The sequence below is a fragment of the Dermacentor albipictus genome, chromosome 6 (genome assembly GCF_038994185.2).
Source record: "Dermacentor albipictus isolate Rhodes 1998 colony chromosome 6, USDA_Dalb.pri_finalv2, whole genome shotgun sequence".
Lineage (NCBI taxonomy): Eukaryota > Metazoa > Arthropoda > Arachnida > Ixodida > Ixodidae > Dermacentor > Dermacentor albipictus.
In genome coordinates this window covers 93,442,800-93,514,888 of record NC_091826.1, presented here as the reverse complement: position 1 = coordinate 93,514,888, position 72,089 = coordinate 93,442,800, and the positions used below count along the sequence as shown (strand labels likewise).

The window sequence follows — 72,089 nt, the reverse complement described above, 5'->3', positions numbered from 1 at the left end:
GCTTTTTCATGATTGTTGTTGCTGTTTTAATAAATTCATACTCAGTGCTTTGTTTTTCATTTCTAAGCTTCTTTTGTTTACTTTCTGGATTTATTATTCGGTCACCAAGGTGACTATGGCTTTGTCATCGCTATGATATACGGCCAGTGGCTCTGTGGCAACGCTGGAAAGGTTATTGGCCAACGTTGATGATGTGTGGTGTTTTATGGCGCAAGGGCCAGGTTTGGCCAAAGAGCGCCATGACAAGTTGTAGTGTTGATGTATTGTGGATGACGTGCACAATGAACTCATCATGGTAGATGTGATATGGCTGTAAAAGGGCCTAAAAAAAGCTTACGCTGTAAGTGGAGTGGAATATATAGGTGCTAAAATAATGACGGTGACTAGGACGTGATGTGGGCTATGGCAATGGGCTTTCGGTAAACGATGATGCAATAAAACATAACACTGATACCAGAGTTTCAAGAGAGCCCTTGAATGCAGGGCTGTTAGTCGTGTGCTTAAACGTTGCCTGGCCCGCCTTTATCTTCGTAAAATGCCCGTTCGACACGTGGATCTCCGAGAGCTTTGGCGCTACTTTCAGCTCCCGTTTTTTGCCAAAATCTACCACTGCGCGCACGTGCTCAAGTTTTACTTCCCTTGAGGGTAGGTCATGTCGACACTTAGTTGCATCACTAATGCTGAAAACGACAGAACTCAAAAGTTGGCCCCTGATGTTCTTAAATATGTGTGCAGCATCTGCAGTGAATACGAGTCCTTTGTCTTCAAGACAAGGGTGTGGTATCGAGTATATGGTGTTGGAGTTCCTGTGGCTGGAGAAGCAAAACTCATGCCACATTGCCCTGTTGGAAGTACCCATGTCTGAAGTGACGACGTGGCTCCTCAGGGAGATATCTTCGCAATGTTGCACGATCTTCAATATGCAGTCTCTGAGAATAAGGCCGTCTATGCCCCTTTCAGTAAAGTGATAGGCAATCACTTTTTCCACCGCCGGTTAAGACACCCTATCATGAACACCAAGGCATGGTGGGCAGGTTCATCTCGCTTTGCAGGTAAAGTTGTTCTCCCAAGAACAACATCTTCAGCGCGATCAAGCTCATAGCCCCTGGCAATCTCCATCTCATCTAGCAGCAGAACACAGTCTTTTTCAATGTCTTGCATAGCCCCTCCCCCTTTCGTTTTTAGCATGTTGATTACGTCAGTCAGGATCCTGGGCAGAAACCTGAGTGCCTGTAGGCGACGCGAAAGAGTCCTGTTAGTTGGCAGCGGGCACCCGAGTTTCCTTAAGGTTTCATAGCCGGACGACCCACATGAAAATTTAATTTGCAGTGCTTGCTTTACACTTTGTGGAGACCAAGTACTCCCTTTGGTGCTGTTGCTCTACTGTGCCTGTATTTGGTCTTCGTTAAGGAAGTTGATGTTCTTTCCGAATGTTTCGATGTTACCTTCGAGCTTTTTAACTTTTTTCGGAGACATTGGATTGTGGAGATTGGCTGGGTGTGCAATTATTGAAGTTCGCAGTATTTCTGTGTCAGGTCTGCGAGCTGCTTACTTAATTATGTTCAAGAGGTACAAGTAGACTGCAGGTCAGAAACCCCAGCATTCATTTGGCTGAGACTTGCAGACCTGCTTCGTCTGCTACCAGTCAGTGCCCTTGAGCAGGCGTCTTGTGGGCTGCAATTCTGTCCTTGAGTCTGCTCAAACCTGCCTGGTGACGACATTGGGTCCATCGCTGCTTCATGATCATCAGTGGCTATGTCATGTTAATCATCAGGTAGGGCTGAGAGGACAGCGGGTCCGGTGCCTCTTTGTGAGAAGGCAAAGCTGCGAAAACAAAGGATATCATCAAAATGCATCCCATAAACAGCATTAGGCAACAGCGGTACATGCTACGAACGGCTTTCTTAATGTCTTTTCACTTTTCTGTCCAAAGCACCGCTTGCTACAATCGTTACATTCAGAACGCCTGTAGAGCAACAAAATTCCATTTTCGGTCAGGGTCACTAACGTTTTCGTGCCCGGAACCCTTGTTCCTACATATTAAGTTACGTAGCAATGGCGTAACAACGACCTCCCCCCCTCCTACCGAGAGATGAAAATGGAACACGCTGAAAAATGAAACTTACGTCTGAAGGAAAACACTGTCGGCACCGCATTTGACTTTAGTTTTTTCCATCCGCCTGCTCTGCTTTGCTCGAAGCTGTCCTCTTCGAAATGAGCCTGCAAGTTCATGGAAAGTCTTTGGGTTTATTTCCTTCGCCAGATATGACCAGTGTTCACACGCCAACAATTGCTGTGCTTCGCACATTTCTAAACATTTTCCGAACTTTACTACAACTGCGACATTTAAAACAGCGCTATTCTATTATGCGAGCAATTCCGCACGTGCGAGTAACGTCCAAGTAGCGTTAATTAGGAATGGTTATACTACAGGGTTTCAGAATACTGACGAACTTTGGGCGCACCCTTCAACACAGCCTTTTACTGGTTGTCCTGCACCGCCCGCAAGGGCAAGATAAACGACTCAACTTGATTTGCTGCAGCACCGAAAAGCTGTAAAACATCACCGAACGCGCCACACAATACGCCTTAGGTAACACAGACGCGCACATAGGTTTTCAGTACGCGACGGAGACAGTCGAGATGTTATTTTTTGTAAACACTTTGACGTTACTGCTACTGGTTTGCTTAACTAGTAATCTGCTTGTCAGCCCAATGTTAACTACCAGGAAATATTACACGCAATCTACTTCAATTATCAGTAACGCGTAAGAAAGTCCACGTGGGAAAAATAATTCCCCCGAAGCGCCGCAGTACTCACACTGCATATGCATCGTATCCAGCTTTTCTGGACACAAGGGTTTAGTTCGCGTGAATGCCACCACGTGGCGTACTGACCTTAAACTTTTCAAACTTCCCGCGGTGACGCGTGATGACGTCAACCAAACAAAAATAAAAAAAAGTAAAAGCTATCCCTGTGCATTGAACTTCGCCACAATGCTTGTCCCGCCAGCGTTATCAGTGTTCTTGATCAAGCGTATTCGCTCGTCGCCTGGAAATTGCTCGTCATCCAGCGTTTACTCGCGACGAGCAATTGTTGATTCTGGGCTTTTGATTCGGTTCCTTTTTTTTTTCTTCTCTTTTCCTTTTCTTTTTCTTTTTTTTCATTCTACGGAGTAAAGAAGCTAGCCTAACCGTCAGAAGCACTTCGGGGCAGCCTTTCTTCAATCGGCATACATTGTTAACGTCCGAACATCGCACCGCGCCTACTAGAGACGCCGTCGTGGATGGATTTTGATTTTCCCTTATCGAATTTGTTAAGGCGCACACAATTATTTCACTAGCGACTTTGCAATGCGCACTCATGGGCTATCGCCGCAGCTGCAAATCTAGATGTGCTTAAGTATTAAGACATATACATGGATATGTCGGTTTTTCATCTTGACCCAAAAGTCACGAAACAAGAGTTGAGCAAACTGTCCCTGTGTCGTCGCAGGGTGTGAGAGGGGGCTAGTTGGTATTCCATGCTAAAGTGACTAGCGCAAGACACTAAAGAGGCGACAAGGATAAGCGCAAACTTCCAACTGGGCGCTTGTCCTTGTAGCGTCTCTCTCTTGTCCACTCTTGCGCTAGTCACTTCAGTCTGTGTCGTCATCCGTTAGCATGCTATGGCCGAAGCTGCTCGCAATATTACGTCACATTTACTGGCCACCAGGCCAGGTACATCCTTGGGTACGACATATACAGTACTTGCAGTTAGTTTCCAAAGTAGTCTCCTTTGGCGGCTATCCACGTGCGTGAAGCAAGAACGCTATTTAAAATTATTGTGCAGTAATATAGGCGGGATTTGTAGGTTCTCCACATTCTCTACTATGTTGCCGTTCCGCCTTTATTATATAGCCGCAATGTAGACTAGCAGCTATCGAACGCCATAAAGGCTATCCACATATTCAACCCTTAATGACCATCGGTTATCTTCCCTCCTCATTACATGTCCTGCCCATGCCAATTTCTTTTTCTTGATTTCAACTAAGATGTCATTAACTCGCGTTTGTTCCCTCACCCAATCTGCTCTTTTCTTATCCCTTAACGTTACACCCGTCATTCTTCTTTCAATAGCTCGTTGCCTCGTCCATAATTTAAGTAGAATCCTTTTCGTAAGGCTCCAAGTTTCTGCCCCGTAGGTGAGTACTGGTAAGACACAGCTATTATACACAGACTGGATTCCAAGGGAAGGGAAGCGTAGCAGGGGGCGGCAGAAGGTTAGGTGGGCGGATGAGATTAAGAAGTTTGCAGGGACGACATGGCCACAATTAGTAGGTGACCGGGGTTGTTGGAGAAGCATGGGAGAGGTCTTTGCCCTGCAGTGGGCGTAACCAGGCTGATGATGATGATGATGATGATGATGATGATGATGACATATTCAAGGACCTCACGCGCAACTCCTGAAACTTAATTGTATTCAAGAGTTGTGCTACTGCCCAGGACATCCTTCACGAATGTTACATAACGCATTATGAGGTTTTACTTGCCAAAACCACAATTTCATTATGAGGCATGCCGTAGTGGAGGATTCGGGAATAATTTAGACCACTTGGGATTGTTAACGTGTGCCTAACCCTAAGTACGCGGGTTTTCGCATTTCACACCCATTGAAATACAGCTGCCGTGGTTGGGATTCGATCCCGAGACCTCGTGATTAGCAGCCGAACCCAATAAAAGCTAAGCGACTACGGAGGGAAAGGAATGTTGGCAGTAGGAGGAAGGTGAAGGCCGGCACGTGAGAGAATTTGTTCTTATCCTCATTGCTGGAGAGTCGGTACCATCTGTCCAAGAATGACACCGTAGAATGCACTGTATTCAATGTGATGGAGTCCGCGTCCAATATTTCAGACCCGAATAATACTGTAATTACTGACGACCAGGCATCTCGCTAATACGTGCAGTCGTTTGACAGCTGCCGAGCGCTGGCGTCGGCCACAGGACCTACTTGACCTTTGTTCAATACTTGCCGACATTCTCGCCTTACTTCGCACCATTGCGTTTCAGCTGAACTGCTTCAACAGCCGATTTATTTGTGCCAGAATTTGGCCACCCTGTCAACGTTATGGTTTCTTATTTTTAAGTCATATTTTATATTTAGGCTAAGGCTGTCGTGAAATTTCCAGCGGTTTCACTTTTCCCAAAATGCCCGCATTTTTGTCGGCCTCTGTTAATATTTTGGAGGATTTTTAATAGACGTGGAAACCATTGCATGGCCCCCTGACCAAGCTGCTCAAAAAGTCATTTTATATCCCTGAGGTCATGCGCAAGTTTCCACCTACTTGCCGTTCATCAACCTCCTGATTTCCCTGTCACCTGTATTCCATTTTGACAACTGCATTCCCACGGAAGTTGGCGACGATATGTCCATGGGATTAAAGCCATTTAAATCAATTCTACTGTGGATACGACAGCCGCTTATGCTCACTGTGGATGGAAATGTTGCGCTAATGAGCGCCATTCTGAAGCATCTAAATTGATAGTCACAAAATTATGCGGATCCCACGTATGTGCGAATCGATGTAAGCAAAGCTTTCTGTGTTTGTTGTCATTGTTAAACGTAATCTCCACGGAGTAGTCAGGCACCCTCTAATGAAATGCTGTCAATGTTTGCCTGATTACGCCCATCATTGTGATGCAAATAAACGTAACTCCAACTCATTTTCTCAGAAATAAACGCTGAACGAAACGCTGACGTCATCCTGAACAAGATCAACAAGCGCCCTAGTGCTCGATCTTATGATGCCCCTATTCGTAAGCTTATATTCATGATTTAGTTATTCGGGGGGGGGGGGGGGGTGGAGGGCGAGAGCGATGTCTTCTTATACCGTAGAAACATCCCTCGGACGTCTCTGATGTGCTCGTTCTAATTCTCAAGTACCCAATGCAAACTGTAATCGCTGCAACTTCATGATGTCCTGGTGGCAGGCCACCATGGCATGTCGCGCAAGTATGACCGCGCTGATTCATTTGGGTTGGCATATACTATTTGGCGCGTCATACTTCGCCACATGCATTTTTCAAGCAGAGCTTGAAAAGGGCGGCCAACTCACTACGTCCCTTTCCTCTGTTTACTTCCGCAAAGTGTGTGTCTATCGCTGTGGTTACCAAATACGCCCAGCGGTATGCTACTACTCAAGCCTTCTGTCGGCTGAGCAACTGAAGTCGCAGGCTTTCTTCAACACGGCGTCGACGTTCAATATGGCTATCCTCAATTACTTTTCGCGGACTTCGCTCACCGCCTTCTCTCCAATGAAATCTCCTATACTACTCGCTCCTGCTAGACACAACACAAACACGCAACGACCTTAATGAAGTATCTATAACACGCTAGTTGACATGCTGTCGACGTATATTTCCGCTGAGCACCGGGATTGGAGGGTGGTCATGTCTATGGTGACATTATCGGTCTACAGCTTCGCTCAACAGCACCGCTCGTTACTCATCAGTTTTTCTTTTTTTTTGCCGACAAGAGTATAGCGTATCTCCTCTGAATATACTTTCGGCTTTAAGTGGGACCTTGCACGCCCGCTTATTCTGTCACGTTGACGGCGACCGTTGTCGTCAGGCTGCCGCCTAATTCTGAGCGTCGCAGTCACCAGAGTGCACAGAAAGCTGTCTTCCCAAACAAACCACCGGGATTCGAGCCCATCTCCCAAATGCAGCATCTTGCATTTGGGAGATGGGCACTCTAACCATTACGCTACCACCTGCCTCCACCAATTTCCATTTATCTGCCTTCCCACTTCTCGTTTTTGCCGCAGACGCAGGAAGAACGGATGCAGAAACGAAAAAAAAAGTAAAGATTGCTTGAGCCGCCAGTGACGCATGACTTTAACTTTGGCAGGTTACCCTCATTGGAGCGCATGTAGGCTTGCGGCTTCGTGCAGATGGTGGGTCGCCTTAGCTTTATTGTAAATTTACTTTCACCAACTCTTTTCAGCTAGAACTGAAACGACAAAAATGAGACCTACCGTTGAATATTTTTCTTGTTTTCTAGGTTTAAAGCAAAAATGCTCATTAACACTAATAGTGATTTTTTTTAAGAAATGGCATAAGGATACTATATTTCAAGGTGATGTTTTGTCAATACGGCCCGGCACCACGTATCGACGAAAGGGCATCACAGTGCCGATGCACGCGGCAGGTTACTGAATGAAGAAAACAGGAAACGACTGTTTTTCAGTTCTCGCAACATATTGTACACAGAACACAAGGCACCCACCACCATGACATTCTTTTTTTTTATGCGAAGCATATTACGAGAGCTCAACCCAGCTCCTCAGGCGCGGCGGTGTCGCCTTCAATACCACGTGACACCGTGACGTCACGACAGAGGAGAAACGGGGCTCCAACTCGCGCCGTCGCTCGCGGCGTCTCCCCCCGCATCGGACGCGGTGAGCGTCGAGCAACGCAGCGTTCGGCGCGACAACGAAATGTGCGCCTGAGCAAGCGCCGCACGCCTGAGCCGACGCCGACGACACCGGCTTTTCTGCGACACGAGCTCCTTAACGCTGTCGCGTTAAAATAAAGGCTGGTATGCTTCGCATCCTGGGCTTAACCTTAGCTAAGCCACAGCCATTTTTTTACAACAGCGACACACAATGCCGGACTGATATAGTTCCTAAAGGGGTCTCATTTGATTTTTCATCGCAGTACCGCAAGCACAGTTGCGTCGCGCGTGCTTGCAGCCACGTACTGTAGCCATGCTCCTTTTCCTCTAACAATATGGCCGCCGGCGGCTTCAAGCGCTCCCGTAGGTGGCGGATTGGACTGTCACTCGAGAAGTTTAAATACATAACCTCTTTGCATAGAAACGACGGCATGATTGTTAACATCGTTGCTCTCCAGACTGATCTTGATGAGCTAACTCATTGGTGCGGTAGGGCAAATGGTAATTAACGTAGACACAACTATACATCTCAAGTTTACTTCCGCTGCTAAGACGATTCCTAATGCCCACACAGTTAATAATACTATCATTCAAACTTCAGCGTCGGTAAAATACCTCGGTGTAAATTTTAGCTCTTATTTATCCTGGAGCACTCATATTGAACTGATTACTACCAAAGACTTAAAAAAACTTGGTCTTCTTAAACGCCGACTATGCCAAGCCAACCAGGATACAAAACTACACGCATTCAACAGGCTAATCAAGCCTGTGATAGAATACGCACCCGTGATCTGAAACCCTCATTATACCTATCTTTTTAACATGTTGGAATGTATCCAAAACAAGGCTGCTCTATTCATCCTTTTCCGTTACTCTCGGTATCAAAGTGTAACAGTACTGAAAATATCGCTCCGTCTCCCGCCTCTGGTCATGCGCAGAAAACTCAGCCGTTTATCTTTTTTCCATACTCTCTACCACAGCAACACACCATACGCAAGTTCACATCTTCTCCCGGTGCCGCACACACCGGCTCGTGTAGATCACATGAAGAAGACTAAACCCATTTTCGCTCGGACAGAACGATACAAATACTCACCTCTGGTCCTGGCTATTGAAGAGTGGGATTCGCTTCCTTCTAGCATTGCGGCTATCGCTGGAACATCATCATTTCAAACAGCTCTTTGGTCCCCCCCCATACTTAGAAAATTCCACTAGAATGATGTGCGTTTTTTTTCTTTTTTTTTCAGTGTGTGCGTGTGGGCCGTAACGTTCTGTGGAATGTTAGATGACATGTTTTGTAACTTCTGAAAGTGCGATTTTTGTTTTGTGGGATTTGCTACATGTGCATTTTTTCAGTACCTGTTCCTAGCATTTCTTCCCCTGTCAACTTGTACCTGGCTTATTAACTTGTTTATTCCTGTCTTCATCCGTTTATATTCTGTGTTGTATATTGTTAAGTTTTCTTTGATGAATCCCCCCCTACGTAACGCCCGCATTGGGCCTTTAGGGTATTGAAATAAAACAAATATTGCTGGCTTGGATATGTTTGGCACGAGGCCCAAGTCGGTACCGTGTCTTCTAACACGTTCTTTTGTTTTCGTCTCTGTCTTGAAAGGACGCGCACCGTAACATGCTGCAATGGTGATTTCGTTGCGCGTATGTAAGGTGAGAAACGCGGTTCTAAAATGTCTGTTCACTAACTTGTGCAGTAAGCCCATGTTTATAGTATTCGCGCAATAGTAAGAGTCACGAGTATGGCAACCGTAACCGCAAGCGCCACGTTATAGTCGTAACTTGTCGCGACAGCGTAGTTGAAATCCACTGACCCTGCCACTAAGAAATACGTGGCGAGGTATGGCTGATGAATAATTAATTGCGAAGATTGGTTTTCAGTAAACGTTTGTTACCAAGAACGGCGGGTGCTCATACTACCGCAAATGACGGATGCTTGGCGGTGACTCCAATCATTTACTCGCCACATCACAGATCTACACTTGAATTCAACTGGTTTCACCAACTCTTGCTTATATTCTCTCGCCCTTAAACTGCGCCCTCGCCTGCCACCAGGCCTCCAGCTTTTCCTCTTTGTCCCCCGCTTCTTTCCCAATCTGCTGAGACGTGCTTCCACTGATGCTTGGTCTTCTTTTTTCTCAATAAATGAAGGCATTCATTCATGTTTTCCTATGTTACTGCAGAAAATAGCGTGTCTTTTTCTACATAACCACCCTGTCTCTCACCTGGACTCTCCAATCGCAGAACAAAGTTGCGGTGTTGCAAATGACTGGGCATCACATACACAATTTTCTAGGAATGGCCAGTAGCACGGCGGGCAATTTTTGGTGGGTGACGAGACAGTATATAGAACACCTTCTCTGCAATATCCCCACTCAGTGCTCTGCTTCGTGAGCTACTATTAGCAGCTACTACGAAGTACGAAATGAAAGAAACCTAGCTGGGCTGGTCACGGACAGGTCTTTTTGGATTCGTGATGCGTCGATATAAAATATATATATTTCGTATATAAGCCTAAATGACAGCGATATAAGCGAGGTGAGCAACGCTAGCACGTTGGTTTTGACTAACGATGCTCTTCATGCAGCACTTTCGTCTTATGCGTGTTTGCGAACGGGAATGAAAGACAGGAGGGTAATACGGCTTCCTGAAATTAAACATTCGGAATAACTCTTTGTTGGACGGTTAGACATATGTTGAGGGCCCCCGATACGAACCACCTGCAAGTCTGTATCAGCTTGCAAAGAGGAACTCAGATTAAACGTTGCCAAGAGGATAGGCTTTTAATTATCATAAAGATATCTTTATTGAAATTCCTTACCATGAGGTGAAAGCCGACTAACAAGCGTTTATATTGTCTGTGTTATTAAAACGTCCTGTTAATAAAAGGTTGCTGTGCTTTACAGCCTCCTAAATTAGGTTATAAAAAATAAATTGATGCGGTAAGTGTGTAAACGCAGACGCAAGAAAAGGCCTAGTCCGTTTCCAAGTGTTCACTCAATGAAGATGGAGCGCCTCTATACTCTCACATTGTAGGGATGTCAAGAACAAAACACTTCCAAAGAGTGAGTCATGAATATAACTCATTATAAAGTGAGCTTGCTCTGGAAAAGAAAACGCTCAAAGCGCAACGATGGCTGCGTGCAAAGTGCTTCCTCTGATTCCGATCTACGGATCAAGGCGTTAGTTCGTCATACTGAAATGGTCGTACATTGCAGCGCAATCTCGGGTCCTCAAATGTGACGGCGAATGTAGGCCAGTATTCGCTTCACGCGCGCAATCTGATAAGATAACGCTCTTTCGCTATTGAATCCGTGACAACATACTGGATATTAGAAACACATGCAGGCCATCTTGAGCTAACTGATAACTTTGGAACTGTGGTTAGACGCTAAAAAAAAAGCACCCCCCCCCCCCTAAAAAAGGAATACAGTTGCTTTCAATATTAGCTGAAAAATAGTGCTTGTCGTTTGAAAAGGGCCTCCAACACTGCACAGCGGCGCCGACATACAGGAAATTCAAGCGCGAACTATCAAACCAGCGTATCGTGGTTCAATGTATCCCAATAGTCCAGGGGCCAATTCCACCACGGCTACTGTGTCGGAGCTCGTATTTCATGTCAGCATTATTTGTCACAAAATCACAGTATTTTTTCTTTAGATCTTATCATTACACAGCTAAAATACATCCAGCGAAAGCCTCATCTTAATATTTCAGTACTTTTCGTTCTAACGTGCACATCCGTGATGATCCATATGTTACAAAGTACTGAAAATGTACCCAATGCTTTCCTCCAGGCAGCAGTTTTTATTCCTTATGATGCCAGGAAACCGAGCCTGATGCCACCAACGCTCAGACACTTAATCAGGAGCGCACACAATGTTCTCGCACACCTTGTGGGATGTACCGTAGCGCTGAGGTGCTTCTTGTATAATATATCAGAATCGGTTGTAAAGGCAGTCGTGCAAGTTTGGGCACATGTGCTTAAGCTCATGAAGTTGATTTGTGCCAAGATAACCTGTCCAAGCTTTCACACTTACTTTATAAGAAGTCTACAACACCATCAATATGCCGGCTGCTTTTAACTGCACGAAACAAAACTATTGAAATGATACAAACAATGTTAACATCATTTTATCATTCGAGTGTTCAGATTGGTAATCTCTAGATGCGGAGTAAGTTGAGAAGTTGTTTGCGTAATCAACAAAGCTACGTTAATTAAATTTTCAGTAATGGTTCTTACGTGGCTAAAGAAAATGAGCAGTTTGGAGCCCGTCCTCGAGATTATGCAGCCAATCGAAAAACTTTCGACTAAACATACTTCTGTAAGAGCCATGCAAACAAACATTTTCCAAGTAAACACTCTTGGAAGGCGTAACTGACGCAGAAAAGGAACGTCTGTAAAGCCACAGAAAGAACAGCAGTTCACGACGGGACACAAAGGAGGAACAACACACAAACTGCGCTAACAACTTCAAGCGCTGTTTATGTGATAATGAAGCAGCTAGACCTTCAGTCGTTCCTTCCAAACCTGTAAAGTCAACCTGACCACATTTAGCCTTTCGGTATGCTGTCATCAATAGTATGGCCCCGCGAACATATTCCCCGTGGCCTTATCGTCGCCTTCCATTTTTATTCATGCTGTTTTCTCGAAAGCAAGCAGTTTAAAGTTTTGGTGTCAACGCGGCAGTGTACGTGTGCCGCCGAAAGCTTGCTTGGTCGCAGAAGCGATGCATGACGGAATGATGGTGCAGATTTAGCGCGCCGCTGGCATCAAGACAATGCGCGGCCGCCAAGGGAAGGAAGATAACGAAAGTGAACAGCTTGGTAGCTGCTCATAGAGCCGTGCCGATGGGGACGGTGCCATCCTGACGAAATCTGAGCCGGCGATATTGATAGATGCAGCGTTTTTGTTTTCTTTAATTCTTCTTCTTTTTTTTTTTTACAGCGAAGTCGTTAAGAGGAAGCTTTAACACGGGCCCTACTCTGACTCGGCCTATTCAAATAGATGTAAAACGCCGAACCCCTTTCCTTAGATAACCCCTGGACCGATTTTAACGAAATTTGTTGGATTCGGGAGAGAAAGGTAAATTCTAGTGACTATTGGAAGCGGAATTTCTATTTAGGGCCTGAATTTTGGTAAAAGATATTAAACAATTCGAAAGTGCGAAAAGTACACAAGCACGAAGTTTACAAATTAATAACTCCAGATCAAGAACTGATATCGCGGTTCTGTAAACAGCATCCATTAGACAATTCCAATATGCCGATTTATATCTTACGTGAAGTCGTTACGTTGTGAACAAGGGTTGTAGAAAAGCTGTATTTCCGTATTACTAAATTTTTTAAGATTCATGCGTAATATATCAATTTTGTCTGCTTTAGATGTGCTGTTAGATGCAATGTACATAATTTTGATATCAGTTTTCTTTGCCGAAAGAGAGTTGTAAACTTGATGGTTTCGTTTTTTTTTTTAATTTGCAATTTTGAACAATTTTGAATAAACAAATGATGACCTAATTCAAGAATTCGAAACCAACAGACACTAGATTTTGAGTTCTTGTTTTAAATGCAACAAACCTTGTCAAATTAGATGCAGTGGCTGTCGAGAAAAACGAATTGTCCTTTTACATTTATTAAGATAGGACCACCAGAGCTAAAGCTTCCTGTTAAGGGCTACTTTCTCCACTATCGCGTCCGCGTGTAGAGCCAAACGCTGAAGGTAGCGTAATACCAGCCCGACCCGCAGCGGTGGTGAAGCATGCGTTCAGCGCTCCCCATATGTGGGCTGATCCCGAATGTAATGCCATGCCGGGGAGACCCGCGGCGGAGATGAAGCAGGCGTTAAGCACTCCCCATATGTGGGCCGATCTCGAAGACAGTGCAATGCGGGGCCAACATACGGTGGAGGTGCAGTTCATCATTAAGGGACCCACATACACAGCTTTGCAGGTCATGTTTCTTCACAGAGTGGAAGGGCACTGAGATTTTTTAGTTATCCGCGTTTATCCTGCATGCGTCTGCGATGAAAACAAGAAGCAGATATGCCTGGAAAATCTAAGGTAGTGGAAGCAGGTGGTAACGGAGAGGTTAGCATACTCAGCCCCTGCACGTACTTATATCTGCATTGACATGGGTTCGTGGTAGTGATAGCGACCAAAGCTCTACTTTTTGTGCGTACTCTAGTCATTGTGAAACTAAGGATGTGCTTAGCATGCCCAGTCACTGAATGCTAATTGCAGCAGTTACGAGTGGTGGAATCCCGCTGGGGCTGATTGTGAAGAAAGCTTCCTTTCTCTGTCCACTCTCGTGATGGTGAAGCTAAAAATGAGGAGGAGGCCTGACGGACACAACGTTGATCGTCACCATAACAGAATGGATGGACGACCTGCGGAAAGGACAAGGCACACCAAGTTTTTAGCACTTAATTTGTCCTACAGTAAAGCGCTACAATGGCTAGTATGCCCTCATGGGAATGGTAGACCGAACTGCTTCTCACTGCTAACACTGGACTGATACTAAGAAAATACTCCGTCCGCAGGCACCACGCTACACTGAAATTAGCAAAACAATGTCAGTTTATAAACTGATATTGCCAATTATCTGGTGTCCTTCTTGTGTGTGTGGAGGGCATAAAGGTCCTGGCAATGAAATGGTAGTATTTTCGTTTTGCTGCAGTTGCACACAAACGAAATTCTTTGAAGTAATGCGACAGCGATCTACCGGCGGAGAAGACCAATCCACAATATAAAAATAATTGCTGGTTTCAGATCTTCCAATTTACTTTGCGCTTAGCTACCATCTGTTATATTTTTCTTTTTGTGCTCTTATAAAGAAGAAAACTCCACATTACTACAATATCAACAACCGTACACAAAATAGACTGGCTTTGAAGCTGTGACCACGCACCGCACTTTTCTGCATTTAGCACATGTAGTATTGGGCAACACGTTTGAGCTAAATGATTAGGTTTTCGGTCAAAGCACTGTGACAGGCGGGAGAAACTCGTTGTCATGCCCGGTCGAAACAATACCATCTGAAATCTTATTTACTTATATTCATTTTTGAAAAATCACTATAACCGTTTATACATTTGCTTCGTTTGAGTTATATTCTAGCTTGCCTCGTCAATCTCAAAAATCTATTCTCTTTTCGGGAGACGGCCTTCGTGAAAAACGACGCAACATGACAGTAAAACATCCAGCAAGGCTCTATCCAATGATTGGCGAAATAGTGCGCTGAGAGCGTGTCGACTAGCGTGGGAGTGAAAGTTGAATTATGATAGTTGTCAGCTTGTTTTGCCTCTAGCACGAGCGAGTAGTGTTAGCAATGACATTGGTGCAAAAATGGTCAGCTCAGTCTGCGATTTGTTCATGTGATCTCCGCATTGAACGTCGCAGTTGTCACTTCTGTACTTCTGTGAGTACTACTGTGACATTATCAGCCCAGTGGGCTGGGAAGGCTCGATGGTAGCTCACCTTGAGGAGTATTAGGTAACAATTATTAATATACATACTTTGCGATGATGAAAAAGATGCAGAAACACCACTGGTGTTGTCTAACTATTCATAAACAGGCCCCCAAATTTCAATTGGCCCACCCCCAAACATTAGATAGGCCCACCCCCAAATTTCAAGTTGGCACACCCTTAAATTAAAATTGGCCCACCCCCCGATTTTAAGTCGGCCACGCCCGATTTTTTTTCGCCCAGCCTTAAACTTGGAGTTGGCCCATCCCCAATTTCAACTGGGCCACCCCTAATTTTCAAGTTGGTCCATCCACGAATTTTCATAAATCGTTCCCCAAAATTCCAGTCGACGCACCCCAAAATTTAGGTTGGCCCACCCCCATATCGCCCCCAAGTTCAGATTGAGCGACCCCGAGATTGCCCCCAGATTTAGGTAGGACCAACCCCATATCACCCCCAAATACAGATTGGCCCGCCTCCACAACACCGCCAAATTTATATTGGCCCACTCCAATACCACCTGCAAATCTAGGTTGACCCACCCCCATATCAGCCCCAAACTAATGCTGGCCCACCCCTCGATCACCTCAAATTTAGGATGGCCCACCGCAAATCATACCCCAATATAGGTTAGTCCACCCATCACCTACCCCCCCCCCCCCAATTCAGCTTGGCCCAGCCAAACATCACCCCCATGGTTAGGTTAGCGCGTCCCCATGTTACCTTCAAATTTAGGTTCGCCAACCCCCATATCATCCTCAAATCCAGGTTGGCCCACCCCCCTATCAGCCCCAAACTTAGCCTGGCCCACCCGTCTATCAACTCAAATTTAGGATGGCCCACCGCAAATCACTCCCAAATTTAGGTTAGCCCCCCTACCCCCCCCCCTCCATTCAGCTTGGCCCAGCCCCGTATCACGCCCATGGTTAGGGTGGCCCACCCCCCATATCACCCCCAAATTTAGGTTCTCCCACCCCCATATCATTCCCAAATCCAGGCTGACCCACCTCCATATTCCCCCAAACTTAGGCTTACCCACCCCTATATTACCTCAAACTTAGGTTGGGCCACCCCCATATCAGCCTCAAATTCAGCTTCGCTTACTACCATTTCACCCCAAATTTAGGTAGGGCCACTCCCATATCACTGCTAAATTCACCTTGGCCCAAATTTATGCTGATGCCACTTCCAATTTCAAGTTGGTCACCCCAACACTTTATATGACGACCTATATATTTATATGGGAAATGCGTCAAGCTTTTGGCGTTACAGGCACGATATTGCACGATTTTGCTACCAAATTGCAGGGGTACTCGACAAAGAATGCTGCCCATTAAAAGCAAATGCACCGAACGAAGGACATTTACTCAAATGGTTTTTTACGGCCACACCTACGGATTGATACCACTCGGCTGTAGGGAACACATTAACAGTAGCTACTAATCCAGACGCTGCACATCTCCTAGTTGGAACATTTCTTATTTGGATGAATATTTAGAAATAATTAACGTTCTGGCAGCGACTCAGCCTAGCAGACCCTTTGTTCCACAGGAATGTTGCATAGGCATGGCACTGGCGACCGGGTAACATTGTGGCACAGCTGGACGTCATTCGCTCGGAGTGTGTGCCATTAAGGACAGCCGAAAGTCGAAGAAAACGGACCTTCCAGAAGAACGCAATAAGAATAGCCATCTTGTTCTTGCAGGTTCCACGCTACAAAGCACGAAAGTTTTTTTTTTCGTAACACAAAGCCATGCGCAAGCTTCTAGTTATGTATTCTAATGAATAAAACCTTCATAAAAGCGATGAATTAACCAATGAACACGATACTGCTACGTTTTATGAAGGAAAAACAGAAAGCATAATATTTCAAGAGCACCACTGGAAAACCAGAACCGAAAGCAATTCTTGAGTTTTGTGTTTATGCCATTTGGTAGGAGACTATAATCCCTATGCGGCTTTCAAATAATGCGCTGCTGAGAAACCAAAACCGAAACCGAAAGCAAATCTTGGGTTTTGTGATTCTGCCATCTAGTGAGAGACTACAAAACTAGGTCGTATGCTGCTTAAAAAAAAAGAAAACCGCTGTGAAGGGGGAATCGAACCGCGGCCGCCGTGATGCGGGACGAAAGGTGCTCGGTATTCTACCACTCGGCCACGGTTACCGAGGCTTCGCCGAGGGGTACGCTCATGTTGTTATAGATACCAAGGCAATTTTCACGACAGTGTTACAAAAATCGCTTTCGGGAACAGTCTTACGCCATATGTGGAGAGTCGAGAGAGGCATCAATCGAAAGCTGAGTCTCCGGACTACTTACGCTCCACTGCGTATTACGATAGACTGGATAGTTTTATTACAGTCATCATTCTTGCCTCAAAAATCGAGCACAAATTTTCGTCGTTTCCATAGGCTTCCATTGCTAAAACTTTAACTGCTGTGGGAACAAAATTTTTACGTGCCATAGAGTGATCACTGCATTTGGCTCGTGTGGACTGTCTTCTAGAACACGTTTGTCACCTGCGTTTTTCAATAATCGGCCTGCAGCTTTTGTTATTCGCGAAAAACCCGCTCGTTCCATTGAAAACGCGCTAGCTTCGTGCCGGGCCCGCTTGGGGCGCTAGTTGGTACGTGTCCAGAAAAGCTGGATATGTGTTCGTGGGCTGCCATTTGTCCCGCTTGATCCTCACAATCCACACTATTCTTCTTTTTGGATCTCTTGGAAACTGAAACATTCGCCAACCATTTCTCGAGTGATTACTGCACAACGGCACGCAGCAGCCGGCCATTTTGTGCCGACGACACCCAGCGAACTCGTCGCAGCAACGTCCTACCACATGCACCGGGCAGCGCGCGCGGCGGGCGGGAACATGGCGGCGGTGGCTAGAACGAGCCGGTTCTCGCAGCACCAACGCCGTCAAACACTGTCTCCACCCTGAACGGAGCGGCGGGCAAGGAGGACATCGAGGCACCCTACTGCCACCGAAGCCGGGGAGTTTCCCACCACTGGTATCGCCACTATCGCATCTGCCCTTCGGAACCACCGCACGCATCCGAGTTGCCCTGTTTTGCAGACCGCTTCGTCGCCTCAGTTCAGTCTATCATTTCTTACAGGATGTCGGGCTCAGAATACACTCTGACTGGTTTCAGCGACTTCTTGGAGGGCCGACGCGTCACCTTCGTCGATCCTCTACCGAGCATGCGAGTCTGCGGCCTCTGCGACAGGGTGCCTTCCCGCTCACTGCTCCTGTCTTGCGGCCAGGTTTTGTGCGAGCCATGCAGAAATCAGATCAAAGAGCAGGAACCGTGCCCTTTCGACGGCAAGGACTGCTTCGCGGGTAACTTCGTGCCGCAGGATTACGAGTTGGCCGAGTTGGATGAGTATAGAATTCTGTGCCCCAACAGTGAGGACTGCGCCTTCACCGGTACTCTGTCCACGCTTATGGAGCACCTCGTCAATTGCAGCAGCGAAAAGGCAGAATGTCCGAAGTGCAGCCAGCGCGTCGCTCTCAGTGTCGCCATTGACCACAGACGATGTTGCTCGGGAGCCGCTGCTGCAGGACAGGAGGCGAGTACAGCCGTGGCATACAGTGGCGTCATCCGAGAGGTACAAGATATCATGGAGGGTCTCGAAACACTGATACAGCGGGTGCCCGGCGACGTTCTTGACAAGGACTATGTGACCGAGTACGTCAACTCGATAGTGAAGCGGATCACCGTTCTTGAACGTGACATCACAAAAGGCCAGCAACATCCGGTGGGCAGCAGCCAAAAGCGAAAGTTGTCCTTAGCCATGGAACCACCACCGTTCGCTCTGACGCCTTGCCGTGCCGCTTCCAGGCGGAACGTTCACGTCACTATGTGCTCCTTCGACGTCCAAGGGAAACTGGAATCGTTGGACTACAACAAAAGCCACAACATAACGCATCCTCCAACCGTGCTGGATGGTTACTTATTCCGGCTTGAATGTGTTCTCAATAGGGAGGAGAACGGGGAATCTACTGTGCGCTTTAAGTTTTCGCTCGGCGAAGGCAAATGGGACGGCCGCTTGATTTGGCCGTTTGCCAGAGTAGTAACAGTCATCCTCACGCACCCCAATGATTCCGAGAGAGACATCCCGCTACCAGTGTACCTGCCTGATCACGAGATGGTAAAGAAGCCGGCGCCTGGCACTTGGAATCAAGGCAACACTACCGGTACAGTTTCCTGGGAACACGTTGAACTCAATGGATTTGTGGATGGTGGCAGCATATACGCGAATGTGGAGCTCACTTAAACGAGTCATTCATTTGCCCTGTTTATGATCCCAGAATTTCGTTATCTTTCAAATGGGCAGCAAGGACAAAAGAAATGGCGTTACCTGCTGCATGACCTCGAAAGTGGCTTGCCTTTGCCGTGCAGGCTCACTGCTTTATCAGAAAAATAGATGAAGCCTAGCACCGGCATAAAGCTATTTACTAATGCTTTAACCGCACAAATACTGCATCTGCCACGAAATCCATTCGTAGTGCATGCCTCGGCGTCTAAGTGAAATTCTTTTGTATAATTGTATATTTTGTATTCACTCTGCTACGCAATAAAGTTCTCGTTCATCAGTGGCATACCTACCCTAATACACATAACCTGTGTGTGCACTAAGCACCCTCACAGGCCAAATACCAGTAGGACAATGGAGCAGTGGGAGGCACAGCTCGCCCGCTCCGACCTGGCAGGACAAAAGTCCTTAATTAGCCAGGTCAGGCAGGCGGCAGAGGCCAGTGGGGCCCTGGACTGAGAGGCTCCGACCACCCCTCCTTCAAATCTTTACAATGGCAATAAAGTTTCTCTCTCTCTCTCTCTCGTCCATCATGTGTCAGTGTATGCTTTCAAGGTGGCGTACTGCCTCCACCTGGGTCTCTTGGCGTTGACAAGTGGTTATCGTAACACACGTGTGCAAGAGGTTGCGATTTTATTCGCAAACGCTTCAGTTATTTTTATTTCTCTTAAACACGCCGTCGAGTAGTTAACGGGTTCGCTGTTCTAACCCTTGTGACGGAGCACCTCGGTGGCGTTGCGCGCTAAAACTGGCACTCAAGAAATTATCCAGTTTTTATTCTACGTTCGCCGCAGCTTTGGTTTGTCTCACTGCTGTTCAGTTTCACCAATATACCAGCGGGTGCGAAATAACATGGAATCTGCGAGCGCGTGTCAAACTGCACTCTTGTGCCCTTTAACGAAGCAAGCGCTTTTTTTGACGGGACGCCGTCGCGCATGCGTTTTTTTTTTCTTTTTTCAAGCTCTCTTATCTTCCATAAGCGCGCTGTCGGAATCACGGCGATAGCATGATAACGCGCTAAAAAATCGCTTTCTTTCCGGCCGGCACTGTGTGCAATGCATTGTCTCCCGTCAAAGCCCGTTAATGGCACGTGCTCGCAGATTCCGCATTATTTTGTCCCCGGCTGCACATAGGTAAACTGGAAGCGACACCTCAAAAGGAAACCACACGTTCCATCACTAATAATTTTTTGTAGCAATTGTGATCACGTTAGGTTCGATGCGCCAGAGTGGAGCTGGTAATAACGCAGTTGTTTTGCTTATTTGTTTCGTGGTTGTCTCGGGACAAATGTAACGTATAGCCTAAATTTCAATCCAACCGTTACATTTTGTTGCTTAGATTAACCGGCGAGTGTTCGTTTCTTCAAATGAAAACTTGCCCGTGGTGTCGAATAAGGATATTCCAAACAACTCTAATCAGCTGGTAACGCGGCAGTTTGTAGGCTTCACCTTGCTTGATCTCTCAAAACGGGCAGTGGTACCGGTGCTGCTCGCATCTTTTCTGCGCCTAAACGCTGTGCCAGCACGTGACCTGCACGGTTCTTAAATGTAGACGGCTCCCCTGCGAGAGAGATAAGGAAAAGATGTCAAAGTTTGAGCCCCGTAAACTCGAATAATGCCACCATTTCTCCCGAGCTACACAAAACCCTCTGGCATACCTAGATTACCAAACGCTCAGATCGATGCGCCTTCCGTCTGATGCTGACTTCATTTCGTAAGCGCACTTTTTCGTCACAAAACAGGGGACGGTACTGTACGGTACAGAGGCGCCGTCTTGCATGTTATAAAGTGGTTGCTATGCACGCGCGATTTCTTTGTCTGCTCTCACATGCTGAACTATCATTGTTTACACGGCGGATGGCTTGCAGCCATTCAGCTTGTCGCCACCATAACTCGCCGTGCACGCACGGAGCAGGAAATCGAAAAAGAAAAATTAAGAGCCATTCCACTGTGCAAGTGGATGACCAGCGAAGCTGTATATAAACAAATATGTTTGGTAAAAACAAAAGAGATGCACCACAATGAATTTTGTTTTTTTTTTTCACAATTTGTGTTGTTGTTTTATTAAATCGCATATTTACAGCTTTTTTTTCATTTTTAAGCTTTTTTTTTGCTTTCTAGATTTATTATTCGGTCACCAAGGTGACTATCGCTTTATCATGGCTAGGATATTCGGCCAGTGGCTCTGTGGTGACGCTGGAAAGGTTCTTGGCCAACGTGAAGTCCATACACGACCGATGACGCGTCGTGGGCGCACTGATGTCTGTACAACATTGAATGCCGAACGTTTCCAAGAGCAACGCCACGACCACTTTCCGTCTGGCCGAGACACGTCTACGTTGATATCGCCCACAATTACGACGGTAGTGGAGTCGGAAGGGGTGATCCAACCAACGGTGTATACGCTTGGCGTTTGCGGCGCGATCTTCGTCCGTATTACGCACCACCCACCGTCGCCGCGCACATTGCCGCTTCTGTTCACGACGGTGTTCTTCGCGGGTGCGCTATCTTTCCGCAGTCCTCACAGCACGCGGCCTACGCATTGCACGGGCGTGAGGGAACTGAGATAAGGTTACTTGATTTGCCCAAGGTAAAGATAACTGGTGCTTCCATATAAGCCCATACACTCAAAACATCATCAGCGGATGGATGGATGGATGTTATGAGCGTGCCCTTTGAAACGGGGCGGCGGGTTGCGCCACCAAGCTTTTGCTATTAACTGCCTAATGACCTACCTAGGTTTAAAAGAAGCGAGGAAGAAGAACGCGATCAACTCCCAAACCAAATTTCCTGACCCCCTATTGTGAACTTTGCTTTTGTATGCCACCGTTTTTTTTTTTGTCGTTTCCCTATCTTTCTTCCACCAATCTTCCAATTGCATCTTACTGATCTCTATTGCGGACATGTTTGCTTTTCCCATGCTCTTGCTGAACCCAAGGGCCTCAAGGACGCCACTGGTGCCTAAATCGACCGTTGGGTACATGTCTTCACATTCTAATAAAACACGCTCCATTGTTTCCCTAGCTTTACCGCAGCAAGCACATGCTTCTTCTTCCTTCTTATATCTCGCTTTATAGGTGCACGTTCTATCCTCATATCGCTTCGAAAATTATGAGCTTTCCTTTGAGTTATCATAAATCGTTTCTTTCGTGATTTCGTTTTTTCCTCTTAGGTAGTTACTCATGGCAGGTTTGGTTCCCATCGCAGCCGCCCATGAGAGTATTTCAGCCTCTCTGATTTTCCGCTTGACGTTCTTTGTTGCTGTGTTGCCCACCCTACCGGCAGCATACTTGCTGTTAAGCTTCCTAGTCCTTCCACTGTGAATCAATGTTTTTCGTGCACAGATACCTCTACACTCTCCCAGCCTATTTACTCCCAGCCCATTTATTCCTCAATCGTTTTTCATATTCAATTTTACTTTGAGCTTCCCTCACTTCAAAACTTTTCCACCCATATCACCCTGCACAGCTTCATTTGTAGTCTTCCCGTGAGCGCCCAGTGCGACGTCTCCCACTGACCTTTGGTTCATGGGGCTAAGCGCCATCTGTGTTACGAGAGAGCACTTCCGGCGGAAGAAAGATGCTGTGACGCCATATCCGTTAAAAATAAAAGTAACATAATTTTATTCTCGAAGACGCGAAATTTGTTTTATTGGCCTGCCATTAGCGCTGTATATCGAATAGCCCCGCCATTTTAATTGATGGGCTTTTCGAGCTTTCAGGGCGCAAAGCAATGCAGGAAAAGGCCAGCCGTACGAGTGTCGAAATCGCACTCCTGCACAGAACGTAGTTTCTTTGGAAGCCGACAAAGGCTTTAGGTGGACAGTGCTAGTCCTATCGTCGGACGCCAAGCTGGGCGCAGTCGCACGAAAACAACTAAATAAACAATTATCTGGTGGTTGTAGCTCACTACTTTTGACTGGACAGGCTAAGAAACGATGAAGCTACCCGCGTCACCAAATTTAGACAAATGTCGACAAGAAAAAGAGCGCAACTTGTTAGGGGGGCGTTTTGTAACAGGTGAACTTTACGAGCGTGCCTTTCTGAACGCTTCAAGAGCTGCATTAATTGCTTTGCAGTGGATAGCGGCGTCATAGCCTGCTCTTACAATGGGCGTTGAAAAAAAATGCATTTATTGCTGATTATAAACTAAAATCCTGTTGTGTTTTCTTTACTCATCACAAATATATATAATTGATTAAGAATTTCATTTCCTCTGCATAAATCAACTCTGTCTCGCTCTAAATAAAAAAAAACGCTTCTTTCTCAATGTTTCCATGTAAAATCGATTGTTTCGCTTCGATCAAATGTGCCAGTCTACTGCCCATGTCTTCATACAATAGTAATACTTCAGTGCAGAAATTTACGAAGCAACAGCGTACAAACCAGGCTTGCCAAAGCCACACCGAGCTTCAGTGGCAGCGCCTGGCAGGCAGCAGAGCCAACATTAATTGTAATTGACATACTTTTCACCTTTGAAAAGCCCATAGCACAGAGGGAGAAAAAAGATAAATATCTATAATGAAAGTAAAGCAACTAAAAAAGGAGTAATTCCCTCGCGCGGCCAATTGCCATAGTTTCTGAGTCCTTCTTTAATGTGTAAGCTTTGTTTGGCGAGCATCCCAACAACTTCTATCCGTCCCGTGATGTCTTATACCTGCAATATAAATGCATAATTGGCCAGTTAACACATGGTATCGTTATAAAAGTGCAATAGTAGATGTTTGATAGCCTTGGAAAAACAAAAGAACGAAAAAAAAAGAACTTCTGACTGGGATTCGAACGATGGACGATGGACTTCACGGTAAAATATTATAGCTCAACGCCGGAAGATCCTCCATGTATAGGAAATTTCTCGAACGTTTTCGATAATTCTATCCGCTGTTTCTTGTCACTGAGCTTTGATTTGATTGCGTGTATTCGCGACGCAGACTGTGTAGACCTTTCTGGAAGACACGTGGACACAAGCCATGACTCTGGAACCTTCGATGACGCATGTACAAAAGCCGCCGCGCTTGACCTACATATCAGGTTTTTGACTATCGCCGACTGTGTTCGCCGCAATCGTTGTGCTCTGAGAGTAATTTATTTTTGTTGGCACAGGTGCGCCAAATAAAACTTAGTTTCATCATTCAAGGTTTTGCTACGGTGTCCTTGACGGCCTCCAATACTTGACAATAATGCAATCACTGTTTTATTTGTTGAAAAGCGGAGGCAATTAAACATACCCTCTGGACTTTTGGGGAGGTTACTTCTTTTTGGCGTATTTTTCAAAAATATTTAGAAAAATGACTTCCCCGTATATTACGGCGGCGTCAGATAACTTCGCTAATGTAAAAAGCATGAAATTTGGGTTGATGATTCTTATATGCCTACAGGATATTTCGTTGTCAGGAATGGCGGCAGGTCAATAACGAGTTACTTTCGTGAATCTGTAAAGAATTGTGGGATTTTACGTGACAACCACGATTCGATTATGAGACTCAGAGTAATGGGAGTGACTTCTCAAAATTTCCCACTACCAGGAAAAGGGTTTTTAACGTTCACACACATTTAAGTGTAGTTTTCGCGTTTCGCCACCATGAAAATACGGCCGCCGTGGCCGGGATTCGATCCCGCGACCTCGTACTCAGCAGCGCAGCACAATAGCCACTAAAGAACCACAGTGGGTGCGCACAGCGGATGCGAATTCAGCGGGTGCGATTCGAACAGCGGGCGCGAATCTGTAAGAAGTATGATTTACGTGAATGAAGTGCCAAACCTGAAAGCCTACTGGCTTAATAGGTTAGAAAGGCTGTACGGATGCGAGAATTGTGGTTCTTTCTCTAAATATCTCTTCATGGGTTGGTATGTTTCTATAGTCTATCTCTGCGTGAATGGAGTAAAGACAATAAAGAAATAAGAAAACGACTAATGCCTCATAGCTGGAGCATTGAGCTCCTGTGCTGGGGCAGTAAGGTTTGATGCCATCAATGGGGAGCTACTCGACAGCACAGCAGCTGTACCCAGCTGCCACGGTGAGGAAAGTGCTGCAGAGTTCTCAAACAAAGCATCGCTGTTATATTCACTAGTTCTGCATAAACTGTGAACATACATACAGCGTGTACTCCATAAATGGTGGGAAAGAACATCCTAAACCAATGTTCTCAAACGGCTGCTTCAAGAAAAAATAAACAGAAAATCCTGCGACCGTTAATAAATTTAATTAATGAGCACCAAAATCTCCTCTCCTGAGGCGTTATGGATAAACTCTAGTACTTTTCTATGTTTGCATACATTTAAGCGGGAATTTGCCTATAACTTAGAAAGACTTCATATACTGGGTGATAACTTTTAAAGTTTCACGTAATTTTTCGGGATCGCCTGTGGCAGATTACGTAATTCTAGCCCTTCAGCTAGATTATTCACACAAGCGGGCGTTATTTGCACGCGTAATCACCACACATACTCAGCTAAATAACATAATTTACATACAAACTTCGTTACTAAGTATTTTACGACACATATTGTAATTTATGAATTCTAGCGGGTGAACCTGCAAGGCATATCCACTTCGAACGGATTTCCAGAATGGCAGCAGTTTGAACAAAGGTGCCATCAAACTCATCGTGAAAATTCACAGTCCTTCTACTTCCTTTTCTTAGCAAAACGTTCTTTTAAGCTTTCAAGACGATAAGTAACTAGACCGCCAATAATTATGTCCCACACATTATGATATATATCAAAACTGGCGTCAACCTGCATGCTCATTTAACGTGGATGCGTCTTGCAAACTCATCGCTTTCAATTTGTAAAGTGCAATATGTGCTATAAGGTAATAAGAACATAGTTCATGAATTTTTATTATTAGTTGAATATTTGTTCAATTTATCCAGGTTGTAACGTCCGCGTCTTCGAATAATCCAGGTCAAAGACAAAAATTTTGCAATTCGCCGCCAGTTATTATCAAAAACTCCGGAAAACATAAGAATGATCACCCCGTATAGATTCCTTAAAAATACGAAGAAATCGTACGCATTTGTTGTACTGATATACGGAACGCTTCATTTTAACGGTACAATAAGCATTTATTCCACCTAACAGCTACACGAATGCGAGCACCAATTAACCTCCGAGAACTGGAACGTACTTGCCCTCTTCCGCTTGGAAACATCTTGGCTCAGCCACTGATAAAAATATTCTGGGATTTATGTGCTAAAACCGCGGTATGCTTACGTAGAACGCCGTAGTGGGGAAAACTGGATTCATTTTGGCAATTGCGGTTTCTTTTACGTGCACCCAAATCTGTGCATACTGGAAGAGCGTTCTTGCATTTACGCCATCATCGAAATGCGGCCGCCGCTGCCGGAAACGAACCCGCGACCTCAAACTCAGCAGCTCGATGACGTGGCCATAAAGCTGCCGCGGCGGTCACCGGCTGCTGCTGTTTATCGCAGATTTGCTTTTTTTCATGTATTCGTGAAACAAGGTGAATTCCCGCTGGCGTAGCAAAAAAAAAGTTCGGGAAAATACGCATCACGTGACCACGCAAGCAGAGGAGCAGGAGAGGCGATCACAGCAAAACGGCGATGAAGGCTGCCACAGCCGAAATAGTAGCGTAGATAACATTGCCTGTTGATGCGGCGTCATGGCCCGAAAATCCAACGGAAATATTCCAATCACGCCACAAGCGATAAGACCGAACTTATCGCGTTGCCAAGGGGGAAATTAAGCAACAAAGCAAGGTAATTAATTCAGGAAGGTGAACAAAAAATCACAGAAATAAACCTTTTCTTGCCACACTAAACTGAGGGAAAATATTGTAATAATATGGAACGCATAAATGTACGACAACTTCCACAAACTAAGACATGCAGTTACTTTTTGCCGGCTTACCACGCTGCCCAATGGTAGAGCAGCACAGCGTACGGCGGGCTTCTTATAAAAGCTCGTTGCTGTTTGCAATCGGCAGTGTTGCGTTTGCCCTGCGCGTGTGCGGCGCATACATCCGTGCAGTGATTTCCTTTATATGCCCCTTCATAGCCTCCATTGATTCGACGACTTCCCACAAGATGGCGGGCTCAGAATGCAGTCGGACTGGTTTCAGCGACTTCTCGGAGCGTCGACGCGTCACCTTCGTCAATCCTCTATCGAGCACACGAGTCTGCGGCGTCTGCGGCATGGCACCTTCCCGCTCAACGCTCCTGTCTTGCGACCAGGTCCTGTGCGAGCCATGCAGAGCGCAGATCAAAGAAAAGGAACCGGGTCCTTCGGAGAGCAAGGACTGCCTCGCGGGTAACGTCGGTGTGCAGGACTTAAAGTTGGCCGAGCCGGATGAGTACAGCGCAGCGGGCCCCAACAGTGAGGACAGCGCCTTCAACGGTACTTCGTCCATGCTGACGGAGCACCTCAACTGCAGCAGCGAAAAGGTCGAGTGTCCGAAGTGCAGCCAGAGCGTCACTAGTAGCGTCGCCATTGACCACAGACGATTCTGCTCGGGAGCCGCTGATCCAGGACGGGAGGTGAGTACAGCCAAAGCACCCTGTGACGTCATGCGAGTAGTACGAGATGTCAGGGAAAGTCTCGAAACACTGATACAGCGGGCACCCGGTGACGTTCATGACAAGGACTATCTGACCAAGAACGTCAACCTGCTAGTGAAGCGGCTCGCCCTTCTTGAACGCGACTGCACAAAAGGTCAACAAGATCCGGTGGGTATCAGCCAAAAGGGAAAGTTCGCCTCAACGATGGATCTATAGTCAAGAGTTCGACGAAAGTTCGTCTGGTCAGGTAACATGATGATGAAGAAATTACGGCCACTGACCAAGTCAAGGTGAAAAAACACACAGAGACGTTTCGGGACCCGTACGGGTTCCTTGATCACACTAAAAGCGGGCAAAAGCCGCAAGTCGTTTTTATGGCAAAATGTGACGTAAGGAACGGGTGTAGTTAGCAGGAAGATTCCCATCAGTCCTGTTGATATTGTTGTCAGTAGTTTGAATGAATAAAGATTCTAACAAGAGTCGCGTCATCGAATTCTTTTCCTTAGCTATTATGACAGCGTTTTCCCAATCGATGCGGTGACTGCGATTATCGGCGTGTTCAGCAAGGGCGTTCGATACTTTTTTCTTGTTGGAGACGTCCCTTTGGTGCTCTTTTAATCTTCTCGTGAACTTGCCCGTTTCACCGATGTAGCTGCAACTGCAGTCTGCGCATGGTATCTTGTATATGACACCGGGAAAATTCTTGCTTTCAAGCTTATCCTTTACGTTAACAAGCTGATTTCTCAGCTTGTTGGATGGCATGTGGGCTATTCTGAGATCGTATCTTGAGAATACGCGGTTAAGAGCTTCGCTGACGCCAGGAACATATGGGACGCCAGCGCGTTTCATGAGCGACTTGCCTTGAGACGGCTTTGGATGGAGGACCTGGGCTTCCATTTTGTCAATAAACTTCTTGGGGTACCCGTTCCTGGATAATTCGTGACGAATTTTCTTCAGTTCATTCTGCATTTCATGTTCACTTGAGCAGATGCGTGTGGCCCGCGTCACGAGAGATGAGACAACGGATTGCTTATGGCAAGCCGGGTGGCATGAATTGAAGTTTAAGTACTGGCCGGTATGAGTCGCCTTCCTGTGCACCGCAAATGAGAGCCTCGTTCCACTTCGCCGCACGAGGACGTCAAGGAAGGGGAGGCTGTTGTCGCACTCGTATTCTGTGGTAAATTGTATGGCTGTGTCTGCCGAGTTGAGAAGACGTAGGAGGCGTGAAGCGTCCGGCTTTCGCACAATGCAAAAACAGTCGTCTACGTAGCGGACGAAAACCTTGGGCGCGGGAGCGAAGTCAGTGAGGGCCTTCTGTTCAATGACTTCCATGACCAAGTTAGCGGTAGTAACGGAAATGGAAGCACCCATAGCAGTTCCGTTGATCTGCCTGTAAAACTGTTTGTTGTAAGTGAAGTAGGTGTTGCTCAAACAGAAGTCTAAAAGCTCGCAAATGTCTTCTACTTCCAAAGGGGTGCGCTCAGCGAGCGTGTCGTCCGCCAGCAGGACATCTCTGCACGTAGCTACGGCCAGGTCAACAGGCACTGAAGTGAAGAGCGACTTCACGTCAAATGACACCATAGTGTCGTCTTCATCCAGGGAGACGTCGCGCACTTTCTCCACGAAGGCTGAAGAATTTGAAATGTGCGTCGCTGTCTTGCCGGTGAGCGGGCCCAGCACTTGGTGTAGGTAACCTGATAACCGGTGCAGCGGTGACCTTGTAAAGTCTACAATAGGCCGTAGTGGAACGCCTGGCTTGTGAACTTTCGGTAGTCCGTATATTGCAGGTGCGGACCCGTTAGTACACAAGAGGCGATGGTAGAGATGCTTTTGCTGCGGTGGAACAAATTTAAAAACGTTTTTAAATTTGTTGTAGTTGTAGATGGAGCCGTTGCTGTGGGACTTTGTCGAACGCCTTTTCATAGTCCAAAATGAGAGCGTCGGCCGTAATGTTTAGATCAAGATTGCAGATTATATCAGTGCTAGTGTAGTATCGCACGACAGGCCTTTACGGAAGTCGTGCTTGCTCGGGTTCAATTAATCGACGGGTGTGGAAAATTTTACAGTACGAGAGTGAACTACGTGCTCATTGACTTTGAACTGCCTCTGGTCAGCGAGATTGGTCGATAGGTGCTACATCAAATCAAAGACCTTTTTCGGGAGTGAGAAGACCTTTCAACTTTCCAGTCAGCCGGCACCACTCCCGATGAGAGATTGCTGATCCACGGGGCAAGAAAGAGGCTGGACGATGTACGCACAGTTGAGCTGTGCACGGAGCGACGTGTTGACAGGCAACGGACCATGACTCGGTGGCCGACGACACAGAGCACCACAAGTTTCTAAGGTACTACCGTAGCATTCCACGTTGCGCTGCAGGAAGTCAGACAGCGAGAGTACCAGCAAGCGAACAGTCGTCGCAGGTTACATGCTACGTTCGTCTGCATGGCTGTGATACTGCCGTGCCGATCTGCGCCCAACCGTTCATGTAGCCTGCTTTGCGAATTATTATCGTTCCTTTTCAGCCTTTTAGATACCACTGGTTCGTGCGAGCCATCTTTAGACCAAGCGAGCTGGCTCTATTTCCCAAAGGGGTGCCAGACGGCAGCTTTGCCTCAACAGGTTAATATCTACGGCGATGCACCCTTTACAGGGGTATAGTGCAATATGGTTGTTAACGCGATTAGCATTTTTCTGCGCACTTCAGCGATTTTGAGCCTATCTATCTATCTATCTATCTATCTATCTATCTATCTATCTATCTATCTATCTATCTATCTATCTATCTATCTATCTATCTATCTTGCTCCTACCGGCTGGCCCACGCTTTCTGCCAACTAGGGGCACTAGGTAGATGCTCGTTGTCACGGTGCCTTCAAGGTCGTTCGATCGTCTTGATTTCAGCTTCGTCGTCGGACTCTCGTCACGCAGTCATTTTCACGCGTCTATCTCCGACCCAGTGGTCCAGCTGTCTCATAGCTGCCCCCCCCCTCCCCCCCGCCGTGGTCGTTACATTGTCGTCTTTCCAGCTTCGCGTTTCGACTCTCGTCTTGTCTTCGTCATCCCGCCATCCTCGTCATGCAGCCGTTATGACCATGTCATCATGATGCCGTCGTGGTCATTCTATCGTCGTCTCTCCTGTTTGGTCTTCTAATGTTCATCTTGTCTCCGTCTCATCATCCCGACAATCATCGTCATACTCTCGTCATCATACTCCCTTTGCAGTATCATTGTCCGCATGCCGGTGTCATGCCACCATCGTCCTCGCGTCAACGTCGTACAGTCGTCGTCACACATTTGTTGTCATCCCTCTTTATGATGTCATCGTGGTCGTTCTCTCCGGCTCATTTTTTTACCTTCGTCATCCGGCTCTCGCTGTGCTGTAGTTGTTACGCTATCGTCTTCACACAGCCGTCGTTACACTATTGTCTTCATGTCACCCCCGTCAGGCTGTCGTCACTTCAGACACGTCATCCTCTTGTGGTCATGATGTCGTCGTCGTTGTGTCATCGTCGTTCCAACTTTGTCATCCGCTTGTCGTCAGCGGTCGTCGCCACGCCATTGCCATCGTACAGTTTTCGTGATGCAGCCGTGATCGTGCCATTGTCGTTAAATACTCATTGTTGGCCTATTGAAATCACGCGATCGTTGTCGATATGTCATCGTTATATTATGGCCATCATTCCACAGCGGTCGTCTTATTGTCGTCGTGCTGACGTCTTCATACCGGCTCTATACCGTCATACGTTTTCATCGTTTCACCGACGTTATTCCTGCATTGTTATTTCATCGTCATCAATGCGTCGTCATCAAGCAGTCATCGTCATGCCGGGATGCTGACGTCTATCATTTGTGTTTATCAAACGTTCGTTCTCAAGCATTCGTCGTCGTGGCTGCATTGTTTCAGTTTCAGTTTCAGTTTATTGAGCATTTGAAATGTTTTACAGAAGTAACTCTAGGAGGTCCCATAGTCAAAGACTGAGGAGGGACCTCCAACAAAAAATACATAGAAAAAGTTTACTTAATGCGGTTAACAACAGCAGTAGCAATCCTAGGTACAGTAAGTATTAACAAACAAAGTCGAGTCATAGTAATAACAACAAAGGATAAACACGAAAAGCAGATCCAAGGAGTATTATTTGACATACAGAAGCGTAAAAATTATACAACACAATCACTTTCCCAAGAAGTGGCGACGAATTTTTCTCTTAAATAAATGAATGGAAGGAGATGATTTAATGGAGGGTGGTAGTGAATTCCATATTGATGTTGCTAAAAAGTTCGCGGTAAGTTTGCCGTAGTTAGTCCTTGGTTGCGGTAGGAGGTAGTTATTATGGTGTGAAAATCGAGTGCCAGTGAAATGGGGGGTTTGGTCTTTTGATATCAACAAAATTGGTAGTTCTCCTCGACAAAATTTATAAGTCAGGACACTAAGACAACATTTATTTAAATCCACTACGGACAGAATATTATATGTGCGGAGTAATGGCAGAGCACTACATGAAAAATGGCTGTAACTTATTATTCTCAGAGCTTGATTTTGTGTGTGTTGCAGGGGTGCCAAGTGAGTTGCGTAAGTATTACCCCAAGAAGAAATGCAGTAAGAGATGTGGCTGTGAATAAATGCGTAGTAGAGTGAAATTAATATACGTATAGGAAAATATGGGCGGACTTTGATTAGTATTCTGATACCATATGCTGCTTTACGCGTTAATAATGATATGTGATTTGTAAATTTTAAATGACTGTCCAGTTCAACTCCAAGAAATGTTGCATGGTCAACAGCCTGAAGCGAAGTCGAACCAATGTTAATGCATGGCTTCTCCTGTACACTTTTTTGCGCGGATGAAAAAATTACAAATTTCGATTTAGTAGCATTAATACTGAGCATATTATCTCGGCACCAATTAACGATTTTAACCACGTCGGCATTAAGGTGAGATATTAGCGATACCAAGGAAGTGTTAGAAGAATAAATTGTTGTGTCATCAGCGTATAAAATACAACTGGAATGTGTAATGTATTCTGGAAGGTCATTGATGTACACGAGGAATAAAATTGGTCCTAGTATTGAGCCTTGTGGAACCCCTATGTTAGTTATTTTGGCACGCGAATGTGTATCAGAAATAGAGACGATATGTTTTCGATCATGTAAATAACTGCGAATTAGGGAAAGTGCTGGACCACACACGCCAACAGCGTTTAGTTTAGCAAAAAGTATGTCATGATTTAATGAATCGAATGCTTTAGAAAAATCAATAAACAAGGTACCAGCCAATTTACCTGTGTCAATGGCTGTTTTAAGATGATCGGTTAAAGTAATGAGCGCTAATTCAGTTGAATAACCAGATCGAAAGCCAAATTGATAAGAGGACAAAATACTGAACTTTGTGAAATAGCTAGTTAAACGTACTACGAATAACTTTTCAATTATCTTGCTGAAAAATGATAAAATAGATATAGGGCGGTAGTTTAATAACGAGTTCTTGCTACCCTTTTTGAAAACAGGAATAACTTTGGCGATTTTTAAGCAGCTAGGAAAGACGCCAGTTTTGAATATTAGATTTATTATGTGTGAGAGTGTGTCACTGATAAGATGAGCTATAAGCTTTACATGAGATGAGTTGAAGTTATCTAAACCAGCTCCAGTGTTCTTTAAGCTCAGAATGGTCATGCGCACTTCTTCTGGGGAAACTGGACCGAGAAAAAAAACTGTGTGGCAAACGATGATAAGCCTTGTCGATGTGAACTGAGAGACGTGGCTGGTCGGGGCAAAAAGAATCGGCAAAGGCGTTAGCGATGGCTGAAGGATTATTAAGGGTTTGTTCCCCAACTTGAATAGCAGTTATGGCGGGATTTGGCGATGTTCTATTTAAAAATTCATTGATAATATTCCACTGCTTTTTAGAATCGTTGCCAGCACGGTCAATTTCCTTTTCATAATACTCTTTTTTAGCGTTTTTAAGAAGCCTGCTCAAAATATTCGAGTAGCACTTGTAACGAGTGAGCAGGGTTAAATTAAATGGCTTCTTTTTTGTTTTTTTATAAAGATTATCTTTTCTGCGCACGCATTTCAGAAGATTATCAGTCATCCACGGACAACGAGGAAAAGCGAACCTTTTCTTACTCGTGGTTATTGTGGTTGATTCGGAAGTAGCGTTAGAAATTATATTGCAAAACAATTCGAAGGCGATTTCTGGATTATTTTGCGACGTAACGGGGTACCAATTAACTTCGGCGATTTTCCTAACAAATGAAGTTTTGTCGAGATTTTTTCTTTTAACATGCATATCTGGAATATTGATATTGGAATTTATACGCACGAATATTGGATAATGATCAGTTAGTGAAACTTCAATGACACCAGATCCAGGTGTAACCATGAGATTCGACAATGCATGGTCAATTAGTGTATCCGGACCATTTATATTCCGCCGAGTAGGTACAATTACAAGTGATTCGAGGCCATGTCCATTCAATGTATCTGTATAAGCAGTGTATGATGAACTGTGAACATCTAGAAGATTAATATTGATGTCACCCATAATAATGATGTTTTTACATTCTAGCAATAGCGTGTGCAAAACATGGTTTAGTTCTAAACAAAAATCATTCAAGGATGACGACGGTGATCGATAAATAGAACCAATCACTAAATTTTTGGCGTCAATATCGAGAAATGATGCGTTCAGCTCAATCCACACTGATTCACAATTTACTTGATTAATTGTTAAGTGCCGACGCCTGGAATATTCTAACTCTGAAGAAATGAAGACAGCTGCGCCGCCATGACAGCTGTCACTCCGGTGACAGTATTCTGGCGTATAAGATGAAAAAGAGTACAAGTTGTTATCGGCTTCGCTGAGCCAGGTTTCACTAACACATATGATCGAGAAGTGGTGCTGACTAGATGATAGGAAATGATAAATGTCATCAAAATGTTTCCGTAAGCTGCGTGCATTAAAATGTACGAGGGATCGGCAAGGAGGCTTAAGGTAAGAATCTAGTTCGGACGGTGTGAAGTATGAAGCCATAAGAGGTCTGTTGGGGACGGATTGACATTATGCACGTGATTCAGGTTAAGAGATAGAAAGGTCCGCTTCACAGTTAATGCGGTGAACTCGGCTGTCTTCGGACTTGCGTGCGTTAATACGGCAATTCTTAGTCCATAGGAAGCGCCATCCTTTTTCTTTCTTGAGTGCTAAGGCCTGAGCAAACAGGCTCTTGTTGTCAGCAGTAAGGTGTTCGTTAATGAAGATGGGCCCTGCGTTTTCTCCAGAGAAACCAAGACTGCCGGTATCCATCCTGGCCTTGCGAGCCTTTGCCAGGAAATCATTTTTTTTAGCGCGGGAGCAAAACCTAGCAATAATATTTTGATGACCTGATTTAGTGGGCACACGATGCGCTATCTCGATCTCGACTGGAGCAAGAGAGCATGCCACCTTATCGGCAATGGCAGTTACAATAGAAATGCAGTCTTCCTCCTTTGTAAATGGTATTCCTTTGATCTATTGTTGATTCTAGAATACTGTTCCATCTCGGTTAGCCTTTTTTTAAGGGCTTCATTTTCTGATTTCAGAGCCTTGTTTGCTGCCGATAGCTCAGCTTGCTGGGTACGCGTGTTCTCGACAATTTCATTTAGCATGGTCAGACTGCCATCCATGCCAGAAACTTGGGTACGCAGGGTGCTGTTATCCAATCCAGCTTCCTGCAGCTTCCCTTTCACATCGGAAACAAGTTTTTCGATCAGTTTTTGCAATCTACCTTGAAATTGCGCCTCGAGATCATCGAGTCGCTTGGCCAACTCCGCATTGGTAGGCATAACGGAAAAGCAACTTGAAAAACGATAGAGTGCGAAACGCGAATGCAGCAGGAGCAGCAGCAGTTGCGGTCACAAATACTCTCATGCTATCACCAGGGGAAAAAAGTACCAACCTGTGAAACGTAGAAGAATACTTTAGCAAGCGCACACTTGGACCGCAACTGCTGTCGCTTTGATGCCGGTGTCCATCCGACGGAAGCTTTTTAAGGCCTCAAATGGTCTGGCGCAGGCGCTCTGGATGCGATCCCGTCGCCACGTAGCGGAGCTTGGGCGCACCTGGAGGAGCAGCGATTACACCCACGTGCGGTATGGAGCAGCAAACAGCTTCGCCAGCAGATGATAGCCCCGGGCCGTAGAATTCTGTGAAACGTAGAAGAATACTTTAGCAAGCGCACACTTGGACCGCAACTGCTGCCGCTTTGATGAGTGGTTACCCAAATGTCGTAATTCTAATTTCGCACTTGACTCTCGCCACGCTCTAGCCGTTAGGCCATCATGGTCACACAGTCGTCGTTATACCATTGTCTTCATGCCATCCTCCTCACTCTGTAGTCTTACTATCGTCCTCGCTTCATAAGCGTCATCCCATTCTGGTCATGCCATCGTCGTCGTCGTTTTGTCGTCATCAGACAGTTATCATTATGCATTTGTTGCCATGCTATCATCGTCAGTCCATCGAGGTCATTCCGTCATTCTGATTCCAGCTTCATCACCCACCTGGTAAGCCGTCGTCGCCACATCATCGCGATTACATATTCGTCGCCGTGTTATCGTTGTTATACACTCCTTGCTGGCCTACTAGTCCCGATGCCATCGTCATCGAGCGGTCATCGTAATACCGTCGCCATGTGAGAACGGTCACCTCATTGCCGTTTTGCTGTCGTCATCATACTGCGCTGTCTGTTCCATCGACGTGGTACCTTCGTCACTTCATCGTCGTCACTGCGTCGTCGTCGAACAGCCATCTTCGTGCCAACACGCTAATGTCAAACATTTGTGCTCGTTAAACACTCGCTGTCAAGCCTTCGTGAAGCGACTAATTGTCATAGTGCTCGAGTGCCTTTTTCAAATTTGTATTTAGTAGAAACGCGCATGATACTTTGAGGTAATTCACCAAAATATACAGGAACATGGTAGTCTCGTATTCTCTTGCCAAATCTTGTACAGCACCTTGGTACGAGTTAAGGATTCTTAGGCTGCAGACAACGCGCGGGAACGTACTTGACCGTGAAGTTGCTTTCGCAGAGCGTCTTAGCACAACAGTTCCCTTAGTACGTGATAACAGTTCGGCCAAAATAAGCTTTTGAAGACGTCGTTTCGGGCATTGAAGTTTAACTCATAGCGAATCATCGCGAATATGGAGAATCGTCATGCCGTCAACATACTCGTCTTCGTTCCTTTGACGTATTTCCTTCTTCCACACTGCATTGTCTTCCCAGAGTCGTCGTCCAGACGTCATGCGAGTGTCATACGAAGTGGACCAGTATGAGAAAAATGGGTCGCATAAAGCCTCAGCAATGGCACTCATAGAATTACCAGTACAGATCTGAACAAACGTATCTTTATCAATGCGGTATGTCGCTACGCTTCTTATGATTACCGTCGACGGTCATCATGAGATGGGCTCACCCGGAAGCTGTGTTTAATAAAATTTATTAAAGATTACAAAAACGCGATTTTCTCTGCCATTAATAACGAACTTGCAGAATTCATCGCTGACTGTATGCCGAGCGTTTACAGTCGCACCGTTCAAGAGAATTGGTCTCTCTTTAAAGAAAAAGTTGCCTACTTGAGCGATCGCTACATTCCCGAAAAATTCATTTTTTCTTCTCCCAAAGCTCTTTAGTTTAACCTCCATCTGAAGCACTTCTTAAACAAAAAGAAAAATATATTGCGCCGAGCGGAAGTGGCAATGACGCCCGAACAATGACACGCGTACAACTGCGTTGATCACGAGTAAAAAAATTCCATTGCGAAGGCGAAGACCTCTTCCACAATTGTACCTTGCCCACTCTGCTTCAAGATGAGCCTCGGCAGTTTCGGAATGTAGTTCGTGTCAGCAAATCTAACACGATTCACTTGCTCGACAGCGATGGCGGTGCTGTTCCTAATGATGACTGCTGCAATGTGCTGAGCAATGTTATTGTTTTTGGCTTTTCTGGCTTAGTGGCCTTTTCTATGCCACCAATCACCGACTCTGGTTTTGTTCCAATGGATTTCATCTCTATAGATTCAGCTGGGGTGTGCCGTTTGACAGAAAACTTAAAGTTGACTAGCTCTGCAGTTAATGACAACGGAAATTCAAAGTTCTTTAAAAAGACAGAAGTTTACTGTTTCATCATACTTGCTGAACCCTATTCGCAGTCTTTACAGACTTCCACTTGGCCAGATGATTGGAAGGGGGGTAGGGTGGTTCGAATTCAAAAATCAGGTAACATCCATTCTCCCCTAAACTACAGGCCAATATCTTTAACCAGTGTATCCTGTAACGTTCTCCAACACATAATTTATTCAAACTAGGTATCTTTCCTTGAATAAATGTTTTTTTCTCCTTGTCAACACAGCTTCAGGAAGCACTTCGCTTGTGAAACACAGTAACTTTCTTTTACTAACGATTTTTTAGGAGCTTTCGACAAAAAATTGATAAGTGATTGCATCTTCGATTACGCTAACCTTATACTGTATCACAGAAACTCCTCCTACCAAAAATGGTCAAGCTCAATATAGATCCTAATATCCTAGACTGGATTCAATGCTTTCTGACTAACCACCTGCAGTACGTTCACGCTAATGATTATGGTTCCCCTACTGTTCTTGTTACTTCATGCGTACCACAAGGATCGGTTTTGGGCCCATTACTATTTCTTATTTATATTAATGACTTACCTGTCAGTATTACCCCTTGCATTAAACTTTTTGCTGATGATTGTGTACTTTATCGTCTAATTAATACCTCAGAGAACGTTTCTATTTTCCAATCCGACGTTGACGCTATTTCTAACTGGTGCGACAAGTGGCTTTATGAAGCTAAATATTTCAAAATGTAAGTTCATGAGAGCAACGCATCACAATAATGTTAATGGCAACTTTACTTATACTCTTAATAACTACGCCCGTTACTAGTCACCGCTATCTTGGCGTGCATGTAACTGGCAACTTCTCATGGAATACACGTTGAGCATGTAATTAACAACGCTAATGGCATGTTTGGATTTCTACGCTGAAATTCTTCCTCCATTCCCTCCAATTTAAAGATTAAATTGTACGCAACTCTAGTTAGATCAAAATTAGAATGTGCTTGCTCTATTTGGGACCCATCTAGCTCAGCATTATTCACTGCCCTTGAATCCGTTCAGAACCGCGCTATCCGATATGTGCTCTCTAATTACTCTCGCTACGCCAGAGTTTCTTCAATGAAAGCTATAATTTAGGTCTACCGACACTTCCGTTACGTCGCAAGTGCTTCCACTTAAACCTCTATCACAATTTTTTTTACACTAACCCAACACTTAAAACCGATCTTTCCCTCCATCCCGACTATGCGTCCTCACGTTTCGATCATAAGCTCAAGGTTAAAATTCCTTGATATCGCACTAACACTTGCCATGCCTTTTTTTTTTTGCCGCGCACAAGCAGTGACTGGAGCCACATTCCCGCCTCCGTCGCTGCAATCGAAGTCCCTGCTGACTTTAAAGTTGCGATTATTAATTTATTGTTAGAACACTCCTCTGTGTAATACCCTCTGGTCCTGAGCGTGCAAAAATTAATTAATTAATAAGCAGTCTTAAATGTCTCTGCCAAAAGTTATTTCTCTTTAGCTTCTCTTTAATATTCATGCATATTTTACCTAGGGAAACAGAAATTCCCAGAAGAGAGGAAAGAGCCCACGAGGGTCCAAAATGGTTTTGCGTCTTGCCGCATCCCATGTTTTGCAAGTCGGGTTACATCACTGGTCCGCAAAGTGGGCGGTGCATTACGTGGCATGACATCGACAATCGCATGCCGAATAATTGTGTCCGAAGAGAGCACAATGAAAAAAAAAACAAGGAATTTTTTTTGCGCCCGCTAGTTCACAGGCGTGAAAAGCACAACCACAGCAAATACGTATAATTCTAGCAATAAGGCATTAGCCGATGTTGGCAGCGGCCGCATGATAAAACGCAGTTTGTGTTTAATGGGCACAAATAAAAGGTTCCCGCGTTCTCGAGCGAGATATATGTGTACGCAACTCAACAGCGTACCTGGCTGAATAGCCCTTGACATAACTTCCGCTGCGAATCAGTCTTGCTGAAGAACTACCAATTGAGTTCATCCCGTCAGCACTTTTGCCTGTTTTCTTGAATCTTCATGCGAATGAGTTTCTTATGTGGACGGCCAGCATGTGTTGACGATTCGAACGTTTTTACAAACGTCTTTCGTGTCATTTAGCACTATGGTAATACTCTGATTTGTTTTAATCTTGTATCCCGATTCATATGACCATTGTACGTAGGAGTGCCTGATAAGAACGAAACGCTTGGCAGTCCTGGCAGCTGAACAGAGTGTAGCAGGTGCACCCGGCAGCAGTAAAAACTGGATACAACAAAACAAAAGCTTTATTAACTTGTCATGTATGTCGAACTGGTAGATAGTGGAAGTTACACGCGCATGCGTGTTAGTGCGCAAGCGTGCATCTGGATGGGGCCCATATTGTAAGCCACACGCACGTGCATCTGTACAATTTATCTTTAAAATATCTTCTTCACATGCAGCTTGTATACATTTAATGTTTAAATCGCTTACTTAAAACATATCAGGTCATCTGACCGGTTATTCGTTAGATTCGTTACTTAATTGGTAACCGTATACCTAATCTGACGTGAAGCGCCCCCCCCCCCCCCCCTTCAATGGTGGGTCCGCTTCTCAATCATGGCTTCACGAAAGGTGAGTTCTGGAGCGAGATGAGTGAGTGAGACTATTCGCCTTCCGCGTTGACGTCCATCAGTATCTGCTCGAGGCTGCGGCCATTGGTCTCTGGCACAAACCAGTACACCAGCGAAGTGCCCGCCAGTGTGACAGCGCTGAAAAACCAGCCGCAGCCAGAGAAGCTCAGAGTATCTCGGACCCCGTCCAAGAACAGCGTCACAGCGAACAAGCTGAGCCAGTTGAAGGCGAACGCCAGGCTCAGCAGGAGGCCAGCGCCCTGCAAGGGGATCTGAACAGCACAGGACAGCGGCATGAACGTGCCACCTACGCGTTCTTTGTACACAGCAGTAGTTGTAAGTGGATGAAAAATGCGGAGCTTTAGCACGTCTGGCATTCCGGTATACGCGACGACGTTTGTGTGATATCGTGTTACCGGACGCTGGTAGCGACAGCTTGTGATGCTTCGCCTAGCTGCAATGCCTTGCGTACATGTTTTCGTGCTTCCGGAGATTTTCGGTCAAAAAAAATTCCAAAAAGGCAACGTGTTCGCGATTACGCCATTGCCCAAAATTTAAACCAGTAGCAGAGTAGAACAAATTGGCTTACCACAACGATAGCTATGCGCTTGTCTGGTTGAACTCTTCGCAACCAGGTGGCGCCACCAACCTGGCCAGTCATGTTTACGCCTTGGGTAACCCGGTAATCCGCAAATGGTAAGGTGTTTTCGAAAAAAAAAACTAAATCCAATAAGTGGTACGATGAAAATGAGTTCTGATTTCTAGCCATCTCTCTCCACAACTCCACGTTGTTATGGTTATCACCACGGTTGATGTGTAAATCACTGAATTATATTTCATATTAGCATGAAATAAAGAAAGTCAAATCACGGGATCTGATAGCAAGAATGTGCTTTGAAGTCTTTCAGCGCGGTCGTAAAAAAGAAGTTCTGGAGCACAGAGTAGCGGAAGTGGTCTATTGCGACCACGCACCATGCGCGGCCTATATTTTTTAGTGTCGTAAACAAGGCGCACAGTTTTCTCGAGGCAGCACTTCCCTTATAAATCACTGGCAACCACCACCAGCTGGCGGCTGCGTCATAACTGGACTTCAGCTCATTCTGGCAGCTGCAGGCACTCCGTTCGACTAATAAAGTCTACAATAACGACAAGGCTCAAGGTCACTATACACGAATTGTACTGAGCCAGATAAGATTGCGCCCTCAGGCAATCATTTCCTGATTGTACCTTGACTGTCCCAGTAGGAGGAGTCGTTATGCTTTACCTTCAACTTTTGCGCATGCTAGGGACGGGGCAGGTATACGGGCAGCTAACTGTCCTTTCCGAAAAATTCTAGATGAGGAAAGTTATTTCCCGTTACATGCTTGCAAAGCTGCATACTGCAGTACTTCTCAATGAATGTGGAATTTGCCACAATTTAGGCGGGTGTGCAGCTTGACCAGAATCCACGATAATGTCTCCCGCGCGCAATTGATCCTATGCCCTATCGATAACTTTTCCACGAAAGCGAAGGCTTTCTTCGCTCGAACCTTTCTTCTGTATGAAGAGGAAGAATAGTCCTTGGGATAGCCCCAAATAACACACTTTTAACTATGCTTGTGGCACAATCATGCTTGTGAGTGGAGAACCAGTTATGCGTTCCAGGGGGTGGGGGAGAGAGGGGGGGGGGCGTCAGAACTCAGGAGTTTTTCATAAAATTTAGGCCAGCTTTCTAACATCCGTGGGAACTTTCAGTTTAGCACTGATGTACACGGACATTGGAACGGGCACAGGACGCACGAAGTGCTACTTTGAACTGATTTATTATGGGAAAAAACAGCCATCTAACACGTGACAGTTTTTCTTCCACAAAAGCATTACTTGGAAGTACCGCTTCGTGCGCCCTCTGCCATTTCTTGTGCCGGTGTCGGGGCGCACTGAAGCAAGTTCACTATGAATTAACCAACTTGCCCGAATCACCACCCTAACAATCCAACATCCCGGATGTTTGGCATACACACAGTGCGTATGAGAAGGCCCTTCCAACTATGACGACCGCGTTGCAAGACATTTTGTTTGCCGTCTGTACCATCTCTCCATACCTGTTCTTTGTCAGTGTCCATTAGAACAAGTTAGAAATATAGGGCGAAAAAAGTACGTTCATTTAAATTAGAAACTTGTCAAAAAATAAAAGGAAAAGTCATCTTCCAGTACATCTCAGAACAATATCGTAGTTATGCTTGTCAATTAAATACCATACGAAGTGTTTTAGCATTCTAGCAGTATTTTTCTTGCACAGGTTGTGTGCTCTCTTCAGTAAACAGGCACACCATAAAGAGAGCGTTTGCGTTTGTTTTATGAGTTAGAGCAGTCAAGTTAGACATCACGCAAAGTTACTTATTTCTTTCGATGCGTGAACGTTACGTGGTGTAAGTGTGAACAGCCACCCACTTCTCCCCTGGGTTTGTAAAACACCTTATAAAAATGTAATACATGTTTTGGTGTAGCCATTACGCGCTATATGGCACGCTTGTGGTCGCATTACAAATACATTCGACTAGTAGCAGCATACACATTATAGGCGCAGCGAAGCTGAATCAGGCGATGTGCCATAAAAACAAACTCACTTTCTTGTTACCATACGTTTAGAACAGTCTCTCAGGCCTATCGCTGTTACGCATGACGCTTAAGAATGTCTCATGAAGGCACCATTTCAGTCCCATTACATTTCTATTATTCACCAGTGCAGTCATTTTAGACTTACGAAAAACGTAGACCAGAGGCATAATAGGATGGCACAATCTAGCTAGAAATACCGCTTAGCTGAGCAAAATTCAAATGAGCAAGTGTAAATTTTTTAAATAGTTCATCCAAGCGGCTTAGAATACCAATAAAAAGCTCAACGTCCACTTATGTTCCTTCGTACTCATTTCGCAATATTTCTTGCCCACTGTGGCAGTGCACACGAACGCCCGTATTAAGAAATGCTCCTTAACCTGAAGTCACGACTTTACTTGATCAAGTCCTGCTCAAGACAACGCCTGACGCAAACGCCCCCAAGGAAAGGCATTGAGCCTCTTGACCACGTTCACGTCAGCCACTATCTTGAGCCGGACTTGACCGAACAGGGCGTTCTTTAAGAGGCTCATTCATTCTGCCGCTAATTGACTGGAGCTTTACTAGTTAGAATGATACTGGCTCGGGTCGACTGCCTCCTTCTCATTGTTACCCTAGCTCAGCCAATCAGTACTTAAGCAGCAGCCGAAGTGAACAGCTCACGAAGTGTCCTCTTGCTTCCACGGCCCCCCTTCCTCCCCCAAGTCAAGCAATGACTTCCAAGTAATTGAGCATTTTTGAGTGTGGGTGTAAGTTTGGACCCCTTGTTTCTAAAGCTCCCGGAGCTCCACCGGCGTAGCTCAATGGTCACGAACATATATTGGGACGACGATCACGAACATATAGGTGAAGGGAATACGCCTGTTGATTTCATTGGCCTTACCATTTCAGCAGCCAGAAGCCACGTGACAGGACCGAGACCGAAGGAGTAGCCAATCGCATACGCTACCAGCAGAGCCAACTCGATGGCCAGTGCCACCGGGTGCGGTTCTTTGCCACGGCCCCACGAGCTGACGGTGCCCACAGCGAACAGAGAGCAAACACATGCGGCCGCAGACGCGAGGAAGAGGCGGCGTCGACCCAGCACGTCCATGACAGCCGCAGAGACGACGGTCATCACAAGCTGCGACGCAAGACGCCAACCAAGAAACCGCGGTGGCTTATCATAAAAGTACTGCTGTAAAACATGCAACAAAGAAAATGTGAGTGAGAGCCTCAGGTGACAAACTTGAAGCCCAGCCAAAAGAAATAGAAGAGGAGAATCTAAGGGGATGCTGGGAATTCGATCACAAGCACGTGATCGTGTAACATGATCACGAGGAACCCGACTGCGCTCACGCGGGTTCCTCTGTTTGGTGGCGGTACTAGGATCGGCGCGCGCTTCTGATGCTTGACGCCTACGCTCACGTAGGTTTCACGTTTCTGTCTTTTCTTTTTCACTCTCCATCTAGGTAAAATTCCCAATGTGCAACGCGCTGAACAACCAGAGGGAAAGGAGAAAGGTGCAGGGAGAGGCTTGAAAGGAAGTTAGCTTGTGAACACTAGGTGTGCCCTATCAGAATCTTTTTTCTTTCCTTCATGGCAGTATAGTGCAAGTTGCCCACTCGCCAACTCTGCTTCATGTTGACATGTTGCCACGAGCGCTGCCACAACGTAACTTTAGACGAATCCTTGTTAGCACAAAGTTTAACAGGGAGAGACGGGCTAGTTGGTGGTCGATATTGGAATGCATCATGTCACCGCGCAAACGACAAAGGACAAAGAAGGAAACACACAGGACAGGTGCGTATGCTTCCTTACTAAAATTACTGGAGAGAACTCTGGCACTGCGAGTGTCAAGCTACCGTACGAATGACTGTTAGTATATGTATTCGTCTCATATTCATGCTTATGGCTTCAGATGTTCTTACGGCTTTGTTTACTACGCTTTATCCGCTTTTATTGACGTAAAGTTCAAAGCAATCACATTTTTCTAAACACAGGAGACAATAAGACTCTGCGCACATGGACATACACTGTGAATTGTGGCTCTTATGACACACTATTTTGTCGAAAGTGATCAGTTTCCAAGGTCACAAAGCCAGTTGAAGCCAGAATGACGAAGCTGGGACAAATCCACGCACTGATCATCATGCCCATACTGGCTGAATCACCCTGCTTTAAACCGCCCGTACACAGCGACAGAATTTTTCGTCTGGTACCTTTTGTAGGGAACCCAACGCTCGTGAGTGCGCACCACGCCAACTGACAAGAACTGACAAGATGCGGCTGTAGGGACGTGAGCCACGACGCCTTCTACATCGTCCCAAGAGGAGGCGCATGGAGGATGACTCAGCACCAGCACACTCCCGTCGCGCTACCACCACTCCGTGTTTGCGCGATCGGCTGGCGCAACCAAGCGTCGTTATTCCCATCCACAGTCCAATAACTACCAACTAACTTCGACTCACTCTGCAACAACGTAACTCGAGATCCCGCTTACACCTACGTATTTGTTTTTATATCACAAATAACAAGCGAACGGGAGAAGCATGAAATACTCGAAAAGGAGACCTGCATTGGCGAGCACAAGATATGTGAAGTGAAAGGTAAACGTGGCAATGTTCCCAGCAATTTCCATGACACATTATGGGCCGAAAAATAATGCTATGATAAGTTGTAAATTACCCCAAACTGCTGCGTAACCACGATTTTGCGTACTAGCTGCAAATAAGCTGAAGCTTTGCGTAAAACTAGACGGACGAGGTAAGAAGAGTGTTGCAAAATGGGATCAGGTGAAAGCGGCAAGGGAACGGAATGACAGTTAATCTGATGAATTTTGACGGGGAAAGCTTGTGACACTTCATGCGCACAGCCTAATGACTTCGTGTGCATGACAGAGACTTCTAAGTGTGCCGTGACAATGTTAGCGTATTAGACGGGAGCTTGCTGTCGGTATTGTACAAACTATTCTTAAAACTAATTTCGAATGAAATTAGCACTACACGTCACTTTGATCGACCAGAAAAACAAGCTAGTTTTATAAAAATCATTCAACTGATTATGATCATAAAATAGAAAATATCAGACGAACGAAAATGCGTTGGACCGCAAAGCGCAGGCACTCAGTGCCTGCACAGTGTTCTCAATAACTTACTATCTGTTTACTCAATAACTTACTATTTTAATTTACTCAATAATTTACTCAATAATTACAATATTATTACAATCAATACAATACATTTACAATAGTTACTCAGTAAATTACTATCTGTTTACTGAATAATTTACCCAATGATTTACACTAATTTTACAATCGTACAATTATTGAGAACAAACCTGTACAAAAGAGAACAAACGCGCACCTCAGTATTCTAGTTGAGATAAAAAAGAATAACGTAAAGTTGGGCCGGACTTTAGTTGTGTGGAGCAGAAAACCGATAGTCTATTCGCGCTAGAGAGCAGTTGCCAAGAGAAGAAAAGCGCTATCGAAGACATCAGAAAGCTGAGTGGTGCGGTGAAAATAGAGGAAGCATAGGATGATCTCGCCCAACGCCAGACAGGACTATTCGGAAATATCTGGGTGAGGCATTTATCTCACAGTGGTCATGGAGTAGTTTAACGAATATTATGATTCCTGTTTATATCAGGAATTCACGAAATTAGTATTTACAATTTCGCTTCAGTGAACATCACATGTACTCCTCACAGCATCAATAAATAATTCACCGGGCTTCCTCAGCACCTACGTCCCCGTCCCCTTTTGATTCAAACAATAAAAAATCATTAAGATTATCTCCGCGTGACCTTCACGCGCTGCAGCAATGCCACACATCGAGGTCACGCAGCTTCCGTCCATTCACCCTCTCCGGTGGCGTCTCCAGATCCTTACTGGCCACGTCGCACTCACCGCACCGGCGCGCACTCCCTCTCAACACTCCTCCTCACTGTACAATGCCAGCCTATCGGGCTCGCACGATCACCCCATTTATCGGCTCCCTGAGGGGGCGGGGAAGGGAGGGGGGGAATTTGGCGACAGCGTCACATCACATGACCTAAGTTACCATCCTGTATAATGGTTTCACATTAAAACGCGTCGTTTGCCCTGAAAGTGTTCATTCCTTTCTGTCGCACAAATGTTTTCTCTGACTCATTTCTGCCGAAAACCAGTGCCGAGTGGGACCGCCTTCACCCCTCCATCGCCTGCATCGAGGAGGCATCACCTTTCAAGACTGCAATAACTGATTATGTTTTGAATTTATCACCTTAATACTAATAATTGTTTGAGCATGTATTTATTATTATTATTATTGTACCCACCCCCTCTGTAACGCCCTTCTGGGCCCTGAGGGTACTGTAAATGAATAAATAAATAAATTGTGGACGCTAGAGCGATTGGCACAGTGCGAACTCGTTACTATGCACCGCGAGATGCCCGCGCCGCCCCTTGGGCGAGGCTGTCGGCAGCCTCCGCCACGCACCTGCAGCGATGACAGCAGAACGGCGAACGCCGCCGGTGACACGGTCACTCCCGCGGCCTGCGCTAAGCCAGCGATGTACGGCGGCGCTGCGCCGATGCCCGAGAACTGCTGGACGAACATCACGTGGTACACCAGGAGCACGTTGACGGCCGTTGGCGGCAGGCACGTGAACGCCTCCTCGATGTGGCGCGCCTCGCGATCCGCGTGAGCGCCGCTGAGACCAATCCGCTTCAGCGCCTGCACCGAGCGAGCACCACCGTGCACCAGTTTAGGTGCCAGCTTAGGTGCACCAGCTTAGGTGCACCAGCTTAGGTGCACCAGCTTAGGTGCCGTCAGGCGGTAAGTTCATTCCGTCAGCTTACCGCCTGACGGAATAGGTAAAGATGTAGGTTCGACACTGACAGAGGCAACGACGGCAGTTTTGGCTGGAGGCCAAAGGAGTGCAGCTTGGCCGATACGATTGATTAGAGAGGTTTTGCGCCTTCATAGTAACTCTCGGACCATGAGCGGCGCAGGAGTGGAGTGTAGGCCTTCGGATTAATTTTGACCATCTGGTGCTTGTTTAATGTGTGCCTAAATTTACCTGAACGTGAGTTCTCGCATTTAGCTCTGGTCTAAATACGGCCGCCGAAGCTGGGAATCGTACCCTCGCATTGTCGTGGAGGATAACCGCGTTGTACGCATCGAAAATCCCTAGGAGTTTACGCCTGATGGCAGCCAGCAGACGTGACCGCGTGGAGCAATAACTGTCTGCCCTGATGCTTGCACCTTGCGGCAGGAAATCCAGCAGGAGTAGTCCTCGGCGATCCCAGAAAAACATTTTACGTCCTTCACGACAATGCGAGGTCACATGTGGCAATCATAACCGCCGGCAACCTCCGGTCACTTCACTGGGAGAGTCTGGGCCACCCACCATACAGTCGGGACCTCGCCCCTAGTGATTTCGATATTTTCGGTCCGCTGAAGAAGTTTCTGACAGGACAGCGATTCGCGTGCAACGATGAAGCCAAGAGCGCAGTACGGTGGTTTCACAGTCAGCCGCATGAATTCTACCACAGGGGCATTTCAAATTTAGTGTTGCGATGGGAGAAATGGTCTGAACCGGTGTGGGAAATATGTGGAAAAACAGTGTAAGGTACGTAGAATAGTACATGTATTTGCAATTAGATGTATGTACATTATATTGGCTAATAAAAAATAGGAGAAAATGCCTTCTGATTCACCCTCGTGGTAATCACGAGCAAATAATTGGATAATCTATCACTTCGCTGTTGGCCCACAATTTCTTGCTCCATCCGGCATTTTGACTGCGGCGTGCAGCAGGTAATGGAACGCAAACTCCCGCAGCAGAACACACACATTTTCTTTATTGCGCAAAAATACTAACAAATAAGCGAAAAGCTTACTTCAAGCTAGCTGAAACACTGTTTGTGCGTTTCTACATTTCAGTATCACTTCATCTCGAATATTTGCTTGTGGACAGACATACTTAATCCTGCGAGTTAGGTTTGTCCATTTTCTGTCAAAGCCAACAATAGATACATATACAGGCATACATTTTTTCTGTACTTACGTATAACTTTAGATGGTGTCACTCATGAGCTCATAGATGTCAAAACGTGCGACACTAGCTGGCACCCTTCAGTAACAGGTGTTCGAAATTGCAGAATCAAATGGAAAAGTACCCCATTACAGTTGGTGACTCAGTAGGACGAAGCGGTGCTGTAGCGATTGCGGCAAAGAAATACATATCTATAAATATTTAGTGGTCATGCGAAAAACACATTATAATTATGAGGCGCGCCTTAGGGGGAAGGACCCGGGTTAATTTTAATCACCTGGAGTTCTCTAACGAGCACCTAAATCAAAACTTACGAGCGATTTTTAGGTCAGATGCCAGACTAGGCTGGCATTTGACATGCGATCAATTAAGAAATTCCAGAAAAGCATTGACGTGAAGACTAACGCCATTTATACCAGACTGGACGAGCTGGAAACAAAAACGAAACCCGTTGAAGAACTTCGACACGATGAAATTTAGGATCGATCACGGCGCTGCAGCTTACTATTACGTAGGATCCGTGACGCTAGGGAAACATGGGAAGAATCCGAGGCCCTAGTCAAGCAATGCTTGACAGCTGTACTAAGCGACCTGCCTGAAAGTTCAACTGAACGAGCGCACCGTGTCAGTACATATGCTACTAGCAAATGCCGCACCATAATTGTCAAGTTGGCACTAAAAACGCAGTGCTTTCCGCTCGCCAGAAATTAAAAAAAAAGAAATATTACGGCCAGTGAGGATTTCTCGCCTGCCACACGCTAGGCTCGCAAAGTGCTTATTAAGTTTGCTGAAACCCAACCCTGTGAAGCGAGCTATCAGTTGCGTTATAAGAAGCTCGTGATCAACAAGAAACAGTACGTATACGATCCCGTAACTGCTGCTATAAAAGAACTTCCCACAGTACCCGTATCTAGCCCTCTATCTTAGCAAAGGCACATGCGTGCGCCACCAACACCCAATACTCAGTCCTCCTCTGCACCGCAAGATGCGACACAGGAATCAGTGAGGGGAAGCGGGCCTGCGCAACAAAATGTGGCCTTTCTTTTTTGCAACATTCGTAGCATCCTTAACAAGAGCGAACTTTTATCATCTGCAATTGACACATCTAATGCTGATATCATAGCACTAACCAAAAGAAGGCATGGTCCCGAAATTGAAGAGGGTGAAATCTTTTCCGCTGCGCGTCATTTTTCAATATTTCGTCATGATCGTATAGTGGACGTCAGGGTAGCTGCATTTTATTAGGCATACACTAAGACCTACCTTCTCAGGTTATACAAGTAGGCAGTAGCTTAGTGACCGTCTGGGCGGTAACCCAAATGGCCTATCAAAAACAATTCTAGGTGCATGATAGCGACCTCCTAATCATCATCATGATCAGTTTCATCAGTGAATTACATGATGTATTAAATTTTGTCGCTTCAAACCACAATCCTCCTATTCTATTACTCGGTGATCTTAACGTACCTAACATAAGGTGGTCCCTGCGATCCCCGCCAGCATTCATCCATTTTGTTCACTGCATAAACATTTCCTATATTTATCCTCACTTTTCTCATTTACCCAGCTTGTTAAGCCACCAACTCGAATAAAACAGTCAGTCGCTAACACCCAGGACATCGTTCTTACATCTCATGCTGGCCTTGTTTATGACATTAAATACTTGCCCCGTCTTAGCGATCATTCCCTACTATTATTTCAAATGAACGAAGTGCGACCCAGGCCTGCTAAATAAAAGAAACGGATTAAAGATTACAAAAATGCTAATTTTGATGGAATAACCGAAGCGCTTGCTTCGTTTCTTGACATCTTCGAGATCGATTTGACAATCGCAACGTTGAAACTAATTGGAGTATGTTTGCCGCAGAAATTGATGAATTAACAAGTAAATATGTTACGGTTGTCACCATAATAACGGATTCGAATGCTCCATGGTACAACACACACCTAAAGCGGCTATAGAACAAGAAGAAACGTCTTTTTAGGTTGCTAAGAACTTGCCTGCGAATGATCGCTGCACAGATTACCTGACAGCAACTAACCAATACATAAAACCAGTAAAAGAAGCTAGGGATAACTTTTCAAACATAACTTTCCCATCCATGCTTGCAAGCGAACCAAGGAAATTATGGCGCACGATAAAGCCAAGCAGAGATTATTGCATCGCCCCAACTGATAGTTCAGGCTGCACCATTCCCGAAAACGCATGCTGTCGAGTTCTTAACGAGGCCTTCTCAAATAATTTATCCTCAAACGCAAATCCGTCAGTACCGCCCTCGCATGCTTACAACTACACAACCATGTTTCCTGTAATAATCAACTTCGACGGTGCAAGAAAACTTATTAGGTCACTAAAATCATTTTACATGCCAGGCTCTGATCAAATCGAACCAAATTTTTTTTTAAAGTACAACGGCCTATTGGTCTGTTTTACTGACTATAATCTTTAAGCAGACTGTTGATAATGGTTCTCCTTCATCAAAGTGAAAAATTGGGAAGGTAATTCCACTCTATATATCATGTAACAGGCATTCCCCCCTTAACTACCGACCCATCTCCCTTACTAGCAAACCATACAAAATGCTTGAACATATCCTGTTCTCGCCTATTATAAGCTTCCTTGAAATTAGCTCGTATTTTTTTCAACATCGCAATACGGCTTTTGTAAAACTTACTCCTGTGACACACAACTACCGACTTTTGTACATAAGTTAAATATTATCCTCGATAACTCTTCAGCCTACTGCATCTTCCTCGACTACTCTAAAGCCTTCGGTAAAGTTTGCCATAAACTACTTTTATATAAGCTTAGTCTACTTAGCATTGATCCTAAACTTCTAACCTGGATTGAATGTTTCCTATATAATTGTTCTCAGTTTGTTTCAGCTAAGAACACTAATTCAGGATTTAGCGCTGCAAACATCTGGTGATCCGCAAGGTTCAGTGTTTGGCCTTCTTCTATTTTTTTAATACATAAACGACCTAGCTTCTTGCGCCTCCTCAAATATTCACCTTTTTGCAGCTGATTGCGCAATATTTAAGAAAGTAACCTCTGATAATGACGTAACCGTTCTGCAACCTGACCTTAACGCAGTCTGTTCGTGGTGCAAGATATGGCTAATGGAATTAGGGAGGCTTGCAGAACTAGCAAGCATAAGAGGAAGAAAGAAATGATACGCGGCTGGTGGCGGTGCACGCGAGCACGACACGGCTGGCAGATATAGGCATCGTAGTTAGACGCCTTGTCTATGATGGGCCTGTTCCTACACGCTTGCCATCAATATTCTACCCTCGACAAGCATCGTCCTCGTGACTCAGACATGTAACAACTAGAGGCGTCGAAGCTATGCGCCTGTCATTCGCTACTGCTGCAACCTGGGTACCTCAAACAAGCTTCACGTTAGTTAGATTCCAACAGTGCGTTGAACTTGCGCCTTCGAAAGCGAACGTTTATTTGCCTGCCCTCCCGGGTTCGGCGTGGTTGGGTTCTGCTGGGGTTGGCCGTTACCCCTGTGGATATATTTGTGGATATGTGCACAAAGATAAAAGACGATTAAAAAATAGCAAGGAGCACATATGGCAGGCATCAGCAAGTCATGACTGGTAGCCTTTCCGCTATCCTTGAAAAGCGTACCATCCTTACGTTCTAGAGATACTACCGTGGGGGGCAGGAGCTTCAACAGAAGAACCGCGCAACGAGCGATGGAGCGAAAAATATTCGGCGTTACGTTAACAGACAGCAAGAGAGCGGTGTGGATTAGATAGCAAACGGGGATAGCCGATATTCCAGTTGACATTAAAAGGCGAAAATGGAGCAGTGCAGGTCATGAATGCGTAGGGCAGATAACTGGTGTTAGAGTTACAGATTGGGTGCCGAGAGAACGCAAGTGTGGTCGAGGACGCCGGAGATGGTGCGATGAAAGTAGAAACTTTTCAGGCATAACTTGAAATCCGCTAGCGCAGAATAAAGGTAATTGCAGATCGCCGGTGGGCATAAAATATAATGATGATGATGACGACGAGGACGACGAAAACAATGGTACAAAGTTGCTGTCTTGCACGACTGGCCAGTACGTACAGGACAAAGCCCGAAAGGGCACTGCATATAACACCGAGGTGGCTCGGGATGAGAGGTGGCTTACGTAAACGCCGACGTGAGGTTCTGCACTAGTGTGCAGCCGTCGTCATTTTTGATGCACAGAGTTTGACACACCAGGATGCTGATTCAAACGCCGGAAACTTAACGCAGAGCTCGTGGTAGCGTTTTTGGGCACACTGGAGCGATGTTTCGGTTATTGATGGCTCCAAAAACCGTGTTACTAGTTTATAGGTACTACGCTAATTATTTTTACATGTAAAGTGCCGCTTGATTTTCCTTCTTTTTCTTTATGTACGAACGTGCTCTCCGAGGCCAGAAATAAAGGTGAAGATTATGTTCTGACTTTTCTTGGTATATTTTAGAGCGTTGCAAAATTAAAGTCAGTATTTACTTTATTATATTGCCGATTTATTTTGGATATACTGCCAACTCCATCAGGGACTGTTAAGGGAAACACCACTCGATTAAAAACAAGTTACATATCGAGAATGTTTAAAAATTATGCAAAGCGGAAATTCTATCTACATAATAATGAAATTGTACAATCAAATTATACTTATTTAGTAAAACTAATGGTTCCTGAATAGAAGTTAAACTGACGTTAAGGTAACAACATGGCGCAATGCAATCTGATAATTGGTAAACAAGCAAGCAGAGTTATACGAAACCAATTTCATAATAAAGCTCCAATTAAATAAAAGTAGGCTGGATAAATTTAGAAAAGAACACCGTAAATAAACAAAAAAATAACCTGCCTAGTAGTTTCTCGTATATTAGGGAGCACGCAATGAATACGCAAGTAAAACAGCAAGAAAAGGACGCATTCTGCACTCTCTGCAATTAAACACAAGTAAATAAGTCGAGTCACACCTGCACAGCGCGCTCCCTCCGTGCATGTAGCAAGAGCCAACGGGGCGACTCGACTGCGAAGGGTGCCACGGCGGCGAATAGCAGCGCCGGAATGGCGCACCCCAGGGCCAGCCAAGACCAGTCCAGAAGCAGGCCCAGGCAGTGGGAATAGAGCATGCCCGCAGTCACTGCCACGAATAGGCCGCCACCCTGCGCGGTGCGGCTCGGTACAGTCAAACGCCTCTACAACAAAAAATTGTAAGCACGAAGGCTTTATCGTGACCGCAACCGTTGTTGAGGTACGTGAAACGTCTTGTGCGTGTTGCAGATGGTGTACGGCAACTACGGCTACAGAAACGAGGTAACCCATTAAGCAAGTAACATTCGTTCACGCATTACAAAGCTTGTTTTTGCTGCAGCTATAGTGGGAGTCCTACGGTGTAATATTACAAACGTGCTTGCTTCCAATTCGTAGTTGTCCCACCGTGGTCAACGCTGGTGGGTCGCCAATCGGCATCCCTCTGTCTCGCTGTCTGGGTTTCTTCACGCCATTTCTGAACCCCTACGCGTTGAAAGCGGGGGCGCCAAAGCCGAACAACCGTCAAATTTCAGCAACAAATTGTAGACTAACAAGACTTACATATCCCTCCTGGTGACCCGCCGTGGTTGCTCAGTGGCTATGGTGTTAGGCTGCTGAGCACGAGGTCGCGGGATCGAATCCCGGCCATGGCGGCCGCATTTCGATGGGGGCGAAATGCGAAAACACCCATGTACTTAGATTTAGGTGCACGTTAAAGAACCCCAGGTGGTCAAAATTTCCGGAGTCCTCCACTACGGCGTGCCTCATAATCAGAGAGTGGTTTTGGCATGTTAAACCCCACAATTTATCCCTCCTGGTAAGTACAGATTTGAGTTTCCTGCAGTAACCCTACTATGACAGAGTGAGCTCTGTCAAACGCTAAAACTCCCGCTGGGATCGACAAATGTGCTGCCGGTGTATACGCTTATCTGAACGCCCAGCGGGAGGCTAAATTTAGCTCCGATTGCGTCCTGCATGGCACGACAGCGGCGCCATCTGTTCAGGCGAAACACGCATGATCGAGTAATGGCTCCGCTTTTGTACACAACGATACCAAAGTAAGGCACGTTGGTAGTGCTATAGCACTGCACGTTTTCGCTACATCTGGTTGCATACGTGCAACGTTACGTGCGGTTTTAGCGAGCGACCCCCTATTTTGATTTAACTGAAAGACGCTTTCCTTCTGCTCGCACCCCCATATTGAATGTATTTCTTTCTTTTTTTATATATTTCCTGTGGCACACCTCCAAACAAAAGATATGCGATTTTTATATGCAGGCACTCTGTCTGTCGAACCTTGAAATTGAAACTGTGAATTAAGCTTATCCGAGAGTAACAGTGTAGACACTTTGGAGGGAAGCAATACTGGGGCGAATGGCGAGCATGACCGGTAGCGTTGACCACTCTACTAGATTTTTCCGTTCTTCTTCGCTCGCATGCAATATAAAGGTAGGAAGAAGGAAATGTGTAAGATCGGATGCAGGCGCTTTAAGAAGGAACCGCATCACTCTCTAATTTTGTTTTCACGTGACGCATGAGGCAACATGCGGATGACGAGGCTATTTGCTACGAGCTCGTGTGTTCCATTTCGAACCCGCTATGCTGTTGGGCTGCTGAGCACGGGATCGAATCCCGGCTGCGGCGGCGCACTTCGATGGGGGAGAATGCGAAAACACCCGTTCTCTAAGATTCAAGTAAACGTTAAAGAAGCCCAGGTGGCCCAAATTTCCGGAGTCCCCCATTACTGCGTGCCTCATGATCAGATCGTGGTTCCGGCACGTAAAATTCCTGAATTTTTTCTCATTCGTAAAGACGACGATATAGAACTTCCACATGTGTGTCCACGGGCGCGCGCAAGCACGGAATGTGTCTGTGTAATTAGCTTATGTTGGCGGTTGCGCCTCAAAATGTGCACCCAGATAAGCTGGTATTGTTGTTTTTGTAGCTGTTGTTCACGATGGGTGATTATAATGATCTTGTTAATGCTATTAGTATTCCTTGGGAAATTCAGCCCGCTTGCGGTATGTCTCCATCTGCATGTCCGCGCCTAACCTCTTTGCCGCCAAAGTGGGTCAACGGGTAGTCCATGCTCAAATGGGCAGAGCGTCGGGCGGCTGCTGTGCTGAAAGAACCGCGTTCAAAACCAACCGTCGGACAACTTGAGTCACTGGGTATGTGTCACACTTCAATGAACCTCTTTGTGCCAACTTGGTTCACTGGGTATATCTCACAGGGCACGTGCAGCCTTTCATAATAATCCTTATGTAAGCACATCATCAACAATTACCTATGAACCACGAGACTGATTGCTAATAGCATTGAAGTCGCCAATTATACATAAAGGATGCATGCACCGCCAATTCCTTGTCGTCATCGTCGTTGTTGTTGTTGTTGTTGTTGTTGTTGTTGTTGTTGTTGTTGTTGTTGTTGTTGTTGTTGTTGTTGTTGTTGTTGTTGTTGTTGTTGTTGAAGCCTGACCGTTCAGTCTTGTGATTTCTCGTTGTAGTTTATGCTTATGGAACTATAATGCGCTCACTCCTGCTGAACACGCACCACGAATCCTCGATTGTTAGCCGCGGCCACCTCGACCATGTGAGCAGTAGCACAGAGGGACACCAAGCCCACGGAGAAGCCCGCTGCGAAGTGAGCCGAGTACAGACCGGTCACGCTGTCGGCCCAGTGCAACCACAGCCAGCCTAAGAGGAATCCGAGTGAGCAGCCAACCATGGCCTTGCGTCGACCCAGCCACTGGCACAGATTGCCGGCACACATGCTGCCCACAACGGCACCTAGCGGCAGCATAGAGCTAAACCTGCGACGCGAGAAGATTATAGACAACGTTCACGCTTGTAAATCCAAGGGAGCGCTGCAATCCATTGTGCATCAACGTCAAAAGATAGGAGTATCAACCCAGCAGGAAAAGAAATCAAATATGATCGTTTCTTGTTTCTTCTTCCGAATGTAAAAATTTAAAACAGCATAATTCGGCGGCTCTTGTTTGAAAAGGTCATCATAGTATTATTCTCTTTGAAGAAAAACCACGTCAGTAAAGGCTGTCGCATTTCAGCCGACTGATCCAAGACCTTGCGGAAGCGTGTTTGTAAATAAGTTACAGTTTCGCCCGAAAGGCGAAGCATCGCTTGCGATAGAAAATTAGTATACAGCTATTCAACTTAAGGGCAGTATCTTTATTTACCGTATCAACTCGGAAACATTCGCTTACTAACTGAATTAATATGCATGGTGTCAGCACGCACAAGCAAACATGAACACCCCTCAGACTCGATGAGCGCGCACAGTCGCTGTCAAAACTCTGGTGGGAGGAAGCGCGGCAGCAGCAGCGAGCGAAGTGACCATCGTGTGGCCTACCGCTTCAACGCAAGAGCGGCGAGAACACAGCCCACACACATGTATGAGCCGTCTGCAGATCGCTTTCGTGAGAGGGCGCGTGCGACCGCGCGCGGTCGTGCAAAGTACGCACTTGTTGGCGGAGTCGAAGCCACCCTCACCCCCTCCATTCCGCGCTGCCTCCCCGCTTTCCGCAATACATAGCGCACGAAACTGAGTGGTTAACGCGAGTTCCCCTTGCGCCCGGTCGCGAAATGCGCAGTTGCTGCCGGAGTACAACGTGACTCCCCCTGAAACGCCTCGATCCACGCACAATGCCGCTTTTGCTAAGTAGCGCCAACCTTTGTTGTGCGCCGCTGTTCCCTGATTTGTCGCTCATACCGGTTTCGCTTCCACAGTTCCCGCTACCAGGGTTTCCGTTTCGGGTCGTTCTGCTTCCGGAATTTCCGGTTCCTGAATTTTCGCTTCTAGTACCCTCGCACCTCTATGCAGAAGTGACGTCGCTTCCGCTTAAATGAGATGCCCGGACGCCGCAAGTTCCGCTTGACGCCAGAAGCTGAGGGAGTAAGCGAGGAAGGAGTATGGAGGAGGAGGGTAGGTTGGCGGTACTTAACCTGGACGGCGAAAACGTGTATGGAGGGGTTTTAATTCCCCCCTCCCTCCTTCCCATCCCCCCGCGGCCTTTCGCACGACTTAAAAAAGCGCTTTTGCTGTCCGCTTTTTCCTACGCGTGCGCCCGATTGCGCCACCATCGTAGGCTTCCCTTGTGTGCTTTCCCTGGCACATAGAGTATACGACGCGCGGCGATGGTATTATTGCCTTTGGACTTTATATGGAACATCACGGCGACGGCGACGGCGAAAACGCGCCTGGAGTGTCCATAAAATTACGATCGCAATAATAAAAGGCGACGCGATGCGTAATGTGGAAAGGCGGAGTGCAGTCAAAATGAAACGGCCAATACAATCATATGTTCCTCCGTTGTCCACTTCCAGTGATACTCACAGAAAGCTTTTTGAAGCTTCCTTGTCGAAAAAAAACATATATTCTCCATAAACTACGAAACATCCCAAACGTAAACTGCACTCTATACGCAGATGACATTACCATCTGGAGCCCGGGAGGCTCCCTGGCAGACATGGAGCAGGCATTACACTCTGCCCTAGAAGCCACAGAAGAGTACCTACTAGACACAGGAATCAAACTATCCTCCAAGAAATCGGAACTCTTACTATTTCGCAAGTCTTGCGAAGGAGTCCACTACCTAACTCCCCTAGAGGAACTTGCGATCGCTCTACACACAAGAGACGGACAACAGATTCCACGAGTCAACCACATACGCATTCTTGGGCTCCTAATCGAAGCCAGCGGATGCCACGGACAAACGATCAAACGCTTAACCGCCAAAACCGAAAACATGATCACACTCATCCACAGAGTCTCGGGGCGCAAGAAGGGTCTCTGCGAAGATAACCTTCTGCGCGTATACTACGCGTTCCTTGTGAGTCACATTAATTACGTCGCCTCTGCCCACAGCTGGACGAAAATAGAAAAGACGAAGCTAAACACACTCATGCGCAAGAGCATCAAACAGGTATTGGGCATTCCACAAAGAGCAAGTACAGCAAAGGTTGATCAGCTAGGCATGCACAACATCGACGAAGTGATCGAAGCTCAGACTATGGCGCAAGTACTCCGTCTATCATCGTCCAAAGCCGGTAGGCTAATCCTAAACGAAGCCAATGTCTCCCCTTCTCCTTATCTCCAGCACGCGGCTACCCTACCGAGCGAAATTATAGACAACTACAACGTCTAACCGTTTCCCAGAAACGTCCACCCACAACACAACGTGGGTAGGCGCCGGGCCCGCGCCCGCGCGATTCTCGACTGCATCGACGCGGATCGTGAAGCCACCGCATTTGTGGATGCGGCCCAGAACGGCAACACATCCACTTTCGCGATAACAGTCGTGGACGGCAACGGAAAGCTACGATCATCCGCATCGGTTAAAACGTGCACCAGCGCTAAAGCAGAACAAACAGCTGTAGCCATCGCCATGGCAGATCCACATTTACTCATGTCTTCACGGACTCGCGTGCCGCAATTCGGCCCTACGAATGCGGCAACGTATCTAAAGAAGGAGCGCGTATACTACTAGCGAGCTCAAAAGGGTGCAAACGGTGCCTTTCCTGGTTCCCCGCTTACATGGGGAAAGACATTCACCCTCAAAAAGCTAACCTCAATGAAACGGCCCACGACCGTGCGCGAGGACTTGCCCGCCGCGACGGTCCACGGCCTCCGAGGGGCTGGACATTCAATTTCATGACCGGCTATTAACTTACCAAGAAATCACCTCCCACTATCGAAAAGGGAGAACCAAATTCCCGCTCCCACACGCCAAACTCGAACGCGCGCAGGCGGCCGCGTTTCGAATGCTACAAACGGACTCGTATCCGTCACGAGGCCTACTAAGCCACTACAACTCAGAAAACCCGGCAAATTGCCCAGACTGCCCAGAACCTTACTGCTCACTCTCGCACATGCTATGGCAATGTACCGCGTTACCAAATGGCCCTCTCTCCAGTGAGCCCGAATGGAAAGAAGCCCTCAAAAGCCAGGACCTCAAACTCCAACTTAAGGCCGTCCAGAGGGCCCAAGAACTGGCGGAGCGCAGTGGCGTAGCAACAGGGGGGGGGGGGGGGGGGGGGCCGGGGGGCCGCGAGCCCCGGGTGCAAGGGGCCAGTGGGTAGGGGGGGGGAGGTGTCATATACGTCTGAAGACACCCCTCATTCCGCCGGCTACACTCGGCGGGGGGGGGGGGGGGGGGGGGGCGAGCGCAACAGAAGATCTAAAGGCCCCGGGTGCCAGACGACCTAGCTACGCCACTGGCGGAGCGTCACCATGTTCCCGTCCCGACTTGGGCGTCGCCTACGGTTTCGGCCGGAGGAGTTCCCCGCGTGGGATCTGAAACGGTTTGAAACTCCTCAGCACTTCAATAAAGTTCTTGACTGACTGACTGACTCCATAAACCCATGTCCACTAATGCCATATAACTCACACTTGCAGTGTGTCGTTCGTTATATGGGAGCCCAGCATATGAGGTTATCGGATGTTAGGGAGCATATGGCTTTTTCTTTTTATTGCAATAGCAATTACACGGATACTCCAGGGGAATTTTCGCCGTCGGAATTTCTGGCCGCGCCGGCTTTTCGCGCGCGTAAAGGGTAGGGGGGTGACGTGTGCGCGCTAGAAAGCGCGGGGGTGGCAGGGGGCAGGGGGGAAGAGCGTAGCCCACGTCTCCGCTTCCACTCCAGCCGCGGCACGGCGTAGCGCGGTCGCGCGCCAACGTTACTAGATTATTTTCTAGTAGCGATGGTCGCGCGCGGCAATGTGCAGCGGTTTCGAAGGCCAGCCGACCAGAGTTAGCTGATGGCGTCGGGTGCGCTGTGTTCTCGCCCGCCTATAGTTGGTGATGAAGCGAGAGGCAGCACGATGGGGAATTCTCTCCTCGGTCCTGCCACTCTCATCCCTCTTGCATAATGACAGCGAGTGTCCGCAGTCATCGAGCGAGATATGTTCATATTTGAGTGTGCGTGCGCGACACCGTGCTTGTTAATTTAGTTTGCAAGCAAATACTTGCAGCAGTTCACACAGTCAATACCTTACTACACATAGCTGTCTAATAATTTGCTATTACAGTTTGCATAGCCTTTAGGGCGAAACTGCGATTAACGTTTTAGAAAGACTTACCCCATGTGTTAGCCCTCGTGTACGACAAAAATCACACCAGCGTATCTTGTGTTGTTCTAATCATGCTCGCAGCTTCTGTCTTCAGCGCAAAATACGAGAAAATAAATTGTAACGAAGAAGCGTCGGTCAGCCAGGTGCATTACCAGCGTTCTAGCTGCTCCCATGGTAAAACTTCCGCACTGAGTTCAACCTTTACCTTTCTGCGCTCCCTGCAAATAAACACCTTGACAAAATAAACATCGCCTGCACTATAACGCCGATGCAACTTAGTGATCTTTTGTCTCCCTGCGTTCGTGAGTCAATGCTTTTGATAGGATCGCACCTGAAAGAATTTGAAGCTCACATCTCACGGCCGATGTTCTCGCCTACTTGCGCAGGGGCTCGTCGTTGCGAACTTTACTAATGCTTCATCATAGAGTTTATGTAGTGTACGTGGATCTAGCTAGATTCTTCAGAAATAAATGGGCCAACCGAATTAACAACTTTCAAGGATTTGTATCTTTGGATGTATATCAGCGCGACAATCTACATGGGAAGTGAGAAAGGTGACAGAAAAGAGCGCTGACTTGGCGCTCCTCTGACTTCCCGTTTAGATTACCGCGCTGCTAACCAAAGATGCAACACTATTAACACGCCCGTTGAGCCATCCTTGTAAGGATTTGTAGTGTTTCTAGATAAAAGTTAACGCAGCTAGCATTGTTAATGAAGAAGATAGATTAACGGTTGTAGTTTTATGGTACAGGCGCCTGCCCAGCGTCGATAGAAGCGGACTTCAACAGCTAAGCATATTAAGACGGATCGGAAGCTGAACTTGTCGATCGTTTCTATAGCGCTTTGTGGAAAAGGCACGATCGACTGAATCTTCGTCGAAGAGCAATTTGCACTTTATGATGGACCGCATTTGAACCTTTAAGAGGAATCTTTATATCAGGAACAGAAAAATCCCTGCTCACAGTACTCTCGGAATAATCCCTACCTGTTTAGCCAAATACATGGAAACGGAGAAATCGGTTTTCTCGGCGTTCACTGCGCCGATTGCGATATCGAGCCAGTGTGGCTTGTGGCTGCACGGATGCACTGTTTTGCCGCGCCTATAGTGCTGGAAGTTCTGCAATCTCAAGTTTCGGAGACGCGTTGAAGCGAACAGCAGCAGAACCGTTCGCTCTCCTCTCTCTGCGCTCTTCGCGTTAGCGTTGTGACGGCAACTGTTCGAGGACACGGAGTGAGATCTGCTCATGTGTGTCCGCGCGCGTGCGAGACACCACACTTGTTAATTTATCAGTGCACGAATGTAGACTCCAATTTATACGGCCGATTAAACTACGAGCCTTACTTCCAGTAGTTGCCGGATGCATTGCTATTAATTGCTATCAATGCTTCGGCCTTTCAGGCGAAACTGTGACTCGCCGCTAAACTTGTCGCGGTGGTACAGTTGAGATTAGGGAGCTTTAGAAATAGCGCACCCAAAGCACACCCCGCCCTGCTTGCGTTGTTTTGTACGCACGGCTCTTTGCGCCTTCTAACTTTAGCTACGCAAAAGCCTAAAACCCCCTATTTCGTTTCACTATACAGAACGAAGGCGTGAGTTCGATCTCTCGATACGTGCAGCACTCGCAAATCGTTGACGGCGAAATGCAGAGACTATCGTGTGCAAGAGTTCGGTGCGCGTCATAAAAAAAAAAACAGAAGAAGGGAGAAGCACCACAAAGTGCTTGTCTCAATTAGTCAGCAGCAATGACTTACGGTGTCTCTCATAATTCGTGTATTGCTTCTTCAAATGCCATCCACCAGCGTGCAAGGCCAATATCTCAATCATTTTTGGTTCTCTGTTTCTGAAACTCTATATTTAGGAGGGACAGCTGTGGTGTTGCGAAATATTTCGGGTTCCAAAATATTTTTTTGCCTAGTGCGTCCCTAGTGACGATTCCTTGAATGTATGTGAAGTCATCAGGCACTACCCTATGTATTGAAGTGCGGCCTAATAAACATTAGCTCCTGCTCCCGCTTCGTGCCTCCGTCCGTGCCTGTACATTCGCCGCCTTAGGCGCGTTCTTTGTTTTCCAACGGCGTGTCCTCCGCCCGCGTCACGCGACAACCGCACGAACTTTCCGCAATGTCTGTGGCCCCAAACCACCTCCCCCTCCTTATTCGCAGCATGGGACTAAGACGCCAGTACTCTGACGAGCGTTCTCCCATGCAGACCACCGGTACAATGGGCTAGAATACTGGGCCGTACAGTATTCTAGTGCACCGGAAAGTGTGAGGAAATCACTACTGCTCACCAGATAGCGCCATCGGCGGAGATGGTCGGGGACACGTTGCCGCCCTGGGCGGTAGGCATGGCCGTTAGCGTACGCAGAGCGGCAGGCGCGTATCCCACAGCTGCGCCCACGCAGAGACAACCCAGCCATGCTGCGGCCAGCGTGCGGTACATGGCGAATGTGGGCGCAGTCAAACGTCTCTTCACGCCCGATGGAGGCCGGGATAACGCAGAGGCGTCGGTTTCCACCCCCATCGCTGTCGCCGAAACGTGGCAGGTTGCCGACGACGTTCTCCTGCGGTTATTGTCGTGTACAAAGACAGTGAAGTGCTCAGCTACAGTAGCAGAAAAGCGCGCAGTAGACTACACAGTAGACCAACAAACGGCTGCGGCTGCTATAGGGTCTTCTTCTTCTCCTTCTTCTTCACTTCCCTACGTGGCGCACAAGGTAGCAGAATGCCGGGCTGGTTGTTCTTGACGTCGTTTAAGATTGGTGTCATAGTGACGCCACAAGAGGAAGTATTACAGGGGAAGAGAAGTTGAAGTTGCTAAGAACCCGTTAGAAATTCAGGAAGCCGTGGGATATGTTACTTCTTCCACTCTGCAGCCACTTTTCTTTCATACAGAAGAGGTTTGGCGACTTACTAAAGAGTTTGCTTCAATACACCCCGCCTCGCAAAGAAAAATTCCGGCACAGCCCGTCTCACGATAAATGTCGACATTGTTGCGATTAATAATGAAGCAATGCCATGACACACCGTGTTGCAGTCGCCGAAACGCGTCGTGTATGAGGCATGTACTTCAGCCGGGCTCCTCTGTCGCCCTTCCCTATGGACACGCTGCCCCATCCAACGCGCCGCCGCGAAATCCAAGCAGGGAGCGAGTCTGATTACATATTCAGGCAAAATTGTCTGAACATATAACGACGCGGGTTCGATTCTTTCCAGCACAGGAGACGAAGAAAAGTTTATTCGCACAAAAGACAGTCAACCCAGTGTGGCTAATCCCCCCTGTGGGTACAAGCCATGTTTTGAGGCAACAACAGCAACAACGACTTCGTTACCCTTAAATGGGGCAACACCGTGTAGTCAGCCCCCCTTCCAAGCCACCGCTGCCTCTCACCATCCTTCCTTTCCAGCGGACCAGCCTCAGCTTGTCAGCGCGGGCAGAGCTGGATATCAATGCCTCCCACCTCACTCTCGTGTTATTTTCTTCTTGGTCTTCAGTGTGAGCCGTGCATTCCCATTTGATGTGGTAGAATGTCGCTGTGCTCCCACACTACGGGCATATCTTTTTGTGGGCCTTTGCGTAGTGTGTGTGCAATCTATTGTTAGCGGAACCGGAAGCGAAGGCTGGCAACATAGGGAGCGAGATTGCGGCCGCGAAGGAAGGCAGTCGTCACGCTGTCTTGAACTCTTTTTTTTTCTTTTATTTATCTTTTAAAGAGCGCCCTTGTTAGAAATCGGTGTGTCTGCGAAGAAATTCCGAACATCTCAGAAATGGGATGCACCGGAACCTTCGTGTTTATGCGATCCTGGAAGCCGATGTCACGGGATTGCGTCGACGGTGATGCTCGCTGCCTCTTCAACGGACGTTGCGTTTGTGTCGTCATCGTGAGGAACTGACCGTAAAAGGGACCCTTTGTGTTGCTTTGAAAACGTGCGTGCGGACGCTCTGTGTGACGTCTAAGAGACGCAATGGTACCGTATTCGTGAAGTACCGACATCGAAAGCGTGTCTTTGTGCCACCTCAGAAACGAGTGTGCGGACGCTCTCTGTGACGTCATAAGCCTACATACGCTGAGCTAGAGGCGAAAAACTGTGTGTACGCAGGGAGACGCCTAGACAACCCCGAAGATGGCAGACGGCGGTGGAACTCACCAAAACCAAATGATGCAAGCTCTGCTGGAGCAAAACCGGCGGTTACTGGAGCTCCTCGGGAGGAAACCTGAAGCGTTCCACGTTATGCCGGACCTGAATAAAGCTATCCACGATTTCGACGGCGAGGGCTCATCCCACGAAGCTGGGCCGTGGCTTAAGAGTATCGAAAGCATGGTGGTCCTGCACGGCTGGCCGGACAGCTTCAGACTAGAAAACGCCAGGCTTCACATGAAGGGACCTGCTCGATTTTGGCTTCAGACCCGTGTCGATGACCTCACTACGTGGAAAGACTTCAAGATTGCCTTCAGAAAGACATTTGTGGGCCAGACAAGCACGGCCTAAAAGTGGAAGCAAATGCAAGAAAGAGTCCAGATGAGGGGAAAGTCCATCACGGCATAATTCCTCGAAAATACCTTGTTATGCAAGAGATTGGGCCTCTGTATGCAAGATACCAAGGAGCAAGTTTTGGTGGGGCTGCGGTTTAGAGACGCATGCATCTCCATGACGGTAAAGGAACGCAAGGATGAGGATGAATTGCTGGCAGACTTGCAAAGAATGGAGCGAATAAGCGAAGCTAGAATGCAGAAGTCACCAGGGGCCAAGCCACAAGGTGGTGATCCAGGTGCCACGACACCTCGTGCCAAACCTCCGACCTCAAGATCTTGGACTGTCGCGCGTTCACCTGAGCGAGTGATCACAAATGCATGTCACAGACCAAACAAGTGGTGGGGGACCACCGAAGAAAACGCCAGAGCCGCCCAAGCATGATAAAGCGGAGCGAAAATGCTACAGTTGCGAAAGGTATGGGCACATAGCGAGACAGTCCGAAAACAAACCCTGTTGGTAACTTTGTTTTGAATGAGAATCCAACAAGTGACAGTGGTCCATCAAAGTTCCTGAAAACTGCGACCATCAGAGGAACTCGCCAGCTCTCGGTGATGATTGACCAGGGAAATTCAGGCTGTATATTGCGTCATCAAGCGGCTGAAAAGTGCAGCCTACAAGTTGTGTGCAAGGCCCAAGACTTGTATCGGTATGGAAGCACAGGCACATCTACAGTTCGTTCTATCGGGACCTCGGAGGTGGACATAGAAATCGATGATGGGGTATGCCGCAACGTCAAGGTGACTGTCGTCAACAACAGTGCCTTGCCCGTGGACATGCTGGTTGGTAGAACCTGGACGGAACAAGACCACATTGCATACCTACACACAGGAGATGAACTCAGGGTTGGCTACCAAGATGATATTCCATTTTGTAATATCGACCTTGCCCAGATGAAGCCTTCCAAGGAACCACTTCGTGTCAAGGAAACCATTGTGGTGCCCAAAAGAACCGTGTGTTGGGTGACAGTGGAGACCGGTAAGAGTAAAGGAAATCTGATGAAACATTACCTAGAGGACCTGGTAAGGGAATGCTACTTCACGTCGAACACGAAAGGGTTGAGATACCAAAGTTGAACGACAAGGATGAAGACCAACAGCTGATCAAGGGAAGTTTGTTGGCTCACGCTGAACTGCTTTCAGGGAGCGAAGAGTTAACCCCCGTGAGACATGTGCCTCAGCCGAAGTCCATTGATAGTAGTATGCTGAATGTCGGGAAAGACGTCAATGAACAACAAGTGGATGTACTGCTGAACATGCTGTATAAATACAGGGACTGCTTTGCACTGAATTTGTCAGAGTTGGGGTGTTGTAACCAGCTGGAGAAGACTATCACAGAGTGTTCCGGAAGCACTCCAGTCAGCTACAAACCGTACGCGACTAATGCTGAGAACAGAGAAGCAATCCAACAAATTGTCAAAGAGTGGAAGGCGACTGGCATTGTAACCGAAGCATCCTCGCCATACGCTAAGTGCTGCTGGTGAAACAGAAAAATGGGGAAAATTGTCTAGTCATATACCACCGACGGCTAAATAGCCAGACGGTGCCGGAACACTTTTCCTTGCCAAAAATTGATGACCAGCTGCTACGACTGTCCGGAGCACGAATGCACTGTGTGTTAGACTGTGCAAACGGATACCTTCAGCTTCCACTGAGTGAGGAATCGAAGGCCAAAACTGCATTCATCAGGCCTGATGAGACCGGGCAGTTTGAACGTATGTTGTTTGGGTTGAGAAATGGTCCTGCTGTATTTCAACGTCTAATGAACAAGGTCCTCGCCCATTCAGAGGTGCATCCATTCTTTGGAGATGTCTTTTTGGTTGTTGTTAGGTTGTGATTCTGCTATGCTTCGCACTTTTTCCAGTCTAACACCTCCCTACAGGAACGCCTAAGGACGAATGTATGTATGCAAATACACAAATTAATTGGCACCATTGTTGCGATTACCATTCTTTTTTTAAGGTGGGTGACAGCGACGACGGCCGGCAATATAGTTGTACAACTTCCTCGCCGTCGTCATCACACCATCGCCATCACACCGTCCTTGCCGCTGCCGTTGCAGGCAGCGGCAACGTCGCTATTGCATGCCCAGAGACCGGTCAGATAAACACGGACCTAGCGGAAAGTTGGCGAAGTAGCCGAATGATGAAGGTAATCGCTGCGGACGTACCCATGCGTGGCACTCGGACACCCACCGGCACTACTACGCGTTGACGGGTACTTGTCATTGAGTTTGAGCAACATGCGTTGCGGCAAGCTGTGTCATTCGTATGTCAGGAATGAAATCATAAAGAGCTAATGTGCAACGAAGTAGATTTCACTAAATACTTGTACGAAATAAACTACGAACAAAATAATAATAAACAGCATATTTCAGTGCAGGCATAAGTTAACTTGCGATTATTATGTCTAAATTTATTACTCGTTGTGTACAAGAAAGTTCGTACTAGTTAGGTCTACAAGAAAGATTAACGGCAACAAAAGTTTGCCTTGTGTGACCACTGGCGTAGGTGAATGCGCAGCTTCAGCCTTGTGTAGGTGGCTATCATCATCTTGCTTATTGCTTCCTTGTGGCCTGCGCATGTTTGCAGGCATGGTTGGTCTACTTTATCGACGTATTCAGTGAAGGATCGGTGTGGCGACTTCATCGCGTGTACATAGTTCGTACACTACGCAATTATGCCAGTCAAGCGCTTTTCGTAGTTCTTCAAAGTGCGGGTCACTTCACTGCTAGCACAGATCAACTTACGCCCGTCGCTCACATATTCTTTGAGAGTTGTCAACGAGGGATATTCATTGATGACCCCTGCATGGAGAGCATCCTGGCAATGGAGGCAGGATACGAACTACGATATGCTTCTGAGGATGAAGCCTAGAAGGTAACATGAAAGGTAGTGACTACAGTGACGAGGACCGGTACTTTAACATCAGCACTACAGTGATGGGGCGCGTCCCTTTAACACGAACACTGCAGCGACTAGGTAGTCGGTCATTCCAGCGACGCAGGCGGCGCCACGCGGCCCTCCCCCAAGAACTTCTCCCCAGTCCGCGCCAGCTACCTTCTTGTTGTACCGTCAGCGCTGCGTCCAGAAATACTGCACGCCCTACATGACGATCCAACCGCTGGGCACCTCGGATTCTCCCGGACGCTGTCGAGGATACAGGAAAGGTATTACGGGCCGCGTCTGACCGCCGACGTCGCCCGTTACGTCAAGACATGCCGAGACTGTCAGCGACGAAAGACACCACCGACAAGGCCAGCAGGATTACTACAGCCGATCTAACCTCCTTGTCGACCATTCCAGCAGATTGGGATGGATTTGTTGGGGCCGTTTCCGAAGTCAACATCCAAGAATAAGTGTATCGTGGTGGCGACGGTCTACCTCACCCGCTTCGCTGAAAGTAAAGCTCTACCAAAAGGCAGCGCAGCCGAAGTGGCGAAATTTTCCGTCGAGCCATCCTGCTGCGACGTGGTGCCCCAGAAGTCCTCATCACCGACAGAGGAACGGCTTTTACACCAGAGCTCACCCAAGCCATTCTGCAATACAGCCAGACAAGCCACAGGAGGACAACTGCCTACCACCCGCAGACGAATGGTCTCACAGAGCGCCTGAACAAGACCCTCGCCGACATGCTAGCAATGTACGTCGACGTCGAACACAAGACCTGGGATGCCGTCCTGCCGTACGTAACATTCGCTTACAACAAGGCGGTGCAAGAAACAACAGAGATCATGCCGTTTAAGCTGGTTTACGGCAGGAACCCGACGACGACGCTCGACGCCATGCTGCCGCACGTCACTGACGAGGAGAATCTTGACGTCGCTACCTATCTCCAGCGCGCCGAAGAAGCCCGACAGCTCGCCCGCCTACGGATCAGGACCAAGCAGCGTACGACAGCCGACACTCCTCCGACGACGCTTCGTCGAGTACCAGCCGGGCGACCGTGTTTGGATATGGACCCCGATACGCCGACGAGGACTGAGTGAGAAACTACTGCGACGCTATTTCGGACCCTACAAGGTCATCCGACGTATTGGCGCACTGGACTATGAGGTCGTGCCAGACGGCATTTCGCATTCACAGTGGCGCCGCGCACGATCTGAAGTAGTCCACGTGGTGCTGCTTGAACCCTTTTACGGGCGCTGACGAACTTTCCTTATTTTCTTTGCTACGAGTGCTTTTCTTTATTACTTTCGTTTGTGTGCGGCATCGGGTCGATGCTTTTTAAGAGGGGGGTATTGACACGCGTACTTTATCGGGCGACCATGTTTCGCCGCCTAACAAATGTCACACAGCGCGAGACGCGCCTGCATGTATCCGAAGTTTCTGGAAAGTTATCGATGCTTCTATCCGCTGTCTGTTGTCGCCGAACCTTGTGTTATCTGATTTCATCGCGTGGCGCGAATGGTGTAGAACTTTGTGGAAGGCACGCGGGTCCCAACGATTAGTCTGGAACATTCGATGACTGCTGTATAAAAGCCGACATGCTGGACCCGCTGATCAGATTTCGACGACCGCCTTAAGCGGCTTGCGACAGTATTAGAGGCCATCAAGTCATCAGGGCTCAAGAAATATGCTCAAGAAATTTACATGGTATGCAAGTTAATGAAAGAGGACGATAATTCGATGAGCCGCTCCAGCTACGTACCAGCCTTGAACACAGGAACAACTTTGTTAATTTTCCAGTGACTAGGTATAGAACTGTTCGCAAGAGATTTATCAAGGATTATTTGTATAAAATGAGAAGATACATTTTTTTGTAGGTTTTAATATCTTCGCAGTGATGTTGTCTGGCCCGGCGGCACTGGACAAGTTTAGTTTGTCTATCAGAGCACAAATACCAGCAGTGTAGTGATGTTGATAGGGGCCCATCGCAGGAAAGTTAAAAGGCCCCTGAAACGGTTCGGACAAATTTTGTAGGCGCGTAGGGTACAGCTTAAGTAGAACATTCGCACCACAATTTAAGTGAAGCGTTACGTATTAATGGAGCTGCAAGCGATTAGAAGTTACCCTCCTCCCTAGCTATGCTTTTCCACCTCAACTCGCTCGCCGAGCGAGCGGCGCTAAGCTCCGCCTTCACTGGTTCAGCGTCACGATGCAACGTCACATCGTTCACTTCCGGTTGTTTAGGAGCACGCCCCCTCCCGCGCGAGACCTCTCCGCTAGCCGCTTGGCCGTCGACCGAGAGCTATCGAAACAGCGTGCGTTGCGAGCATTCTGTCGTAGCGCCGAACGTGTCCGGTACTCCGCTAAAAGCAGGCAAGCTGGTCATTTCGGCAAATGACTGGAGGCATAAACTCAAGCTGATGAAGGAACTTTAGCGTAGACGTACGTGAGCAGCCTGATCGGTCTGCACGGTCCAGACACTTGCTGGCGCAGCAATTAACCAGTCAAACAAAGCGCTAATATTGCTCTAACCAAGTGTAAAGCATTTTAAACATTTATAAATCAACGTGTTGATGATTACACTCCTGCGAAAAATACACACCAGCAGCAAAGAATACACTTCGTTGCTGCTACTGTGTATGGTTGAGCTCTGTGCCACCAGGTGGCTGCACCGTGCAGACCGTTCACATTTGCCCTTCTGCTCATCTCGTGGCTCATCCCGGCACAGTCAAGCGGCCAGACCCTGTCCCCTTGCGCTTGCGTTTGCCCTAATACTGGACTCGCGGTTTGCAGGTCGCTAGGTTTGCAGTCCACAAGGCAACAAAGTCGAATCATAGTGCTCGCGAAAAGACTGAGACCGACTCTGACCGCGGAGCTCTCGTCAAAATGGAGTACGTTGTAACCACGGTGGTTGTAACACAAGCAGACAACACTTGCTGTGTGCCGGAAGTGCTGAAGTGTACTAAAAAACTATTCTTGTGTATTCTCTTTAAGTTATTTTCTTTTTACAAAAACAAAGCAACTAACATTCCAACTATTACGAGCATCATTTGTTCACCATAAAGTTGGAAAAATTATCGACCACGCGCCCTGGTCAGCCAATCAGATAGCTCGCCCATGTGACGTAATATGGGTTATTTGCGTCATATGGGTAGGGGCGGCTTAAAATTCCGCCGAGCAGTGCGCTGCGATCGGCAGCGATGTGTATTTTCAAAACCTTATAATAAATTACACGCTTTACGCAGAGCACTTAGATGCATCAATTAATGATCAGAAGAACCTACTCTAACGACTCAGTACGTTTGTAGAAAATCGCCAAAATCGTTTCAGGGTCCCTTTAAAGAATTTTTGGAGTGGTGTATTCCAGGCAGGCTCATATGTGAAGACTGATGTAAAATAAGAGTTCATGACGTCAGGTCGAAGTTCTGGAGGCACCTGTGAACCATCC

General features: G+C 46.8%; 2 protein-coding genes and 1 long non-coding RNA gene across 3 annotated transcripts; 1 reads left to right on the top strand and 2 right to left on the bottom strand.

Moving 5' to 3' along the window:
- Window positions 1-1,337: 1,337 nt before the first annotated feature.
- Window positions 1,338-20,789, bottom strand: LOC135907518 (uncharacterized). Its single transcript, XR_010566032.1, has 3 exons — window positions 20,677-20,789; window positions 2,127-2,220; window positions 1,338-1,824 (listed from the first exon to the last, which is right to left on the bottom strand). It is a non-coding gene; the product is annotated as an uncharacterized lncRNA (long non-coding RNA).
- On the top strand, window positions 17,597-19,427 carry LOC135907517 (uncharacterized). The gene has a single exon (XM_065439212.2). It carries the CDS (start codon window positions 18,029-18,031, stop codon window positions 19,187-19,189), a length of 1,161 nt encoding a protein of 386 aa, XP_065295284.1. The 5' UTR covers window positions 17,597-18,028; the 3' UTR covers window positions 19,190-19,427.
- A 19,355-nt stretch (window positions 20,790-40,144) lies between the features above and the next one.
- Window positions 40,145-63,892, bottom strand: LOC135907519 (facilitated trehalose transporter Tret1-like). Its single transcript, XM_065439213.1, has 6 exons — window positions 63,513-63,892; window positions 56,686-56,944; window positions 54,075-54,263; window positions 47,545-47,781; window positions 43,968-44,207; window positions 40,145-40,761 (listed from the first exon to the last, which is right to left on the bottom strand). The coding sequence occupies exons 1-6, from the start codon at window positions 63,743-63,745 to the stop codon at window positions 40,522-40,524; spliced, it is 1,398 nt and encodes a 465-aa protein (XP_065295285.1). The 5' UTR covers window positions 63,746-63,892; the 3' UTR covers window positions 40,145-40,521.
- Between the last annotated feature and the right edge of the window lie 8,197 nt (window positions 63,893-72,089).

Bases quoted from the DNA above. Each gene is read 5' to 3' on its own strand.
- LOC135907517 (XM_065439212.2), top strand. From the start codon at position 18,029: ATGTCGGGCTCAGAATACACTCTGACTGGTTTCAGCGACTTCTTGGAG.
- LOC135907519 (XM_065439213.1), bottom strand. From the start codon at position 63,745: ATGGGGGTGGAAACCGACGCCTCTGCGTTATCCCGGCCTCCATCGGGC. The intron at 56,945-63,512 runs GTGAGCAGTAGT...CTCGCGTCGCAG, and splicing joins TCCGCCGATGGCGCTATCTG to GTTTAGCTCTATGCTGCCGC. The intron at 47,782-54,074 runs GTGTGACTCGAC...CGCTCGGTGCAG, and splicing joins GGAGGGAGCGCGCTGTGCAG to GCGCTGAAGCGGATTGGTCT.